The sequence below is a fragment of the Melozone crissalis genome, unplaced genomic scaffold, assembly GCF_028551555.1.
Source record: "Melozone crissalis strain CALT ecotype California unplaced genomic scaffold, PUWL_Pcris_2 ptg000045l_1, whole genome shotgun sequence".
Classification (NCBI taxonomy): Eukaryota; Metazoa; Chordata; class Aves; order Passeriformes; family Passerellidae; genus Melozone; species Melozone crissalis.
This window is the reverse complement of record NW_026535823.1, coordinates 17,585,698-17,657,231: the sequence shown is the minus strand read 5'-3', so window position 1 is coordinate 17,657,231 and position 71,534 is coordinate 17,585,698. Positions and strand designations below refer to the sequence as shown.

Genomic DNA, 71,534 nt, shown 5'->3' with positions numbered 1-71,534 from the left:
AGCTACATTTATTTTTATAAGACTGAACTTGTCTCACCTCAGTGTTCAGGGCAGTTTCCTAAGAGAACTGTGCTCACACAGACTTCCTGCCTCTTGCTGGTAGCTGCTTCTATCAGCTGGGTCTCCCAGCCTGCCCTCAGGCCAGGAGAGGGACTGGGAAAATGCCACAGAGGGACGCTGGGCACAGCACGAGTGACAACAGCCAGCACACAGAAAGCTAGTTTAGGGTACAGGTTCTGTGCTGCAGCTCTGCCCGTAATGGGGGGAGTGTTTCAGCTGGGAGAAACGCTGCTCTCTTCAACCAGAGTTTGCATTTGGACAAAATGGAAAAACAGCTACCCACAGGCTACTGGGATGTGGTTCCAGTGCCCAGAACCACTGTACAAAATGCTGTCAGCATGAGGTAAAGAGACTCCTTAAAGAACATGTCTGAAATAGCCCTAGATCAGCAATTCCACAGTAGCCCTGTGCTGCAAGGCCACTATGACTTTTTCTTTTTATCTTGCTGATTACAATAGCAACAGCAAAGTTTTTCTTGGTGTGTTGTATTTGTTTTGCTTTCTTAGGAAATTAAAAAAAAAAAAAAAGATGGACCAGTGTTCTGCAGGCACTGTGGAACTGTGTATCCTTGTCCACAAAATGAAATCTCTTCTGGCTTTTTTTCTAGTCCCTTTTCCTGGGGCACTTGCCCAGCTCAGCTGGTCAAGTCCAGCGTGATGAACTCCATTCTATATGACAGACTTACCAGGAGGTGAGGCACTGGGGGCTACGCATGGGGAAACTTCTCTACACCCCCTCAGAGCTGGGGTGTAGAGCCACCATCCCCAGAGCCCACAGGGTGTTTCCATGGTGTCAGCATGGTCCAGGACAGCCCTGCCATTCCCTCTTCTCCCTGCAGGTTTGGGACAAGTGTCTGAGGGGAACAGTAAGTACAGAGGCAACTGGGGCTCAGCCAGAGGCTGTTTAATTGACCCAAGTGTCCCAGGCAATCCCAGAACATACCAGTTGCTTTGTCTCACACTGGAACCAGAGTACAGGAAACCACAGAAGTTTTAGATCTCTACCACCATCCTCATCCTTTCCATTCACCCCTTGTACTGGGTTTGCTGATGTTACAACAAAGGGGTTGCTGGCATTGACAGCACTGTGCAGTTATCTACAGCTGTAAAATTAGGTCAAATGCTTTGAATGTGGTTACAGAACAGAGGTCAGGCACATCTTACAGTGTCTATTCAGAGAGAAGGATATTTTGATTCCAATCATCAATACAGGGATACAGATAGCACAGCAGGAGCAGAACAGATGTCCATAAGTCTTTCAACAATAGGAAAAGGAATTTAAAACAGACTCATTGGAATGTAACTTGAAAAACAGGTGAGTAGAGAAAAAGAGAAAATAATTGCAAATAATTTCAGGTTTGCGGTTCTTTAAAAATTATAATGGTTTAGGTATGTGATGAGCAGCTGCTTCCTCTGAAAAGCAGGCAAAATATTAAATCAAAGAAAAAGGAGAATGTATGTACATATGTATGCACTTTGAAAGCTTCCTGTTGAATTATGAATACCTTCAAATCATAAAATATAGAGCCTGTCAGGGTTTCCATAGAAGTTTGAACATGCAGTTTCACTTGTTCACAGCGCAGTCTCTGTGTGCCATCACATTAAAACCAGAGAGAAGCAAGAAAGACACAGAATCATCTTGTAGGTAAAATATAAAAAACCAAAAAAAAACCTACAAACCTGATTGACAGACTGAGTAATTATTAATGGGAAATTCAGAGAGAAGAGGCATGAGGAATAAATTTCTCTAGGAATTGGCTTTTATCACACAAAAATAAATAGATTAACTGCAAGAGGTGAAGTGCTTTCTTCCCTTGGAAAAGTGGGGAGGTTAAAAATGCAAAGGTTCACCTGTAGCAGCCAGCAGCTGCACCAGTGCAGCAGAGATGCTGCAATGGGACATTGCTCTTGTGCTGACAGAGGCAGGAGCTTGCACAGCCCTCCGCTGGCACCACCAGAGTGAGGACTACTGGGAATACCCAGTGGGGTGGAGGGCATGACCCTGAGAACAGTACATCAGGGGCTGACAAAGCACCCAGAATCTGTGGGTTTGGCTGTAGCCCTTCCAGTGCTTCCTGCACACCATGTGCCCAGGATACCTGGAGAAAGGATATGCCAGGATCGGCTGTCGCAGCCGTGGAACTGGGGAGATCTACGGAATGAAACACCGGGGCCTTGCAAGCGGTTGTGGAGCCACAGGCAGGAGGGCAATCAGGGCTGAGGGTGCCATGACACCGGCAGAGGGCTGGAGCTCCGGCACCCCGCGCCCAGCCCCCGGGCAGCCCGCACTGGGCACGGCCTGGCACGGCCCTGCTGCCCCGGGGGTAACGCTGGGCACGGCCCCGCTGCCCCATGGCTGCCCCAGGGGTAACGCTGCTCTGCTCAGTCACAGCACATCCATGAACGGAGAAATCCTTGTAACTGCTTTTCATCCCGAATGTTGTTGTTTGGGGGTTTTTTGGTTGGTTTTGGTGGGATTTCCCCTCCATGCCTTTGCTTTTCCTTTTCTTTCTGCTATTCTTTTTTAATATTCCGATGTGTAATGCTTTCCTGGCCAAAAATGTCAATAAGAAAGGAAAGTTAAAAACTTGCCACCATTCTGAAGTTCATTCATTCATAGTGTGGGTGTAAACAGACTCAGCTTTAACAACATGGCATACATTCTCCCGTGGCTGCCTCTCTTACTGGTCATGGAAACAGGACAATATTGGCTTTTTCCAGAGCATCATCATGAATCCTTGTGAGTAGCAATGACGGGCCCGGAGTGCAGTGCCAAGGTGATCTTTAAGGGTAAAGCCTTGCCGCTCCGAGAGAGGAGCGGCACTCTGCCCTGCGGCCATGGCCGGCTGCTGCCCGCGGGCGGTGCAGGCCCGGCCCTGGGGCAGCCCCGGGGCAGCAGGGCCGTGTCCGGGCCGGGAGCGGGGAGGGCTGGCCGGGGCTGGGCGCGGGGTGCCGGAGCTCCAGCGCAGCCCTGTCCCCGTGCCGCTGTCCTCGCACGGCTCCCGGGTGCCTCCTGCCGGCGGGCGGCTCCAGGCCCCGACCGCGGGCGGCAGCCCCGCGATAGAGCTGCTGCTAATGCGGGTCAGGTCCCGCAGTGGGGCCCGGGGTGAGCGGGGCTAAGGTGCGGGCCCCGGGGCTGTGAGGGGTCCAGGGTGAGCGGGGCCCGGGGTTGTGCGGGGCTGAGGGGCGGGGCCGGGCAGCGGCCCGCAGTGGCACCTGCTGTGGGGCCAGGTAGCGCCAGGTCTAAACGCCATTTGCCGGCGTTTCGGGACACTCTGCCCGCCGCCCTGTGATGGGATTTCGGCCAGATTGCGAGCCCTTCCAGCGGCAGTTCTGGCTGCCTGAGCACCCGGCCCGCTGGACAAAGGGACACATTTGTGCAGACACCTTCCCAGAGGCTCAGCAGCCGCTGTGCAGCGCTCACTGGGGTGGTGCGAGCAGAGCACTCATTCCGGTCAGAGAACAGCTGTAGCTTGAGCAGTTTACTTCCCTAGCCTGACCATCTTCAAAGTGTCTTTGCAGTAATAAAAAGGAAACATTTTTCCTTTGCAGTTTTTACTTTATTTAAGCTGCAAGAGTGACCTAACCAAAAAAAAAAAAAAAAAAAAAAAAAAAAAAAAAAAAAAAAAGGTGTTTCTTAGTACTAGATATAGCAGTCATTTTATAACAGGTACTGGAATATAGCAGTAACGGGCTTCAGTCATCTCTGATGGATTTTGGAGCTTGACAGAAAGTCTGTTACTGTTCTCTTTGTTCTTCTAGATAAATTATTCGGGCTCCCACGGCAGGTCCTGAGCCCACTGAGGCCAGGCTGCTCCTTGTGGTGGTGGCCAGCCCCAGCTGTTGTGCTACCATGAGGCCATGGCTGCATTGTTTAATAATTTTTCTTTTGTTTTCCTTTGCAGAACTGTTAAAACCAGCAGACATTCAGGCAAGTAGATCAAGACTGGGAATGCTAGATGTTGCACACTCAAAACCATATGAGAAAAGCATTTGAGCAAAGCCCTCAAACCTAAGGAACAGCCTACTAACACAGGTGATAGATGATGAAGGATGGGCTGCAGGAACTGGAGCTTGCTGGCAATCTGGGAAGAGCCAAGGGTGTCTGGCTGATGAGCTCTTTGCCTCTTGGGTGCTGCAGGGGGTGGCCTCCCTTCTTCCCCATTTTATGCATGGGAAGGTGGGAAGCTGGGTAAGGATCCAAGAGGGGGAAGAAACATGTTCGTGGGCATCCTCCAAAGACAGATTTAATTTTCTTTGAAGAGCTGCGCTCTCTTTTCTGTTAAGACATATGGAAATTGAGTGCATTGTTGCCTACAGTCATGTGGATGTTGTTTTTTCTGTTGTGACTAAGGGTTCAGTACTGTGTAGCACCCTGTAATGTGGTCTGATAGGGCATCTTCAGTTTGCCACTGTAGACAAGTTTCTTTGATTGCTTTGTGACTAGTGCAATTGGAAACATATTCCAAACACAATGATGGGAAGAAAGGGAGGCCTGTATTTCCCTTCAGTGCTCTCCATGTGATCTCTCTGGATCGTGTACCCATGCAGTTTTCTGTGGTTCTTTTGCATACCCCAAGTGAAGTAAAAGAAATTTTCTTGACCTAAAAGGAGCTATTCTTTCAAAGCATGGGGTTTTCCAGGTTTGTAATAAAACTATCATTGCGTTTCATAAAGGTAGAGCTTCTGCAAGTGCAGTTCATAAACAGTGTCATGGGATGTTTTCAGAGCAACTCAAGGTCTGTTCAATTTCCACAGAGATCATTAAAGTCTTGCTATTGACAATATCCTGCTTTACCTCAAGTTCTTATTCCAGCAGAAGAGAGGTCTCTCATGGTCCTGTGTCATGTCTGCAAGCACTTATGGCTGCTGACCCATGTCCTTCATGAAGCTGTGCCAGGCACTGATTTACCAGAGATGCAGTAAAATGCTGCATCCTACCTTCAAATTCCTAGAGACAGAAAATGAATTCATAAGCTTTGGTCTGCAGGTGTCAACACACAATTGTGTCTGTCCAGGTGGGAGAGTTCAGTCCCCTCCTTTGGCTGCATTCAGGGTTTTCAAAGACCTCTATCAGCATTTTTCAAGCCTGTACACACGTGAATTGGAACAGTAAGAAAACATCCACAAAACTCAAGTGAATGGACTGGGAAAAATCTAGAAAAAGTGAAGTGGAGATCCAGCAACTCTTGTGTCTGATCCATTCTTGCTTTACTATGTTCTAATTCTTGTACCACATTGAGCAAAGACACTGCTGTGGCTTCCAAACCAGGAGAGATCTGGCAGGTTGGATCCCAGAGGTGCGTGTACCACTCCCCTGTAATGCCTACTGCACTTCAAAGGCAGATTTTGTATTAGTTTTGAGATAAACTGCAAACTCCAATCTAGCCGTGGACTTGCTACAGAGAGCACAACAAGCTTGTCCATGGGTATGGTGACTTGCCTATTTTCCAAATGATCCAGCTCCAGGAAAGGAAAATTCAAGGGTCTTACATTAATATCACCTCAGTGATCTGGGAATTTGCTGTAGGTAGTGGCTCTGCTGATTGAGTTGAGTGGAAAGACCATCTCTCCTCTGCTCCTCCTGTTCTTTCCAAGCCCAAAAGGAGGAGGTAAGGACACAGCCTGCCTGCTGTGTGCAGGCAAGCAAAAGGGGAGGAGAGCAGCCTCCTTTGCTTGTGTCTCCAACAACCTGGACACCAGCAGTGTGGAGCTCACCTTGTCCTTCCCCCTGGCAAACCAAGCCACTATTTCTGAGACACATTCTGCTCACCTAGATTTAGGAAATCCACACAGGAGTAAGTAACACAAAAAGAGTGAAATCAGCTACCTCCTGCCCCACTTTCTCCAGCTGGGAGTACATCCCTATCATTACATGCTTAAAGTAGAGATCAACTCTTCCTTCCTGTTCATGCAGCTCTGGGAAAACTGGTTGTACTTTGTTCAGAGAAGAATAAACAGCAACCACTAACATGGTCAGCTCATTCCTACCATCTGTCAGCTCATTCCTTGATCTGTCAACTCCTTTTGCTGCTTATTTGCTGGCAAAGAAACTCAAACCAAAGGTCCTTTGGGAGATGCAAAGACAATAGAAAGAAACATTGGCCTGGTGTCTGATGTTACCACGAAGAGCTGGCCAGTGCACATAGAAATATTGGACTTATGATGAAAAATTTGATGGTGAATATTGCAGGAATAGAACCTGTGCTTATCTGTTCCCTGACATACACTCCAATTGTCTGTCGTTTTCCAGCACGCTCCTCCCCTGGAGGAGGGTACTGGTCACAGCATCTCCCCCAGTCATTCCCCGTTTTCGATTCCCAATCCCAATTTCCAGACTTCCAAATTTAGACAGTGCTTCCCATCTGAGCAGTCCTGATGTGGAGTGGAATTCACAAGACACTGGCTGTCCAATCCTTCCTGGAGTTCTTCCTTAGGTGCATTTTGGCTCTTCCCTCTTGCACAAGAAACATCCTGGTTCACTCAAAAGCTGCCACTGCTCTGTGCAGCTGCTGCTTGTTATCAAGAGGTTTGTGTGAAACAAAACCTAGTTATAAAAGAAGGGAAAAAATGTGGATTCCCTAGGGCTGGGCATGAGGCTGTGGGACTGTCTCAAACCCCTGGAGATTAATTTCTGGTTCTGCAAACAAGCTCTGAATGAAAAACTTTGCCTGCTGGAGTCAGCTACTCCCACCACAATTAATGTGTAGGAACTCAACATATGTGGAGGTTGTGTCTCTGGAGGTACTGTGATGGACCACTGTCACTGCAGGAAACCTAGAAAAAGTGGCATAGTAAGTGGGCATATATTGGAAAAATTAGGCTGTTTTCAGTGAATTTACTGTGGATTTATAACCTTTCATTGTCATTTTATAAATATTCAGATTTACTGATTAGCCATCCAAGCAAAGGGGTTTGCAATGGAAGCAACTACAGATCAGGGGGACAATGTATGTGAGTACCAGGAGAGCTCATGCCACAGCAGCATCAAGCATAGGGTTCTGTAATTTGAAAGTTTGGGTACCCATCCCTATTGCCCTAACCTGAATTTGTTTTGCAGTGGAACTCAGCTGGTTTTGAAACTGAAAGACAAAAGAACTTACCGATAGCACAAGGGAAAAGGCACATAGAGAGTGTGCCAAAAGTGTTTAAAGACACATTCAACAACTGGTATTCAGACATGAAGAAGAAATTCTGCAGTAAGCACAGGTAAGACAAGCTGTTCTATACAAGGGGAAAAAAAAAAAAAAGGTGGTTGAGAGCTAACAGCACAGACAGTCTCTTTTTCCAGAAGTTTGTAACTAAATTTCATGTAGGGAAAACCAGGGACATAAGGAACATAAAGCTGCCAGTCTCCTCCAGGCCAGAATTGCCACAAAATGACATTTTGAAACTTGATAGAAATACTGGAAAGCAGGAAAGAGATGGCCACAAAGCTAACTTCAAGTATATCCAGGATGCTGTTCCAATGGACAGAGAGTGTTCAAAGCTGGAAATTTGAGTCCAAATATATAAATAGCATGACAACACAGTGTGCAAAAAGTACCTAAAGGAATACTGCAAACAGGCCAAAAAAAGACTTGGTGATGTACTGATCTCAGGGTCCAGAGGTGTCATTACAAAATCATGAAGTGTGGCCTCACTTTTCCTTACTTGAGAACACACATGCAAATTACTGCAGGCTGCATTAACAAGCACATGTGTACCTGAGACTACAGAAAAATGGAACACAGGCCAAGCTAGCAGCCAAATGTGGGTTCAAGAGTCACAGACAGCAGGGGAAGGCTCTGGCTCACATTAAACTATGAGATCTTGTTGTTGTTAAAAGATGAGCAAAATTGGGAAATGCAAGAAAAGTGTTCACGTTTTGCTGAGTTTTCAGATCTGAGTCTGCTAAATTAATGTTTTAAGTAAAATAACACAATTTTATAATATGTTTTCAACTAGTCATTTTACAGCTTTCCACAGATGGTCTGAAGTATGTATGAAAATATAATACAAATGGAAAATTCCATGCCTTTAGAGCATCCTTACGTGCTCTCTCATATGTACCTCCTGCATGTCCTGCAGCAATAGTTTAAATGTTACAATTTCATGACCACTGGTGGCTTTGTGGTGGTGAAATGAAGCTGGAGAAGTGGAAGCAAAAGAAACAAAGCAAGAAAGAGAGATGTTTCTAGTAGGAAAACAGAGTGTGCAAATGCAAAGACTTGCAAGGAAAGTAAAAGAAGCAGAGGAGGTGATGTTAGCAGCACTCAGCTCATCTAGGAAAGGATAGGGGTTTGCTGAGATGCAAGATGGAGAGACATCCATCAGTAGTGGGGACCAGAAGAGCTGTAGATGTTAGCTGAAGCCCTCCAAACAGATGAGGTGCTCTCCAGAAGGTCACCCAGGAGACATTTGTGAGGGGAGGAAGGAGTAGATAGGCTTGCTGGAGACTCCCATGTGGAAAGGGCAGGGAACAGATGAGGGTAAGGAACGGTGAATAATGTGCCTGGGGTGGGAATAGAAGGAGGACACTGAGGTCCTGATCCAAGGGTCTTTGTGGAAAGAAAGAAGGCAGCAGAGAAGAAAAGCAATTCCATAAGACAGGAAGGAATACAGCTTCAAATGGAATTTGCAATTAATGGCACCAGAAGCAGCAACACAACCAGAGGGATGGGGATAGAGATGGAGGAGTGAGAGGCTGTGAAAGTTAATGTTGCAATCACTGGAATAAAGGTATAGATCAGGGTTGTTAGGCTGAGGGTAGAGTTAGCTGTGGTGCTGGATTGTCCCATTCAGAGAACAAAGAAGAAGAAAGGGTGGGATTTAGGGACAAGGGGAAATTTTAAGGTGCTTACCTTGGAAGTCTTGATAAAGGAGCCGGGAGGAAAGTGAGGATTTGGAGCTGTGAAGGATTGAGTAAGGCTAAAGGAGGTGGCAGAAGATACAGTTTCTGGGGTATTTGGACAAGTAGGAGCAGAGTAATGCTGTTGACTGTGTAAGAGCCAGGGAGAGTCCAGGAGAGGAACAAGCCTGGGTCAGACCTGGGAGAAGCTGGCAGTACCCCTGCACAGGGGGAGAAGAAAGAGAAGACCTATGTGAAGCAGTAACGTGAGGTGGTAGGCAAGGGGTCTAAAGTGAAGGAAACTGTAGGAGGACTGGGAGAGAGGATGGAGCAAGAGGTGTTAGGAGAGAGCACAGAAGATGCGAGTAGCAGGGAGATAAAGAGGAAGGAAAGGGTAGAGCAGTGCAGCAAAGCTTTGTGTAGCTGAGGAGTGCAAGAGAAAAGGGGATGGGAGTCAAACAGCAGAGGTAGTGAAAAGGATGGAGAGATGGAATTATTCCAAGGTGGGAGGGAAGAAGAAAGACAAATGAATAGGCAAATTATAACTAATGCAATAATTAACTGCTACAGCAGTAATCTGATTGTCACCCAAAAAAGAGGATGAGGCAGGGAGTTCGTGAGTGAGGGGGAGGCATGATCAGGCTGGCAGAGAAGCAGAAGTGGGCTGAGCCCAGTGGGGTGCAGAGGCAGCGTGGCAGGGAGCAGCAGGAGCAGATGCTGGGGCTGTAGTTCCTATGGCAACATAGGAAGGCAAATGCAACAAGTGTGCCAAGGTGGCAGCGTTAGCAGGGGACAGCTCGGTGCCTTTCTGTGTCACACTGCTCAGGGTGGGAGCGGAGCCGAGCACCATCCCTGGCCACCAGGACAGCATGGCTCTGCCCCTGCAGAAACCAGCACAAATTACTGGCAGGTTTTCACTGCTGTGCAATGGGTGTCTTGTGCTCTCTTTCTCCAATCCTAGGAATCCCAAAGTGTGAGAGCTGCTGAGCATCCTGCCAGCAGTGAGGGGCCTGTGTGCCCCATGGCGAGGGGACAGCTCTGCAGGGAGCGATGGGAGAGTGAGCATCCCCCCTCCTCATGCCCATGTGCCGTGGGGCTGGGGGCTTAAATCTCCCATGCCCTGGCTCAGCATGGCCTGCTGCAGCTGGCACGTACCTCCAGGTGCCTGCAGTGTGTAGGTGCCCTCCAGCAAGGCTGTCATAGTGTGAGGCCAGTCTGCCTACAGCAGGCAGAAAAAGCACATGGCTTTCACAGGATGGGGCCTCATTTTTCACTCATAAATTTTGGCAGCGTTTTCCCTTCCTTTCCTATAGCATCTCTTGTAATTAATCAGCAGTTTGAGTCTGCAGCTACTCCACAGCGTTGTACTCGTGTCCTACGCTAAACAGCTGGAGACACAACATAAAGGCAAATTTTCCTATAGCTCTGACGCTCGGACAGAAAGAACACCCCTGCGGGGTGAGCAGCAGGGATGCAGCTCCATTTATCCTGCCCTGCCGGAGATCCATGCTGCCCCGCAGCAGCGCTCGGCTCTCCGCCGGCTCGCAGCTGCGTCCAACAGCAGAGGGAGCTCCGGGAGAGGAAGAGGAGCAGGCGAAGCTTGGCAGGAGCAGCCCCGGGAAGGAGGGAGGCGGGCTGGGATGGGCGGAGGTAACTTCAGGCTGCTCTGCTGCAAGCAGGTAGGGAGCTTTGAACAGCGTGAATGGATGAAAGGAAAAGGGGCTTCAGCGTGGGAGTAGTTGAAAAGCAGCCACCATGGAAACAAAATGCCAGGAGAACTTTAGGTATAAAAAAACAAGAATGAGACAACCAAAAGATGTGTCTGGGTGCTCTTTCTAAGATTTAAGACTTAGGCTAACTTCAGGGCATCTTGTGCTAAATAGCTGTAAGGAGGAGGAGGGTATCTTAGTTACTTGGAGAGTGGGTTTTGTGTATTTAAGTGCTAAAAGGTCTGGCTGTATTTTTTCTGAGGAGAATGCCCTATGTTGAACACTGTTGTCACATCAAATTAATTTCAGAAAGTTTCAGTGACATTTTGAGAAACTCTGGTGCCATGGGTTCACACCGGGATCAAAGGAAAGCAGTGAATATGCCTTTGTGGCAGTGGAAATGCACCCACTGGTAGCTGATGGCCATTTCTGCCACACTGGGGATGACAGCAATACCAGCCAGCCACATCACAGCCCCTACAAAGCCAGATCGTGGCTGTGACTCTAGCCACAGAGATCAGAGCAAGGAAATAAATGTGTTGGTCTTTCCATCCCTTGTTCTCCGTGGTCCTGGGTGCAGCACAAGAGCGGGCATGATTCATTCCACGGTGTCCGGGCAACCCAAGGGAAAATCGCCTGCTAATTTCAATTTCTGATGTCAGAACTTATAATTAACCTGACAAAGCAAAACGTTATTTTAAGTTAAGGCGTGATCAGACCTTCCTCCTCCCTCTACCTATTTCTAAATGGTAATAAGTTGAAGGTGTTTGAGGCTGGGGGAGGTATATGTTTTGTGGTGGCTATACAGTGTTGGCAGTGAATTTGCTGCTCTTATGCCCTCTAATGTATAAAAATATTACCAGTGCTTTCTCCAATTACTTTATATTCAAGTTAAATGGAGAGAAAACAAATTATTTGGACATTAGAGTAACCTTCTTACCTGTCATTGCATGTGTGTGCAACACTCCTCCTTTGTATCAGTGTTTGGAACAGGAGATTTGAAATTAGCATGCTGAATGCCATGGTGGCTGTGCACAGGAATCACAGGAGTATTTGGAATCTTTAAGGTGTGTAATGTTAGAGTGGATAGTGTGATGCTAGACTGACAGTGGATATTTAATTGTAGAAGCTTTAGTGACTGGAATACTTTGGTTTACTGTTTCAAATATTGTATTTGAAAAAGTGTTGGGAAAAGGATTTCAGAGGTGAATGTATGTCATATTGTTGCTATGTTTTCCCTTGGGTAAAATTGATAGAATGGAGCAATTGATTTTGTTTGATCTATAATATATACACATAACTAGCAGAATGTGCTGCATTTAAGGTAAGAAGATTAATATAGCCCATTTCAAGCAAAACTTCTTTTAGTGCTGTGTTGGCAAGTCTGGGTTCTGTAGGCTCCCAGGCACAAAACCCCAAACAAACAAAAAACAAACAAACAAATAAATAAACAAGCAGCCCTTTTGCAGTTCTTGAGGTGAGAAAAAAGCTCTAAGTACCTCTGGGTCCCTGATTAAGAAGCTCCATTTTAAAACAAGAGTTCTATAGCCTCCTTCTATAGAATGACTAGTGGTTTCTTTGCTCCATGGTAAAATAGGAAGGCAGAGAGAAAATGCAGCATGTAAGATATAAATATTACTCCCTTATCCCTTCCCCCCTCCTATGTTTTTGCCTCATATTCCTCAAATTTGATAGTTTTTGGTGGTTGGGGTTTTTTGTTGTTGTTTTTGTTGTTGGGGTTTTTTTCTAATTTGGGTTTGGGTTGGGTTTTTTTGGGAGAGGGGTTGTTTGTCTGGATTTTTTCCTGATCTAGTTGGGTGAGTCCTTAATCTTTACCATTTGAATGACTGGAGATCAGTCATTTGCAGGCTCAGAGCATTTTGGTCCCACATATGTTCTTTCTTTTTCCTCCTGCTGCTCAGAAAGCTTTGCCCAGCTGTGCACCTCATTACGCCCTTGTGGCTAGGCTATTTTAAGGAAAATTATTCCAAAGGAATAACAAAATCAGCAAGGTCTAACTATTGTACCAGTGTGATTGGGGAAGTAAAGGTTAAGTGCTAGCACAGGTATAGCTCAGCACTCTGAAGATAACTGGCTTGCCATTTCTTTAAAGGCCACCATTGTCCTAGATCCAGGTAGGGCACTTAGGTTTTGTGTCATTCCATTTGCACATGGAGCCACCGCCATTTCACTGAGAAAGCCAATTGAGATCTGAAGGGGAAAGAAGGGCTTTCAGGCATGATTTGAAGAAAGAAATAATACACTGAAATGTCCCTGGGAAAGCAGGGAAACTGTTCCAGAGAGCAGGACTAGACAAAGTGTGACATCTGAAAGCTTCTTTTGGTCTTACCCTGCTAATTCTGATTATGACAGCTTTTAAATTTTTATTTCCTCTTCAGTCTTCACGTTTAGCATTTAGTAATTGTGGAAATGGTGTTGAGTGGAAGAGGCAGAGATCATAGAAGCAGTAAAGTGCAAAATCAAGAAAATAGGAAGAGCTAAGTAGATTAAGTAGACTGGCACAGATGAACCCCTCCTCCCAGCCCGCTGGCTCTGAAGATCTGAAGGTACTCAACATCTCAGCAGTGATTCCTGCCTGGGCACTGAGTGTACACACCCATATTACCAGACAATACATTTAACTGACACAGGCTCTATCTTGGGCTGGCCAAGCAATGCACAACCATATTCTTGCTTCTGCTAAAGTAAGTTCTGCCCTGGCAAGCTGCCAGGGTGAAGGGCAGGCTTGCCTGCAGCTCAGTTTATGGCCTTCCTGCCATGCCTCCCATCTCATATGATGCTCTGTGTTTTGTGATTTTATAGTCCTTTATTGATAAGTACAGAATGAAACAGATTGGCCATCTGTTTGTCAATCCACTGGATGAAATTTGAGAACTCCTGAAAACTAGGTCTTCTGAGTAATCAGAAGCAGCCAGCATGTGTTCCTGCCATCACTTGAAAAACTTTGCTGAGCTGCAGTGTGATAACACAGGCTGCTTGCAATGCACACCATCATGGCTGCTGCTCTTGTTTCAGAATACAAAAAGGTACTTGCTAAGAATGAGGCCATCCCCCAAATTTTTAGAAATGGAACTGCACATTGGGTGGCTGACATATTATCAGAAATGAAACAAAAGAACTGGTGAGCACATTGTGGAGTTCTGGATGTAAGTAGAAACTGCTGTTTATCTAAAACAGTAATTCATTCCTTTTCTCACCACAAAGACAAGGTAAGCAGTGATTTATTTCCATTCAGGAAGTTCAGGAGCTGGGAGAATTCCAGCCAGAATAGGCTGGCTTGCGAGGCCTTTAAAAGTCATTGTGTTTTTAATAGAGGCTGCTGTGCCAGGTGATTGAAGACAAGCATAATAGCAAAGTATCTTCAGAAAAAGTGGTAACACAGGTCTGGATAATTGTTTATAATGGAGTCATATAATGGCAAAGAAAGTTGGTTAGCAGGAATTTAAAAAAGAAATTAATGGAATTACAAATTAACCTAGTAGGGACAGGGTTTTGCAATGCTATTTGTATTGGAAAAACATGCTTTTTTTTCTTTTCTTCAATTTCTTTGGGATTGTCTGATAATTTGATTAGACTTTCTGAAAGCTTTGGCAGTTTGTCCTGGTGATGGGGCAGACTGAGCTGCAGCAGTCTGGTAGCACAGGATCACAGCCCTGGGGCTTCTCCTTCCCTCTCCTCTCTGGGATAGCAGAGCCCCCCACCCCACAGCTGGCTCTACATGGAACAGGCTCTCCACAGCCAGCTGTGGGCATGTGCAGAGCAGGCTCTTGCCAACATCTGCTTGCAGGACAACAACTCAGCTGCCAACACATCGCCCAGTTGTGCCTGGGAGGTCATCCTCACTGCCACTATGGTGGATGCGTGGCACTAATGGCCCTGGGGGTGGCGGTGGCAGATGGGGGCTGACAAGTCTGACTGCAGCCCCAGCCCCATTGTCCTGCCCATGTGTCCTGGGTGAACACCACGGGCTGAGCTGTTCAGCACTTAGAAACACTCTTTCTGTAAAACAAGTGGCCAGTAGCCAAGTGACTCATGTGCATCCTCCTCCTTATTTAAACTGGAGTCTTCCCCTTCATGCTTTGCCCGTTCCATGGAGCCAAATTGGTGTTTCTGGAGGGGAAAGCCAATTCCCTGCCTGTGCCTCTTCTATGTAGCCATCCACACTTCTTCCCGAGTAATTGCTACCTCATCTACTTCTTAATCATAGAATCATAGGATACTTTGGGTTGGAAGGCATCTTTAAAGGTTATCTTGTGTAATCCACATTATCAAAATTCCTCTTCATCTTAAAGTTGCTTGGAACAGAATTTTGTCAGCCCACTCAAAGCCAGGACTGAAATATTTCCCAGTATGGAATTTTCTCACTGTTTTCTGAGGAGCCACTGGTGCACTCTATTTTTGACACCATCTCTTCCTTATGTTCACCTTCTGCTGGTGTTTCTTTTGCAGCTGGCTCCCTTGGACTGAACCTGCTGGACAATGTCATACAGATATGTATGAGATGCACAGTATGGCTGTTTGAGTGAAAGAAGGAAAGTACTGGAAATCATCTCAGAATAAATAGTTAGCTTTCCACCTGGCCAAAACTGTAACTCTGTTGGAGGGCTGATATTTTCTAAAAACTTTTAATGATATAAGAATGAGGATAACAATAAGGCTGAAAAATATGACATATTTGGCTACTCAAGGTTATGGAATTTGAAAAATTGAAAGTAAAATGCAGTTGTAAATCCAAACAGGATTGGTTTATCCTGTGAGGCATGTGGCTGCATTGCTATTGCTTGTTAATGTAATCACTAACTCAGTTCTCTGAGCCACAAATCAAAATAACAATATTAGTTTATTTAATTGTAAAGGGCCAATGTCAAAACTGTGCAAGTGGAAAAGAGCCATTTCCCCCCCACAGCCTCTGTTTTCTTGCATCTTTTTTATCACATGGAGTAACTTGGGAGTTGGCTGCCTTGTACTTTTGCCTATAGATAGCAGGATAACAGAACAGCTGGGATTTTTATTTGCCCCAAACTGAGCTCTTTTAAATTTATAATTTCCCTCCTCTCTTTTCTGTCCCACCTCAGCATGTCTTAGGTGGTCAGAGCCAGAAACAGCAAGGTAGAAAGAGCTGCCCAAAAGTACTCAAACTTGAGCCTGGGGAAGACCAAACCTGAAACAGTGGGAGAGGTCTCTACTAGAAAAGCTTGAAAGAGAGGGTGTAGAGAGGTTTAAATTAAAACTCATTTGCGTTGCCTTTAAATACATACCAAAACAAGTGAAAAAAAAATCCAAACCAAAACAAAAACCAAACAACTCAGCATATGTTCTGTAGGAGGCGAGTCCTTCACATTCGTGTTTGCCCTGTGGGAAAGGGAATCTTAATTGGATCCGGATCTGCCCAGTTCCAGGTGTCTTCTCTCTCAGGTCCCCAGAGCCATTTGTTTGTTTTGCTGGTGTGCCTCAGCTTGGCAAAGTATCTTGATTGCTAAGTGAATGTGGATTCAGCCAGCTCTGACCAGCTCTGGCATCTGAAAAAATCCTTTTTTCTTCCGCTTGGATTTCTCTGCCAGCTGCCTTCGAGTCAGGATTTCCCAGCCAGCGGCTCTTGTTATTATCTGTTTTCACTTGCCTTGATGTTTACCAGATTGGACGGCTTTTATCTCTATTAACCCTCCCTCTCTGTGGAGCCCCAGTATTACACACCCTGTGTGCCTTGGCCACTGGGTCAGAGCAGAAATAAGTAAATAGATAATAAAATCACCTTCTTGAGAAAACAGTGAGGTCTAAAATATTGGCCAAAAATAACACAAGTGATGATGATCTCAGGGAAGAAAATATCTAAAAGGCCAAATGAAGGTATTAAAAATCAAAGCTTAAAATAATTGACTCATTAGCTCATTAGACTAAATCTGAGCTCTGCTAAAATTCCCCACCAGATGAAAACTGGTATGAAAATAGTGCTGAACAGCTGAGAGCAGGACAAGCTGGCCTGATTTTTCCTGGTCTCAGAGTGAATTGTTGCTAAGAAGTGCTTTCATTTGTAACCTTAGATACGTCATACAGTCATTTAGACCAGAAGGTCTGATTAAAAATGCATCTAAAAATGTAACGGGGAAATTCTCAATCTTTAATAGCCATAAAGCTATTCTGAACGAGCACCAAAAATCACTTCCCATCTCCTCCAGTTCTTGAAAACACGGGGAGGAAATAAAATATGGAAAAGATAAGCTCTTTTTTTTGTTTTTATTTTTAATTCCATTCTTCATCAAGACCAATATACTTTCAAAGGCAAGAGATTACATCTAGTTAAAAAGACCCGCATGTCTGGTCACGTGTCAGTTCAGTGTTTAAGAAATATTTAAGGATTTAGGTGACTTTTCAGTTAAAGGAGGAAAAAAATGTTCTAGCGGATTTTGGGTGAGGATCGGGATCAGTTCGGCTTCTTCCTCGGTGTCCTGTGTTCAGCCTCTGGAGCCGCCGTGGAGGAATCCGTCCGTGCGATCCCAGCGGTGCCGCCCCCGCCCCAGCTAAAGCTGCCTTCGACTTTTTGGTTCCCTCAACGGCTTAAGACAGACAAATGAAATAACTTCCCTCCTTCCCCATGATAATATTTTAATAATGAAGCCACGCAATGTGAACTTGTCGCTGCTTTATTTGGCTCACGCACTATGTTCCATTTACCTACGCACGGCGAACATTTCCAGCGCCCCCACTCAGCCCCGGTGGTCCCGGCCCGCGGCACCTGAGCGCGGCGGCTGCGCGGGGGGCGAGCGGGCGGGGCCGGCCCGGCCCGGCCCTCACATGCGCGGCGCCGCGGGAGCCATTGGCCGCCGCCCCGCCGGCCCCGCCGCCGCCGGCAGCCGGTGCTGTCCGCACGCCGAGCCATGCGGGTGCGCGCTGCAGGACGCTGCTAGGAGCCGAGCCCGCCCCGCCTCGCCTCTGCCCGCCCGCATGGCAGCTCCGTGGGACTGACCGCCGCCGACAAGCTCTGCGCCCCCGCCGCACGCACGGCTCGGCTCGGCTCGGCCGGGCGGCTCTCGGGGTCCGCAGCCCGCAGAGCCGTCCCTGAGGTGAGGCATGCGCGGGGCCGGCGAGAGGCGGTCGGGCAGGCGGCGGAGGGGCCGCGGGGAGGGGGCGGCATCCTCACCGGCACCCCCGCCGCTCCCTCCCCGCGCCTTCCCTCGCGCTCCTCTTTATCTTTTTCTGCGCGCAGACCGGCCTGGGCCGGTTCGCCGGTGCTGCTGCCAGCCCGGTGTGCCTCGGCGGGACCCCGGGGCCGGCTGCGCTCGTCGCGCTGCTCTCCCGCGGGATGCGCATCCACGCAGGATGGGCCCGCATCAGCGGGGGGCCAGCGGCGAGAGCGGGGCTGGGAGTGCGGCGTGGTGCTGGGGAATGCGGCTGGAACTGCGTGCCCCTTTCGAGGCCAGTGGGGTTGCATCCGGCCCCTCTGGGGGCCGCCAGCTGTGCGGGTTTTGGATGGGGTCAGCTGTGCATCGTGTTCCAGCGCACGCAGATTAAAGGGGCCCAAGCCAGTCAGTAAAGCACATCTTCAGGGCAGAACCAGCCCTTGTCAGATAACCATCTCTGTTTTTTCGAGGCGCGTCTCCTCCCTTCCCCGGCTCCCCAGTACGTGGCAATACCGACTACTGCTCCTTTAGGATCCCTGAGCTTGGCACAGCAGCTCCTGTATTGCAACCTGCATTCCCCTCCCCGTCACAAGTGCTGCCACTGCTCCTAAACAAATACGAATTCAGGCGCAGAAGGCTTGTGACTTGCCCAGCATCCTTTAGGGGAGCTGGTCGGCCGTCACTGGGGGGATTCAGGCTCTGCGTTTCCAGCACGCCTGCAGCTCGTGGCACTTTCTCCTCTGCATGTTCCCAGTGTGTAGGAGCCATGAGATCGGTTACTCAGACTTGAAAATGGAGGACGGTAGTGGTGGTGGTGTTGTTTGGTGGATAAGTCTTAGCAGTACTTCCTGTAATGGTGGTGCTGAAAGTGATGTTTTAGTTGACTTAGCTGCTGGTGCAGAGAGCTCTTTGGGGTACCTGCTGCTCGTAAGCTTTGCCACTTACAGCTTTAAAACAATCCCCTAACACTACAGGGAAGTATCTGGTGTTTTTTCAGCATTATGTCTCTCACCGTGATAGGAAAGGATAGTGTTTTCTGCCTGTAGAACTGAAGGTGGGGAGTGACAATGCCCGCTTGTTTGGGAGAGACGGCTTTAGGATTGGAGAAATTTGCTTGAACAGGGCTGAGATTTTAAACCCACAGCTCTGTGCTATCAAAAAAGCACTCTCATGCCAGATGGGGTAGCTAAGTCCCTTTCTCTGTTTTGTTTTTTTTCCTTTATTTCTGTCTTGTTTCTTGTTTTTTGTGGTGGTGTTTTGTTTTGTTTTTTTCCCTTCACCTCTTCCTGGAGACAAAGGAAACCATCTTTCTTCAAACTTAGGGTAAGGTTAGTGTTGTGTTATTTGCTCTTGATTGCCATCTTTAAATTAATTCACCAAGCCTTACTTGGAGCCAGGATCCTATTCATTCTTTGTGCGTTACAAATGTCCTGTAAACCTTTTATTGTTAGTTGAAACTGATTTATAAGGTCCTGACCTAGAAATATGCTTCTGTGGCTATTCTAGGCAGGCATTGCCTTTATAGTAAACTCACTTGGTGCTTTGCCTGTACCTTGCTTAGTGTCAGAAATGCTTGTCTGTTTGCTCTGTCTGTTTCCTTGCACATAATAGCAGGGGATACTAAATAGATTCTGTTTTTTGTAATTGTGATGACTTCAACACAAAATATTAAAACTTTACAACAGCTGTGTGATGTTGTGCAGGGAAGGAAGCAGCGTTAAGCTGTCATTTGTTTTGTAAGATCCAGGTATGCACAAGAGATATATCTACCAGTCTTGACAGCCTTGAGGGCATGGTAATCTGTCCAGTGTGTTGAGATCTGAAAAAGGAATTCTAACCAGCAATACCAGCAATGAAGAAAGACTTTGTGCTGCTGTCAGAGGAAGGTAATTATTAATAGGAGCCAGCCTCTATAATAACAATGCAGAGAGAGTGAAAGCACCTGGGTGCTTGCCCTGGGAAGATTAACTAGTGAACATTGTACTAACACATAGCTGTACACCTGAAATGTAGCTCTTGTACTCCAGTTCTTTCTTAGCCCTTTGTGCCTGTTGCCTCAGTCTCTTGTGTGGCAATACATAAGTGGTGGTACAGAGATACCACAGCTCTGCCTCCTGTTTATGGACACTTTTCTTGACTACATGCCTGGATAGGGAGGAAAAAAGCTAATGCTGTTTGTGCTGGACTTGCAATAAGTCCTGCCAGTGACAAAAGGATAAGAGAATAAAGGCTAGTGGAGAAAAGGGTACGTCCATCCCTGTGGTCAAAAGCACTTGCAGCTATGTGTGTTGTGGCTTGGTGCAGTTTTATAAGGGAAGTTTCCTGTGTTGAAGTTGGTTCTTTTAAATTCTCTAGGTTTTCCCATTTCTTCTGTCTATTGAGGTCCCGTTCAGAGTGTGTTAAAGCCAGTGGCAGTAAGTGGGTTTTGACTCGGGCCCTGTAGGCAAGCTGAGTTTCTTACCTTCTCCGTGTTCTCTGATGGCACAGTGGCTGTGTCAGCTCCTGCCTGTGCTGCGTTCCCGAGGGCTGGCAGAGTGCTGGCTCAGCACCTCAGCCCAGCCTCCCCCTGTGCCTTCTGCTGCACCCCTCAGAGCCAGAGGGGAGCTTGGCTACAGGTGCAGGGGCGCTGTGACCGCTGAGTACGTGTCCTGAGGCTTACAGCACTTCATCTCTGTGGGGCTGCTGGAGGCTGATTTGCTGAGAATACCCTGAGTCACAAGTGGGGGAGCATAAGGGAACTCAGTAAACAAGTTTCTCAACTGGATTAAAAAAAAGAAAAAAAAGGGAGTTCCAGTGTAAGTATTTTACGAAATCATGAACTCTGAAGGTTTTCATTTCCTTTCAAAAAAGCAGTTTTTGTCTTCCAATTCATGAAGTTGCTGTAGATCCCTAAATATCATGAAAGACAATTAGCAGTTTTTATACTTAGATATTACATATAATAGCACAGTAACATTAAGTGGAAAGAACAAAACCTGTTATTTCAGTTTCTGCTACTTAAATTCTTCCATTTCTTGCTAGCGTTGAAATAGGGCTGCACAGTTCTTCTTTTGTGGTTTTTTTTTTTTCTTTCTGTTTTATTTGTTTATTTGTTGTCTCTTGGTGCTGGGGAGATTATATCCTAACCAAGCTAAAAAGAAAAAGCTATTGCTGTGTTAAGAAAAATGAAAATATTTTTCCCCAGAAACTTTACATTTAGGTAAAGACTTGCCTGTGCTTTTGCATAACTGACGTTTTAAGCATGTTTTTTTAACAAGCAATGAAAAGTCTGTGGACTTCACCATGCAAAGACTTGTGTCCATGACTAATTTTCCACCTATGTATGGTTTCATGAGTCCACATGCATGCATGAGGCTCTCTGGGGTCACGCTAGTGCTGCTTGATCTTGGAATCTATCTGCTTTTATTCTTGGCTGTGATGATGAGCTGCTGTGGGTCCACACAAGACTGAGATATGAAGAAAGGTGTTTGTGAAATGCAGTTCTCTAGCAGTTACCAGCATTATGTTTTGTGAAAGCAGTTGTAATTAGCGTTTCAAGGCTGTCCTGTGCTTCTAACCTTGAGAACACTTTGAGCTACATTTTTTGACTTGCTTGTGTTGGGGATGGGTTTGGCTCAAGACCTTTTGGTTGGAGCAAATTGAGTACAATTTTCTTTTAACCATATAACAAAGAATAGGTACCAATTGCTTGCCAAACAGTTTCTCCCCTCAGAGATTACAAACAAATTTAGGAAAGAACAAAGCCAGGATTTCTAGTGTTTAACTTCTTGAGAATCATCTTGGCTTTGGCATGTGAAAAAGAAAAGTGCGTCACAAGTCAAGTTGGCACCTAATGCCGTCAGTAATACTAATTTCAACATCATTAATTTTAACTGACACTGCTTCAATCTTTCTCTTACCACAAGTTTATTTAATTAAAAGAATTGAAACTCTTTTCATTTGTTTTTCTATTCTCTTTGGCGGTAGCAAGAACAGGTTCTTGTCCCCCTTCAGGAAATGGATAGGAAGAGAAGTTAAAAGACATTATGGTAGCAGCTGCCAGAATATTGAAGGAGATATCCTTGGAAGGAGAAAGTTTGTTTTCTAGAAATCAAGCCAGCAAAATGCCACTTTTGCCCAACACTTGGAGGCAGGCTGTAGTATGGGAAGTGAGTATGGCTGCGCCAAGGACTCGTTTGTTCTAACTTGTTTAAAAGAAATACCTTAGTTTTCTTCTTCTCCCTCTTCAAGTATAAATCAGGATACAAAACCATATTGTTCATGTAGCCTCAAAACTAATTTTCCTTCTTTCCACTTGAGCTCTTTCCTCAGAAGTGATTTGTTCCGAGACCGAAGTAAGTGCGACATTGAAGACTTGAGAAGCAATCATGGTGTAAAATACAGCCACCCTTAGGGAGGAGGAAAGATGGTTGTTGCTCAGATATTTTTTCTTTTTGGAGGCCCTTTTTTGTTAAAGGTAACTCTGATTAAGAAGTAGAAAGAAATAACAAGGCTGAAAGCGTGTGGCATCCAGCAGTGAGTGAGGATAGCATTTGTGTTTATTCATCACAGTCTTGCTTTTTGTATTGTGTGATCAGTAAGAGAAGAAATAGTCTGATTCTTGTGATTTGCCTTACTCTTTGTTAGTGTTTTAAAAAAAATCCAAAACTCCTCTGTATATGGTCTTCTTGTCAAAAGTTAGGCATCTCAGGTGTTCTCAGACCTAAGGAATGGCCACTACACATAATTAAAGGCTGTTGTTATCTTTTCCTATCAGATATCTCTTCAAACTGTTTGCTGTGCTTATAAATTTTGGAAAAAGATGTACAGTTCTCAAACTGGAGTTTCAAAAGCTCTCTATTCATTTGATCAGGATTTTTCTGAGTTTTATCTCCTGATGATTTCCCCTGCATGGTTAGACCATGGATAAGGCAGACTAAAGTGTCTGTTGCTCTTTTAGATGTCTTACCCGTGACACTGACATGGACCTGGTAAATATGATGAGACCATCTGCTGGATACAGTGGTGCTCAGGATGAGCCCCTTCCCTGCAGTCATTATGTAAAGATCCACAGAGAAAGGAAAAAACCCCTTACATGAAGGTTCTTTATAGTCCTGATGAAGCAGTGAGACAGGCTCCTGCCTGTCCTCATGCAACCTAATGGCTACAAAGTCACAGCCAAGATACAGGTTGTCTTTTTTTCCCCTCTCTTGAACTTCATTCTTTGCAAGTCAGCATTGAGATAGTTTCTTTATAAAAGGTATTCTTGATTGCCCTTGGGTCCTACAGAAGCCAGGGCTGCCACACCTATAATGTTTTCAAGTCTGGCCAATTGCACAGATACCAACATGCCTGTTAAAAGGATTTTCTTGTATGGAAAAAATTTTGAAGCACTCTTGCTGCAGTGATTTTCCAACCTGAGATTATAGCTTTAAGGACAGAACCAGTGCACAGGATGTGTATATGAATATGATGTCTGAATATTTACCTGGTTTTCATCTGTTGCAGGATAGCAAGGAAAGGAAGCTTACATGCTTTCAGCTGCTGTGAGAACTTGTATAAAAATTGCAGATGGCTGCAATTACCCCAGTGCAGGCTTGCTGAATCTGTGTGTGCTAGGGATGGTTATATTTTGATGTGTGCACATAAAAAGTTGATTTTTTTCACGTTCTGTCAATAAAAGGTATGGTTTATTGTCTGTCTCAAATACACTGATTAAATAACCAAGCTTATACAACACCGATTTGTTAATCATTGAAAATAACCTTTCGGTTCAAGAGCTTCCTCTGTGAGAATTAATATTTTATACAGAAGTGTTATGTAATAGACATTTTGTTGCCTTTGCAGTCCTGCACAGAGGAACATGGTGTTAAGCTGATGTAGTTTGGGTTGTTCTGTATAAATTTGTCCACTAAACCAATGCAAATATCAATGAATAAGGGGGGAAAAAAGGTCCATATTGCATATTTGTAAATGGTGGTTTGTGTACAGATCATGGAAAGGGAGGATAGGAATTGCTTTGGCCTGACAGTCTGTGCATTAAAACTTGAGGGAGCAGTGTTAGAGGTAGTGCCCTGGCTTGCTTTGTTTCCAGGCACCACTGTGGTTACACAGGCTTTCCACATGCATTAGCAATTGCCTTCATCAAGGATGCACGGAGCACCAGACTGCACGGTTAATCTGGCTGTGCTTCCAAATACAAACTGAGGAGTCCACATACAGGGCTCCTCTCAGTGGCTGCCATACAGAAACTTCTATGTACGTACTTTCTGACTAATTAAATGAAGAAACAAAGCCTAACTTACCTAGTTTAGCAGAGGAGCTGACAAAAGGGAAGAGAAATTTTTCATGCACTAGAGTTTTTTTAAGTAATGTTTGATGGTTTATAAGCCATACTAAATTTATTCACAGTTTTGCCTTGTTGGCCTTGATAGTAGAGAGGAAGGAAAAACTGGTTTGATGGTTTTGCTCCTCTACTTTTCTATCCTTCTGACAACAAATGCATTGGCTCTGGAAACAAGGAAGTGAAGGAATTCAGATATATAAAGGCTTATTGGTGCTGCAGAAATTGTGAGCTTAACCAGTGGTGGTGTCCCAATGAAAAGTAGGTAGAAAAAAAAAAGAGTGGACTGAGAGAAACAAAATTGTGCTAATAATCATTCAGAAAAGTGAAAGATGCACAGGTTTGGACAAGAATATTTTTCCAGTGTTTAAAACTTGTATTTATGCTGTGTTTATTTTTATTGAAAGTTAATTTAGTATGTACTTAGATTGAAAGGTGAATTTAAGAATGTCTTTATTAGCATTGATCAGTTTAACCCGAACAGATTTTAAAGAAAGAAACCACTGAGGCGCGAGTTACAGGAAAAAAAAGATTGTAAAGCCTGAAAATCATGAGAAACATGCAAAAATACAAAAGAAAATAGTAATATTGAGGCAAAGAAAAGGAGATAACAAAACCATGGAGAGAGTGTGAGTAAATATAACATAATATTAAAAAGTGTGAGGTTATATATGCTATCCTGCAAGTGGAAAGTGTATGAATTCTGTTTGTTTGAGGGTGCCTCATTCCAGAAACAAGGCTTTTGTGCTCACAGTGGAATGGCCAAGTTTTCCCTGTTTGGAGCTAGCTCGAAGCAAAGCATTTGAAAAAAATTCATTGCATGAAATGTAATGGGTGCCTGAAGCTCACGGGCTGAATTAGCACAAGCCTGGTTTTGCCTAATGGTTTGCACGTGCCTCATTTGTATTTTAGGATTGCAGTGTGTCCGTGTGCCCAGTGGCCCAGGGCAGCCTGGAAACAGGCAGTGGGTGTGCAGCTGGTCAGTGTGAGGAGCAGAGTGCCCCTCTCTGCTGTTCCTTCTGTGCGTGAAGAGAGGATGGTGGCCCTCCACACTCCATAGCTGCTGATTTCTGTCACCTCATTCATGATGAGACTTTGTCAGTGTCTGATTATTTACCCCTTTGCTGTTTGAACTTGTAAAATCTTAGCTCTGGTTTGCTGTCTGCTGAAGAGTGTGACACCAGAGCTTGCAGCAGCAGCCCCTCTCTGCTGCCTGTGTCAAACAGCGAGTGAATTGCTCCTCACTGCAGCAGTGAGGAGGTTTGCCTGCTTCACCAGCAAGGTTTGGTTTGTTGATGTCTTTGCTCTATTCCTGCTGTCTGCAGCACAAGAGAGGAAGTGGGGAGGAGTTTGCACACAGCCTCTGGCTCATGGATGGGAGAGGAGGGGGTGGCCACCAAGAGAAGGGAGGAATTACAAGGAGCTCCCAAATTAAGCTGGGTGTTGGGTGTCATGTGAAAAGCCGGGCCTAGAATGGACAATGAGCTCTGCAGGGAGTGGCAGTGGGATCCTGTAGGCTCCCATGTAGCAGGGCAGTGCCTAAGGTGCTTTCCAAGGGGAGTGTGGTTTCAAGACCAGCTGGAGCAAATTTGAGCTCCAACTGCTGTTGAAAGGGGAAGTCCTGCCTTCCAGCCCACCCTCTGCTGTGGGCAAGATGCCTTTCCCAGGCACATACCATGGAGAGAGCAGGAATGTTAAGTAGCAGGGTGGCCACTAATGAGCTTCAGCTAATTGCAAAACTTACTCAGAGATAGCAACAAAATCTGGTATTTATCTGGTTAGGTTACATGCTACTTTTGGCAGTATTTCTACAGGAGGTATCTCTGCTGGGGATTTTTCTTTCCTCTTGATGGCATGACACTTCTGTGTGCTGGTTTGCTGTTTTTCTTAGGCAGCAGCAAGGGAGGAAGATGGCATTTTAACTGAAGAGATTGTCAAATGTCTGCTGTTGTCTGGGTACTTTGAGATATATGTAGAACTGAGAATTATTCAGCTGTGCTGAAATTAAACCTCTAATGACTGGAACTGCTTACTTACTTAATTAGCTGGGGTTTGGGGTTTTTTATTCCAAAATATCTACTTCTTCCCCAAAATACTGTGACTTCCCTCCTTTTCATTTCTTTACAGAATTCATAATGATTTGTTCTAAGTGAATTGTTCAGGGTTTTTTTCAGTCTGTTAACAATGATTATTTCCCTGTTAAAAGCATCAGAAGTAATGTTTTCCTTAATGGAAAAGATGTTTGATCAAGTGACTGTACAAATGGAGGCAGCCACTGTATATAGGACGTGGCATTTGGAGGTTGCATGTGTTATGCCTGAAGTGCCAAGTGCTTGGCTGTGATTCAGATGAAATTGGCACTGGCTGATGCCAACACCCCAATGTAAATGTGGTGTCTTTCCCTATGCTGTAGGGCCCTGAAAGAAAAGTATTGAAGTGAATGAGTGCCAGAGGGGACGAGGTTAAGAGAGAAGTGGTGCATATGCTCCTTATTTAATCTCCTTCATAGCCACAGTCCCACATACTGACTGTACCAGTGGGTGTGTGTTCTTGTATCAAAGCAGATGTTTCTGTAAAAAACACGTTGCTTTGTTTTAATAAATTGAGGTTGTCACTTCAAAAGTGAGAGAGGGAGGTGAAGGAAGTAGCATAAAGTGAGAATTTGTCAATTGGGATTTGGAACAAAATCCATGAGGATTTTTGTGGTAAGAAGTGCAGGGAAGAATCCTTCATTGGTCTTGGCATTGCCCAAACATCTGCTTATGCACTGTTAAGATTTACATAAGAAGTTCTGCTTTTTCTGCTTTTAGATTGGTTTTGGGGTTTTTTTTTGTTTTCTTTTGTTTGCTTTAACCCAAAAATTTGTAAGTGTTTTGTCATTTGTCATCCTTTGCATTTCCTCAGGTATGATCCAGTCCGTGTGCTCAGCCTGTTGTGGGAAGGGGAGGGTGGTGTGATGGACCTCAGCAGTGTTTCAGATTGTGATTCAGTTCTTGAAGACAAGCTGTCCTGTTCTTCCCATGCCTTGCCAAGTGTGGTGGTGCTGCTGTTCAGCCTCTCCTGGCCCCCTAAATGCTGATACGCTCTCAAAAAGTACAGTCCTACTTTGAAGGTGGGAACTGCCTTTGCCTGCTGCTTTCAGAAGTGGTTGGTTGCCTTTGGGAGTGGTGCTGAGGAGGGATTGGAGGGCATGGTGAGCTCTCTTCAGGCCCTTCTTACATGGCTCCGTGACCTCCTGAAAAACAAGGGTTACAGGAACAGCCAAGGTGAATGGCCCCGTGGCTGTGAGCATTTTCTGTTAGACCTCAAGTATGATCCAAAGGTCTGTTCTGAAGCCTGCTTGCTCTAGACCCTTGGAAAGTATCTAGTCACAGGTTTTTTCCTCCATTTATTTAAAAACCTAGAGTCTCTGAAAACTCCAGTTCTGCATAAAAAGATTTGCTTCTCCTGAGACCAGTTGACTACTCCAAGCCCTTTCAAGAAGAAAAGTCTATGAGGCATATTTTATTTGAGGATTTGACAGTGTTTTCCCCATCTCCTTATCCTAGGTCTCTACTGCTAAGAAGAAACCTGGAACAGCAGGTTCCTGCTGACCTTTAAAATTATCTCAGTGGAAAGCCTGACACAGGGCTTGTTCCTGTGTGCTTCTGGGTGCCAGTGGGTGCCACCCCTGAAAAAGCCTCAGAAGAAAATTAAAGGGAGATTTGGGGGGAGGATGTGTTTGCATTTTTTCCTGCAGTGGTTTGAGCAGCTCAAGTGGGCGAGTGCCCTGCTCTCAGTGCTGGGTGCAGACCCTTACAGCAGAACAGCCCTGCTGCAGGCACTGCTGGGCTGGGGGCTGGAGCAGGGGATGCAGATGCTTGTCCCTGCCTGTGGAGCATCCTCTGCTCTGGAGGGCTGCCTGTGTACCTGGGGCTTGCCACCCTTGCAGTGAGCACCTGCTGCACTGGTGTTGCCAGCCTGGCACGGGGTGCTGTGGTTGGCAGTGCTGGGAATGCCCTGGGCACACAGCAGGGCAGTGGCAGGCTGTGCACTGAGAGTCCTGTAGAATCCTGCCTGTTGCTAAGGGACTCCTTTTGCATATGCAGCAACACTGGTTTATAGAGCAGCTTTCCCTGTGTTTGTTGATTGGAGGCAATTACTGTAAAATACTTGATTTATAACAAGGCATACTTAATAAGCAGCAAAGTAAAATAAATATTTATGAATTACCTGCTGGAGTCTGTTCTTTTTGCTGAGTCGTTGCTTTCTGTCTGTGTGCTCTGCATAGTCTGGAACCTCTGGGTCTCTGGAAGTGAAGGCAGCTCTGCTGGATCTTAGCTGGTGGAAGTTTTGGGCTGAAGAAGGAGGGGGACAATCCCACTTTTTCTCTATTTTATTCATCCCAGAGGATAGAGGTGTTTTCCTGAGATTTTTCCAAGCAGCTCATTTGACTCCAAGTGGTCTGCTTGCCTGGCATAGGGCTGTAATGCAGTAGTTGAAGTGTCATCAAAGTGTTTGTGTAAAACATGTGCACTGTGCAGCTACCACATCACTGGGGTCTGGTGTGGCTTTTGTGGTGCTGTTCGGAGGTGATGATGTAGAAATAACAGTGCTCTTGGTTAAGTTAGGATGAGCCAATATGTTTAAGAAAATATTTGGGAAATGACAAATTGCTCATTTGGGATCTATGCTCTTCAAGAATAGGACAACTCATTTAGAGTAGTTCCTCTACTCTAAATTAAAACAAGTTTGTGCTCAGTCTTCCCTAGACATGAAGCGCAGTCAGCAAAAGGATGAGTAACCTTTGTCTTCTGTCTTGCAGAGTGGCATTCCTCTGACCCCCACTACCATGACCACTTTATTTGGCCAGTTTGATTCACAGGAGTTTGTTTTTATATAGGAGGAGTCTGTGGCGCTTGTCAAAATGAGCAAGTGATCATCAGTGTGGCTTGGTATTCCTGCTGCTGGAGCCTTCAGGAGCCAGCACTCAGCCCTGCTGAAGCCAGAGGAGGAGGGCGGAGGAGCACAGCCTGATCAGGTACTGAGCCAGCAGTGGGAAGGGGTCTTTCATGCAGAGCTAAGTTATGGATGATCATTAGTCATAAAAAGTTACATTCTTTGGAAGGTCTTGTTAACATGTGTGGCTCAATGGAGGCCCAGTAAAGGCAGCCACATCCGTGGGCCTGGCAGGGGTGGGTGTTATGGGTGTCTGAGTTCTCTGACAGAGCTGAGGTGAACATAAACAAATGCAACACATTTTCAGGGGTATTTGATTTGCACATCTCATGTGCAGTACATGTTTGCAAATACCATTTTCAAGCTTCATGTAAGTTGTGAAGAATGGGCTAGGAATACTCTTCACAAATGTCTGGATGTTGAAGAGCAGTTTGATGTCTTGAGGAAAGGTTTTTCCTCAGCTTTATTTTTTGTTCTAGTTGGGAGACTTCAGTGCTAGCTTTTGATGAGCAGTATATTATGTAGGAACTGCAGAGCACAGAGGTAGCAGACTGATGGGTTTTAAGACACAACAAACTCTCAATTTTCTTGTTATGTTTTTATTTGCTGAGATGTCCATAACCATTCCTGGAAACTGGTATTTATTTATACATTGACATCTTTCAGATTGTCATACTTGAGAAGATTTAGTTAGGTTCATCTAGTGTGAAGACAGACAAGTTTGAGATTTTGATTTATTGTATTCAATTTGGGATTTTTGTCTTATGTAACTGTAGTTTATGTGGAACTCCTGCTCTGAGGACCATGTTTTGAAAAGACTTAGCATATTTTTGTGTACTATTAGAGATCCTTTGTGAACAGGGCTAGTACTTATGTGGGCTTTTGTACAATGCTTGGGATGGCAGTGGCATGCAATTCACTGTTGGAGGGAGCATTCTATGAAGAGGCACAATGTTTTTTCACCTCAAGTGATGCTTTCTCTCCAGAAATACCAGCCTCTGTAGCTTAGACTGTCTGAATTTATTAGTCAAATTTTTGCTATTTTTTTATTTATTGACCCAGGTAGAAGCAGTGAGGGTAGCTTAAAATCTGTTAAGAAAATTATTCCTAATGTTGTAGAGGTAGTTTTCAGCTCTGATTATATCTTTCCTGGTGTGGTTAAAAGATAGACTCTTTTTCTAGCGTCCATTGTGAATACTTCACGTCTTTTTTTTTTTTTTTTTTTTTTTTTTTTTGTCTTGGGAAATAAGAATCAGCATTTATTTGATTGAACAACCAGCTTCCTGCTTCCCAAGGAAGAGATAGTGGCTCATTTGCTTGCAAACATCCCTCCTGTGGAGAGTCTTTGTTGGGGAGTTAGAGGAAAGCTAGCAGTTCCTAGTGAAATAGCTGCATAGCAGGATGAAGAGGGATTATTGAAGCATTACTAGGAAATTCATGGCTGTGTGGAAGACCTTATGTACTCCACAGACGAGCTGACCTAAATTCTGCAGCCAGGCCTAACTGGTTTCTGTGTTGATGTGATGTGGCAGGCTGGATAACCTGCAGCAGATCTGGGGTTTAAAAAAAAAAAAGCAGAGGGGATACAGAGATTTATGTTTGAGTGGAAACACAGACAAGTCTTTAAGAGTGTACTGAATTGATCTTAAATCTTTTTTTGTTGTTTTTTCACCCACACTTCTCTATTCTTAGTATTGAGTATTTTTCACATAGCCAGGATGGGTCTGTATTATAAGGATGCTCATTAGGGAAAGTGGAGAGATGTTGTTTACTCCTGGATGAGGAATGTGTGGATGGATTTGCTCATAAGAGGCTTGGAGTTCTGAGATAGGTTTTAGTAAAGAAACTGCTGAGTATCTTATCAGTAGTGAAACAGTTAACACAACTGACACTTGAACTCTTCAGGAAAATAGGATTAGTATCCACTTGACATAAATGGAATGGCTTATGCTTGGGTTTCTAGGTGATGTTTGTTTCTCAAGATTGTACATTACACAAAACATGACACAAAAATCCAAATAGAAAACAAAATGCCAGGTCTGTCACAGTCAAGTTGGTCAGTCTGACCTGCGTGCAGTGTTTTTGTGCTGTTACTTCTTGTAGTAGTGATGTGACTTTGCAGTTTAGTTTCTGCTGGCACAGATGAGGTGTGAGGGCAGTTACTGCTTCCTGCCTTTTTCTGTACACATAAGCTAGACTGATGCAATGCTCTTCTTGGCTTTCACCCTTCCTGCTTGCTCACTTTGGTTACCTGTTCTCGCTGCTTCCTTCTCAGGTTCCTACTGGTATGAGAGGAATTTTTTTTGCTAGTACTGCTTATACCATGTTCTATGAAAGGAACTGTTTATGCAGGCAGAAAAATTTTGCAATCACTAGAAGGACTTTTGTGGTAAGATTTTTACTGGCATAGTTGGGAAGCAAGAAAAAAAAATATTGGCTGATACAGTTCAATGAACAAAATGTTAAAGTTTGGCTAGGGGCTTTGCTGTGCAAGTGTTCTGGTCTGGTTACTGTGATGGAGTGTGTGTGTATTTATAAAACATTTCTGTCTGGAAACCTTTTTGTCGTGGCATAAGCTTTAAGTCTTGAATTGTTTTAGAAGAATTTCTGCAACTGCAGCATCCTGAGGTGCCAGGGGAAATAGTGATATTCTGAAACATTGCTGGCTTATTTTAGCTCACATTTCACTTGATGTGCTTTTGATTTGTTTTAAGAACAACTTGTCTGTATAAGCTGTTTGTTTACTATACGCACATAATAAGCAGCAATGCTGACCTTCGACTGGAAACCAGAATGACTGCAGGTCCTGCTGCCCCACTGCCAGGAGCAGGTATGGAGAGGGGGTTGGAGAGCAAGGGCTGTTTCCTGTGCATGTGTTTCAATACCAGAAGCAGTAATTAGAAGGTTATTAACTGACAAATTAATTAAATTGATTGGAATTCCCTCCAAAATGAACTGGTTTTTGCTTGCATTAGTGTTATTGCCAAGGCTACCTCAAGGCAGAAGCAATGTTTTCCTTAGTACAGATATAGATGTCATTTTGAGTAATTCTTTGCAATGAAAATAACTTCTGTGTATCTCACTCCAATGTTACAATTTTCATGTTGGTTTATCTTTTCTTTCTTCTTGTCCTTCCAGCAGAATTTTCAGTGTTATCATTAGGGACAGAAACTGAAAAATAACTGGAAAATAGCTGGAGAACAGCCCCACTTTGATGTTTTTTTCACTGTTTTGCTCTCGTATTTCTTTGCCTAGACAGGAGACTTGTCCATTACTGCAAGATAGCAAAAGGCAGTCCTCACAGTGATGGGTCAGTGAGCTGAGCTGCTTCCAGCTTGTCCTTCTGGAGCCTGACCCAGCCTGGCTGCGGGCGGTGGCACCGACACAGCGCGGGGGAGGAAGGGGATGGCCTGGCAGGGCTTGTGGCCAGCTTGTATAGCAGGGAAAAGTCTGAGCAGGGTCAAAATGCAACGCTGCTCTCTCTCAGCCTTCCCTGGAGTCATGTCTTGTTGCATGGTTTTGTGTTCACAGACCTGTTTTGTACTGGACGTGTATCAAATTCAGTGGGCTGCAGTATTCTTAGCTGTGTGTTTTGACATATTATGATGTTGTTTTGAAATACCTACCTGCTCTCAGTTCTTGACTGGAATCTCAGGAGGTGCCTTTTGGATAGATGGAAGTGATTCTCAATATGTCGTTCCCTTAAGCTTTATCTGTTGTCTTTGGTAGGTGATGCTGTTTTGAAGGCAGCACCATCACAGTTCTTGTTCTCTCACAGGCTGAGTGAACACTGGAGCACTAAATTGGTGTAGTGAGGTGCAGCATCAAACAGTAAGGTCTGCCTGTCCTTGTCCATACCCAATTTGGTTTCAGGAGAGATGAAACACTCCCAGCAATTGAGAAATCACAGGAGAGATTGGACTGGGGAAAAGCTGACCTCTTCAACACCAGGTTTTCCTTGTCTAGATGGGCCCAACAAGACTCGTCGTGGTGTATTTGCAGATGATGGTAAAGAGGACTACCTTTAGATGTTGGTGACATTATTGCCTTGCATCTCAGATAGTAAAGATGGGGGAAGAGAGAGAGATTTGCAAGGAAAAAATAAACAATCAGCTCTTTGTTGCTCAATTATATTAGTGCTTCTGTGGTTTAGCTGTTATATTGTGTTACTCTGTCCACAGCTTTTTATGGGCCTCTTTTAGAAAAATTTAAAATTTACATAAATAATATGTTTCTCTAGTTCTATTTATTATTTCAAGTGCTAGAATATGCTTGCAATTAAAACATTCCACTGCCTTTGGTGATTGGATATATAAAATCTGGCCTTTGTTGCTGAGCAATGAGCTCTCAAACTTTCTGCTTATCTGACTGCATTTCATGAAGTGGGTTTTGCTCAGTGTATTACTGGAAACATGGAAAAGTCTTCTCTGCATAATTGGAATTGTTTTAATCAATAAAGCATCAATCTCTTTTCCATTCCATTAACTCTTACATTCTGCAGGAGCTGGGCAAAAAAAGTGATCTTTTTTCCCTGCTCATAAATTGAATCTACTACTTTTTGAGGTAAAATGTTTTTCCAGGCAGACTGCAAAACAATTTTCTTGGGGAGTTCAAGTAATTATTTAAGGAATATAGTAATTGTTGACATTACTGATATATGAAACATTGGGGGAGAAACAATTACATGAAAAGACATTTTTGAGAAAGGAAAACACCATACAGCCCCTTCCCCCTGGCCCTGCCATGTGCTGTTTTGAAGTTCTGTGCTAGTTAAGGGGAGCACTGCCCAGGTTTGGGTTTGGTTTGTTTTTTCCAATCTTTACTACGGAGGAAGCGTTGTAGTTTAAGGCTTTAGAGGCAGAGCTCAAATGCCACTCCACTATTTCCCCCAAAACCCCACCAGAGTGTTGCTTGTACCAGAGCTGCTCTCTGGTGTCCAGCTGTCCTGTTTGCAGCTGGATCTGGCAGTCCCACGTGCTTTGCTTTTTGGCAGGTGGTGTGTTTTGGTGACTTGCTGCCAGCCATGCCAGCAGGCTGAGATGCTGGTAGTGCTGCTGGAGGCTGGGAGCAGCAGACATTCCTGTGCCATGGGTGAGATGGGAAGGACTGGAAACTGGGATGCTGCATGGGGTTTTTCTTGAGGTGCAAGAAGCAGTGGGCTGTGATAGAACCAGCAGCCACCTCTCAAGTCACCACCTTTTGGCTGAAGGCTGTTTTTTCCTAAGTGTCTGTGCTCTCTAGTCCTTGGGCAGTCACTGATTGGTGGTAACTTGCAGTCAAGTTCACAGCAATGCTAGATTTTCCTTTTCAGCTCAGGGAACGGGATGGAGAGCTGCAGGTAACCTGTGCAGGACCTGGGTGAGTGTTTGTGAAGGCACATGTGGGTGGTGACAGAGCTGGGAGGTATCCAAAGGGAGAACATGGAACATGAAGCTCAGCTAATTTTGCAGGAGTGTATTGGCCCACTCCTCTGGATTGTGCTGTCCTGGTATGTGTACTTAAACTGAGACAATCTGAAATTACTGGCTGTCAACTTGTTAAAATAATGACATTGCCAAGAACTCTATCATTTTGTTAAGCTTCATTTCAGATTTATTGCATTTTTTTTCACCTTTAATGGGACTGATTCAGGGGATGCAAATGTGTGGTTTAGCACACTAGTTCCACTCCCTGCAGTTCATTTAAATTTTCTTTTCATTTGCTTTTGCCCCCCTGCTCTGTCTCAACCAGGGTTCAGTCTGAAGGCAGCAAGTGAGAAACTATTCCCTTCACTGAGAGGGTAAGTCTAGGTTGTAGGAGATGGGAAAATGAGAATTAGAGCTCTCATCTATAAACATTAAACAAAGTTTATTTCAACAGCCTCTTCTGTCTTTGTTAGAATAGTTGGAGGTATGCCAACCTAAAAAGCCCCAAACCTGCTTTGATTTAACTTTCACCCAGGTCTTTATGTGTCATGTCCTAATGAGGGCCAGAGCTACTTCTGTTTTCCTTATGTGTTGGATAGCACTTTCATACATTGGTGGTGGAACTTGGGTGGGTTTTTTGCAGTGCTATTGAGTTTCTTTTCCTTGTGTGGGTTGTTCAGATAGCTGTGCTACTGGGAAGACAAACACTTAAAATTGAAAAATATGATGAGGCAAGGGCTGTCAAGTATTATGCATCAATTTTGTACTTTACATGCTGAGGTCCTGACCTACTTGAGGTCTCTAGGTACTTTTGCAGTGTAAGTGTTTAGCAATGATAAACTGCAGTGTCTGGCAGAGGGATTTGGTGTGCAAGGACACCTGAAAAAACAACCTTTAATCCTTTCCCTGAAATGAGCTGGTTTCCAGGTTTCTGTTTTTTCAGAGGGGTTGGACAGGGTGCTTCTATTCAGTGTGTGCTGGCATGATATTCAGTGGTCAGCACCTTGTTTTAATAGTTGTCAACAAAGTAATATTGATGGAGCTGACTTACTGGATTTTTTTTCCCCGCATGTGTGCCACGTTAATTCTTTGAATGTATTTTTTTCTCGTAAGTAATCAATATAGCAGGAAAAGCCCCATTCACTAATAGCATCTGAAAACAGTAAAAAGAGCAGAAGACCAGAAAGCCCCCAGAGATCCCTAAACAGCAACAAAAATATGAGCAATAATGTGGTCAGGGGGAGAGCTGCTTGTAGCCAAGGGCACTTGCTAAGAGGGGAACAGATTATGAAAGCTCACCTTTTATCTTGGATTTTTGAATGAGGAAAAATGTAATTGTGTTCTCTAAATAAATGAGTGCAGTAGTTATGTTTTGTTCCTTATGGTATTAAATGCCTTGTTAATAGTTTAACAGCTTGTCACAAAAGGCCTTGGTGTTTATTCTTGGTTTTCTAGATAGTCTGATTACAGATGATGGAACTAGACAAACTAAAGGGTCATGGCATTTTAGAAAGTGATTCTCTAAATGAATATCTCAAGGACTTTCTAGAGTTAGAGGTGTCCCCAAGATAAACTGTTACTGATCTGAGGCCACGGATATGAGTGTTTCTTGCTTATTAAATGACCCAAATGTGAGTAGATGTGTGTATGAATAAAAGGCTTTGTGGATCAGCACTGGCTGAAAATGTTTCTGAAGTTTGCATGGGTTAAACAGCATTACTGATGTTTCTTGACACCTTTTCTGCAATGCCATCTAGCCCATGTAACAGCATATTTAGGGGATGGACTTGTTTTGATTCTGTACAATCAGATTGCTCATAAGGAATGCGCATCTTGTTTTCACAGCAGTCACAGAGCAGTCCTCAGGAGCTGACTCACTGCTATTTTGTAAGCAGGGTTTGCCTGCCTGCCTTTTATGCGGTTCTGCATTTTTCCATTCCACAATGCATGGCAATTTAGATCTTAAGTGTGCTGGTGTTAAAAAGCCCGCTTCCTGGAGTAGATCTTATCTCTATGTATGTGATGTGTACTTGGCCTAATTTGATACTAACAAAAGTAATTTTTGATTATTTCACTTTTTTCTAGTTGTGTCTTAATCGTGTTATGTTACAAAAGCAGTTCCCCTGCAGCTAACGTACATGATTGTTAACAAACAAGTATTAATGATTTGGGGGGAATTGTATTTAGTCTGTTAGTTATTGTTACACTGTCACACTTGCAGGGGCTTGTTTTCAAATTTTCCTGCACAATACTTGACTTGAGTTTCAGATTAATTGTCTTGTTCTACTTGCATTTTAACCGAGTTCTGCTATTGGGATGTCGTGGTAGGGTGGGACTGGTAAAAATGGGCCACTGGAAAGATACTGAAGAAAGGCCTTAAAGGTTCCTTATAATTTGAGCATTCAAGTTAGAATATCTAGTGTGTAGCATACCTTGAATAACACTGGATTCCATTATTGACTTCCAGAATCATTTAAACTCACTCTCACACCTTAGTAACACTTTATTCATGGCAAGTCAGGTATTTTCTTGTGACTTTTTATTGTTTGCTTTTACTTGGCTCAGTTAGATTATTTTTTTCCACATTGGCATCTTTGGAGGAAGTAAAGTGCCAGAAATCTTCAGTGCTGTCATGATTTTTATTTTTTAATGAAAAGCTTTTCTGAAAATAACTGTCCACCAATGTGTAAATGAAACTTCTCCCAGGTACTGCTGCCTTTGTAATTTTTTTTTATAGCTTTCCTAGGTAAAAGTTGGAAGATCAGATTGTTTTAATTGATGTTTTTGAAAAACTTGTGTGGCTGGAAAACTGACAGTAGTCATGTGAATTTCGTATTACTTCTGCATGGTTAAAATCAACAGCAGCACTCTGGGCTGCTACTAGAAATACTTCAGAAAAGCCATACAGGAGAGACTAGGGGAGGTAACCCAGCAGAGACTTTTTTCCTTTTCCTCATATTCTCTGGTAGCTCTAAGGCTGAGTATAGTAAAAGGGGAAGATGTAAATCATTCTTAGGGAAAAAGGGTGAAGTGTTGCTGGTTTTCCTGGCAGTAGCCAGGAAGCTGCAGAGAGGGGAGAAGCAATAGGAAGCTTTTGTTTCCTGGGTGGGGTTTCACATTTGACACTGGTCAGAGGGAGCCTGATCGAAGGCACCGGGCGGGTAGAACGCAGCACCTTCCCTGGGAGCTGCTGGACTTCAGCCTGGGTGTTCCTGCAGGAAACTCCACCCTCTCCTTCTATCTCTGGTACGTTTTCCAAGCCTTGATGTCGTCTTCTCACTGCTGGCAAAAAGTTATATGTGTGGGAGATATGCAAATGTGTTGTAGTGTTCTGATATAATTTTAGCACAGGAAAAGAGCAAGCTCTGTACATAGGTATCACTAACTGAGCTGCAGTCTTGCAGCTGAGTTTATTTAGTAGAGCTGTCAAACTTTGAAAAGAGATTTGCATGGATGTGGGGCGCAGGATCAAGTTTGGAATTTTGTAAACTTAAAAAGTAGCTTCTATCAATCCACAGTTTTCTAAATTCCTTCACAGACAGTAGAAACTGTCTGAATGAGTACAGAAGAATGGTATAATTCAATGACATGATAATTGATAATTCACATAATTTCTCATTATGTGAAGCCTCTTATTATTTACAGTGTATACTGTCGCTGCAAGAATACTGGCTTTGCAATGAATAACTGAGGTGGACTTTAGTGGACTTTATCTTCTCTTGTTTCTCTCAATGTAAAATTCTAAATACCTTTTCTCTTTTCTTTGTGGCTTGGGGTTTTTTTGTGGGTTTTTTTTTTTTTTTTTTTTTTGATGGGGGAGGAATTTTTCTTTCCAGGTATAATGAGGGCTTGATGATCTTGTGGGAGAGGAATGAAACTACTAAAATCCTTTCTCATATGTACAGGGTTAAGTATTACTCAGGAGGGTAACGTTCCAATGGAATTGCAGTCTCCCCATAACAGTTTAGACTTTGGTAAAGCAAGTGGATGAGTCATTGCACGGATTTGATGGCTGAAAAGATTGATTAATAATTAATTTAAAAACAAGATGCCCTTTCCTCTGTGTCCTCGCTTTCAGCCATTCAAAAGATCATCAGATTCCCACATGTAGTTTAACATTTGAGTACTAGGGACATGTTTACTTTGATGTCTTTCCCTGAACTGAAAATGTTGCTTTGTCTTTACTTTTGCTCACACATTATTTATAGAGATATAAATGTCAAATTTGATTCAAGTGTTCTGATGAGGTTACTGCACTTAGAAGGAGCTAAATGTTCCCATTTAGTGGGCTAGGGTTATACTTGCCTCGTGACCTTCTGAGATACACTGGTATACCAGGTACTTCATGGGTAATGGCATTCCTGATTTTCAGGAATTCTTACATACAGGCTCTTTGCTATTCCTCAGTAAATGTTTGTCAGTCAAGGATTTGTATTTCTATAGGTTTGCATTTGTGCTGCATGTCTAATGGGAAACCTGTGGTTTCTAATAGGATAATGGGTTCAGGGTGCTTTCTGTCTTTATGCTGGGATAGTGATAAAAGTAAAGGTGCTGCTGACTGCAGTGTAACCCTGAAAGGATGTAACCCTCAAAACGAGCCCTTTGAGTTCAGTTAAATTAGCATAAATAATGTCTATTTGAGAGGGGTTCAACAGCAGTAGGTCAGAGATATGGGGTCAATCAAAACCAATCCATGAAAGGCACAGAAGCTTCAGCAACCTTTTGGAGTCCTTTAAGGTGAATTGATACCCTCTTGAGTGCTCCTATCTGGGGCAGATCTTTGATACAAGATGGGTCTTGTGACTCTGATGTTAGAAGAGGTAATAACCTGTGTTTTGTCTTTTTGGTTAATTAAAAGCATGCTATGTGCAATCCTGGGCAATTTAGGTACTGAACCTTGAATATTTAGTGCATGGTGAACATACATCAAGACATCTGTTTGCTGACAGTGTACAAAAAGCCACTGTTGAAACTTTCATTTTTACTTATTTATAAGAGTGAAAGGTGAATGAAAATGTGTAATAATCTTACCTTGAGCTGTTGCTATCATTCATAATTTAAACCTGAAATGCTTCACTTTTTCAGTTTAATGATCCTCTTAATCATTAAATTCTGAACTTGGCTTGGCTGTAGTCTTCTGATCAGGCTTCTGTAAAAAGAAGACGACTGCCAGATATTTGGTACCAAGATGTAGCTACAACCTTCTGGTGCTGGTGTTTGTGACATTGCATGTTGTCAGATATGTAAGGTGCAGCAACTGACACCTTGCACTTTGCAAAGCCTCAGCCTTTGAAGATCTGCCTAAATTTTGCAGCCTGCAGATAATGAAATACTTTGGCCTACATTATTTTACTGTAGTCAAAAGCTAAGATTTAGTTGCACTGCTTTACAAATGCTGTATAATTGTTACTGCATATTGCAGAGTTACTATGAGTAGGGATTTTGGCCTTTGCAAGGATAACATTGGGGTTAGACTTCAGGAAGTTTTGTAAAAAGAGGTTGTTTCTTGGCCTTTGTGATAAAATCACCATTTGCCTGTGCACAGAATATGGAACCAGAAAGCTCTCCCTTCCACTACCTATTTAATTTGTGTTAAAAGCACTGAAAGTAGAAAATGTGGAGATGAGATTTTAGCTGCAGGGAAGAATATGTAATCTGATTTATAAAACTAGACCTTCTTGAATGCTTGTTTTACTCCAGCAAAGCCTCCTTTGGTGAACGTCATGTGCAGGATTGAGTGGGTGTTCACCTGCTGGTTTGTCGAGAGAGGAGGACAGGAAAGCAGTTTGCTCTTGAGGGGTGCTGGGAAGAAGTGGATGATTTCACAGCCTGAAGTATATAAAACTTGCTCTGGTGTCAGTATGGGCAGTGGAATTTGACAAGAAGTGGGAGGGGAGAAGTGTGTGTGTGACTAGGGTGATACTTTGCGTTCTGGAAGGAAGAAGCAGGGTCTGGAATTCATAGTTTGACATTTTTGAATGTGGGAAAGAAGCCAAAGGAAGCTAGTGGGTGTTGGGACATGACTGATTTGCTCCAGTTTACAAAGTAGGTGTGGACAGCAGAAATCAGAAGGACAGCAAGAAATCACCAGGATTTGTTTTAGCTGAAGGGGCAAAAAACTGCCAATGGAATGGTCACCCAAGGCACCCTGAGCTGCTCTAGGTCCTGATGCTGGAGCCTGGCAATGCAGCTGTTTCCAGCTCACAACTTGAGAGCCACTTTGCTCTGAATTACTGCCATTGGGAACATCCTAAGGCAGAGAAGTCCCTGAAGAGAAGCAGTTGCAGTTCCATTAGCTTTTTCTCTGGGATCACTGTGGGACCCCTGGATGAGTGAGACAGGGGTCAGAGATGGATTGGTGTTTCCTCCAGGCCTTATCAGATTTGCCTGCGGAGAGAGATTTGTGAGTTGAGCAATGGTGCTGTAAGAGGATTCCAAGGCAGAGCGGGTGAATCTGGCTACTGGAACTTGCCCTAAGGAGCCAGACTCACCAGGGCAGCGTGCCTGGGTGTCTTGGTCCAGAGCCTGTGGAATTAACACACACAAAGTATGTGGCTGGGCAATCCTTGTGCATTAACTTTGGTAACTTTTGTAAGGTATCTCCTGTTAATTACCTCGCTGTTGAATACGTGGAAAGTAAGATTGGGAGGTTTTTTCTTTCTATTAAGCTGAACTAGAAATAGTCCCTATGGGCTTTGAGGCTTGGACACAAGAACATTACTTATCATGTGGTGTCACATCAGCTGAAATCCTCAGACAGTAAGGCTGCTGGGTTTCCTGACACTTGCCTTTCTCCTAGTCTGTCACAATTCTTCCACCATTCTCGCTGGCATTTCTTGTGTGTTTGGGTTACGAGTTACCCCCGTAACAAAGCTTGTGAAACATGACAGTCTGTGAAAAATAGTCTGTAATGTTCCTTCAGCTTTTCCAGTGGGCTAATTTTTCACATGTACATTTGCATTAATAGCAGCTGGCTTCTAGTTAATAAATACAGTGCCCTGTGAAATTAATGGGTTATTAGGGTTGGATGGGTTCCTATGGTGCCCTTAGTGCTGCAGCTTTCACTAGCTAGCTGTGCCTTTGCTTGTGTGCACAGCAGAGTTGTTTACATGTTAGGAATATGCTAGAGGCAAGGAGAAAGGAACAGCTTTAATGTGATGCAGCTTAGATGCTCTGTGGGGGAGGCCTCAGAATTGTTCATAACAGGGTCAAATGTCAATCAGTGTTTCAAGAAGAATAAAGTTACTGTTTATGAGAAAATTAAAGAATAGTATATTACATGCTTTTCCTCCATTTATTTTTGACCCTGTCTAGGAAAATGTCCCTCTCCTGTGGTTCTCTTGAACCCTGTAAGAGTATCAGTGATGCCTAGGAGAAGGATCTGTGCAGATCTCTCCTTTTGGCTCCAGCCACTCCTCTGGGCTGCCTTTGGTAAGGAAACAAGTAATATGCCAGCCAGCTTCTTTCAGCTCTTGCGTGGAAAGCCTGGTGATCGTGTTGCTGAGGATGCTGGTGGAACATTGTGGTTGCTATTAAATTTCTTCTACAGGCACATCTGGGGATTTACTGCTCTATAGAGTAAGAAAACAGTTACTCTGACATCAAGCCATGAACATGAGAAAATGGCTTCTCCCTCATTGCAAGGGAGGAGAGAGAGAAGTGGAGAAGAAAACAGCTGAAAACCTCCTCCTCTCCCTCCAGAGCTATTTTTTGCCAGTGACAGAGAATGGTGGGATGAGCAAAGCTGATCTATATCTGCAGCAGGCTGTGGCTCTGATCTGAAGATGTATCCCCAGGAAAAAACAATGAGAGCTTAAGCTGCGGGGGTGGGAGCATCTGAAGTCAAAGCACTTCTCTGCTGGTTCTGCACCTGCAGTTTCTGTTCCAAGCTGCTTTGCATTGTAGGCAGGTGATGCTTAAAATTTGTCAAGAAGGGGCTATCACGTTTTGTCTTAGATGATGCCCCATGTGTCAAGCTGTTAGGGCAACAGGCTGGGGTCTGGAAGAGCAGCTGGGGAATGCAGCTTGGGGAGAAAGGGTAGGGATGGGGAGGGAAGGGCTGGAGAGGAATCAGTGATAATTGTGTCAGAATAAAAGGCTTTTCAAGCCTGGGCTAGGTGCCTGCTAGAAATGCTATTCTAAAACCTTGCAAATACACAGTCAGGAATTTCATTTGCCAGAAATCAAGTTTTTCTGATTGTGTGGCTTCTTGCATTCTTAGAATGGTTTGGTGTTGAACAGTGTCCTGATATGTTGTGTTGTCTGAGCCTGTCTCCCAAGGGAGGTATTTTGGACAGTTACTCCCAAGTAAATTCTGTGTGTCTTTCTGGAGTTAAGGGCTTGTCTTCACATGCCATTCGGAAATCCTTCAAGTCAGCTGAAGGTGTGAATTTAAAGTGAATTGCTTCAACTGTTCTACATCTTTGAGGCAGAATAATTGAGAGTCACTCTGATTCTGAAGAAGGGCATCTGAAGAAGGTCTCAAAGAGTTTAATCAAATCAGTTTTTTAATTTGCATGGTTTTTGTCTTAAGAATTAATCCAAAGTGCCTTATGCAGACAAAGCCTCAAAGTGGATTATATTATATGGGAAGGCTCTTCTTAAGGATTTGGGAGGGTTTATGTGGATGTAGATGTATTACTAGTCAGGAATAGCACTTGTATTTTAAAGACACCTTGTACTTTCATCTGAATTCATTTTTCAACCTTCTGACTCTGCTAACCTTAAGCAGAAATTATGAGAGGATGTGAACTGACTTTAATCTTTGCAATAGACCTTTAAAATGCTGCTCATGGCATCCTTGAAGCTGTCACTAGCCATGTAATGACTGAAAATTTCAGTAGAAACTTCTAGTTCACATATTTAATCTTTTACAGTGAATGGAATGCACTTTAGTGGATAAAGCTGCTGATTTCTTCTGAGATTTTCTAAGCTGATGGGATGAGGGTGAAGGAAATTAGAGGAGTACAAGCTCTCTGAGCAAATCTTGGAGTTCCACCCCAAACTGAAATTCTTCCCATCCCATACAAAGTTTTTTTTTCAGATGTGTGTATGCAACAGGGACCTTTAGCAAAATCTGGGTAGTAGAAAAAGGCTGTATGTTCTGTTATCTGAGGCTTTTGGCAATCTGCATAGTTGTGTTTACCTCAAGCCTGAGAGAAAGGGATGGAGGAATCTGGCACAGGGGTTGTGCACTTCAGACTGAACTGCCTGTGCAGACTGGCAGTTTTGAATATTTGCTGCTTAATTCAGGAAGAATTTGTTAGAGAAGTTATGGGCTGAGCTTTCTGTTTAGCATTTCAATGTATTGCTACAGTCTTTTTTTCTTCCTTCTTTACTTCTCTTCCTTTTTTAATAAGAAGAGGAATGTCTGAATTACTGTAGCTATTTTTCCTTAGTCATTTTCAGTTGTGCAAAATAAGTTGCAGTGGCTGATGTACAGCAAGAACACAGATTATTGCCTTTTCAGTTACTGAATGTAGACTTGTGGAACACAGTAGGGAATTTCAAATTTAATTAAATTCATGCAAGTATGTGTTTCAGCCGCCATACGAGATTAAGTAGAAAGGTCCATCGTGTATGTTGAACTGCAGAATTCCATCTGTAGACTGCTACTGCCATGCTTTTAGAACACATAATAGATCACTGTGTGTGGATAGTTAGCATATTATTTAAATAAGGTTGTGAAAATTTAAGATTCTGAATGTTTTTCTTACTGTTGAGGCAATTATAAAGTCGAATGTTGTTATTTCCTTGCTGAATACTTTTATTGCCCTCTGAAAGACTTGGTTCTAGAGACTAAGGATTGATTCTGCATGAAGTTTTAATTGACAGGATGGGCAAATCCAGGCAGAGCACAGATGCCTTCACCTTGGGCAGATGAGGGATGTTGTTTCTGCACTCTGAGTGCATGTGCTTTGCGCTGCCTTTCTTGGCTGAGGAGCAGTTTCTGTGCAGTGTCCCACTGGGGCCAGACTGACGTGAGCTCATTTTGCCTTGTTCATCAAACAAGCAGGTGGCTGGGCTGTGCAGAAGCTGTGAACCTGAGTGAGGGTCAGGCTGATGGTGGGAGTCTGAATCTGTACACTGTCCAGTCTGCTTGACTTACCAGTTTGGTTACTTGGTAAATTCCTCATCTTTACAGTCAAGGACTAGATTTTGAGGTGCTTTTTAGAGATGTCTGAAATGGCTGATCAGTAAATGGTAGGTTTGTTTCCCTTTGTGCACTCTGGTTAGTTTTGTTGCCTCCAGAGTGCTGAACATCCTGTTGGCATCATGGAAAGATGTTCATGGAAATTTAGCCCACTGCAGGTCAATTCTTGTTTCAGGTCTTCAGCTGACAAAGCTACTGTGGACTTTGTTATCACACAGGAGTTGGTTGGTTGCCATGGGACCATTGAGTGTGACCCATTTATATAAAGGATAGGCAAACAGCCCCAAAGAAATTGCACTTAATGCTGCAAAAGAGCATATTTGTCATCACAGAGAACTCAATGTCCTCTTAGGAAAAAAAAAAGTGAATGGAAAACAGATCTTTGTAAGAAGCTACTAAATATTCCAAAATCTGAAATTCTGGTTTAAAGAAAGAAGACATCTACACTAACAGCCCTCTGATTTCAGGACACATCTAGAGATTTAAAAGAAAAGCCAGTAATTAAGGGGAAAGTGGATATATGAAGTTAGAAGTTAAGGAAGTAAGTTAAAGAATTAACTGAATATTTTCTACAGCTCAACTGTGTTAGAAATCATTCAAATTACTAGACAGAGATACTAAAGTAGCTCATGCAAAAAAGTAGAAATATTTGTTAATACTCTTCCATATTTGGGAAGGTGTAGAATGTGATACCATCAGTGCAATTCCAGCAGAGAATTAAGTCTGATTTAAAAGTCTGTAGGCATGCAGACAGTTTTTAATAATTGTTGGTCTTGGGGGTCTTAAAACCAGCTGTGCTGGAATAGACAAGGAAAGAGTGGGAGACTGATTTAATCATAATCCAGCTGGCTTGAAATTATCAGTCACCAAAATACTGAAAAAAATTAAAGCACTCTGAGATGTAGTAAAGCTATGTCTTCAAAGGCATCTGCTGCAAGGGGGATGGAGACAGTTCAACCCATTATGGTCCTCTGCTACTCCCTAGCTGCTTCCAAGTGCTGTCTCCCATTCCCTCTCTCAGCAGCTGCACAGTAGTCAGTGAGGACTGCTGTGCCCCTCGGGGACTCCTGTCCTGACATGTTACTGCTCTGTGATACTGCAAAAGTAAACGAATTAAGAACTGACTAACTGATGTTTGAAAGTTAGTCACTTGTGGTGAATCACTGTCAAACAGGAATGCTTCTAGAAATCTTGTTTTAAGGATTGAGGTGAGGGCATATTCCATTGAACCTTTTCATCAAGTAGCTAGAGACAGGGGCAGGATCTGTACTGGTAGAACTGGCAGGCCATATCACACCAGGCAGTGTGGTAAACAAGGACAAAGCAGCTTGGACACCAGAATTCACACAGCCTGGTGAGCTGTAACAATCAAAGGTGCAATTTGATATAATCTGTAATATCATGGGGTCTGCAGGTGTTGCACTTCAGTGTAGTGACAGAATAGGAGCTTGGGGAGACAACTGCTTGGGGTACAGTGAGTCAGCAGCTGGACATGACTGCTGTCCTGCAGGGCAGCAAAGGGGCATAACTGGGGGTAGGAGGGGCAATGGGAAAAGGAAGGTGAATCGTGTACAGTTCTGAGATCAAGAGGAGCCTGTTGAAAATGGGGGTGAGTTCACATAAATCAGAGAAGGTATTTGAAGGCTGACTGGTGTTCCACAAGGTGAGCCTGAAAGGCTCATTCTGTTGCTGAGTTTGTTGTTTCTTGATAGATAAGTGGAGGAACTTAATAATTGGTGGGAAACACCTTCTGAAGGAGAGCGCACTGAAGGCTAAAATGCAAACAGAAACAGGCATGACACAGAACTGATGGCTGGGAGCTGCAATCAGGCAGTTGGAAATAAGTGCATTTGTAATGGTGAGAGAGCATGAGTGCTAGAACAAATAAATAACAGAGGAAAGTGGTGAACTCCACCCAAAATGTTCCCAGGGCTGAAAGATTTTCTGGAAGTGTCCTCTGTGCTAAATACAAGAATTATTGAGGGTAGTGGTAAGTGATGTCAAACTGACTTCAGTAAGTCATAGATGGGACTATACAAACCTGCAAACCAAACTCTTCTTTGCATGTGCTGCATAGTTGAGCTGGCCTCCCTGCTAGAAAGTGTGTGTGTGTATATATATGTGTATATATATATATGTATAGCATGTGTGTGTGTATACTTCAGGAGAGGCATGTACATGGGCGGTGCCTCTTGGCGTGAGATACGTAGCTCCTTTGTTAAATATTTCAAGGGCAACTGAAGGAACTGGAATCCACAAGTGGTGACCAAGAGTTTCCTAACCACGCATATGGACTCTTAACTGGGAGACATGAGTGCATTTCCACTCTGCTTATGCTAGGAAATAATTGCTGTCTGCAGGGCAGACTAACTTGTGTGTAATGCTGTCTGAACTCTTCTCACTCTGGAACTGACTTTCTTGCATATAACCAGTTTTGGAGTCTTTGTGCTGCTCTTCTCTTGCAAAGCAGCAGCTTAGATCTTTCTGTTCCTCTTCTTCAAGGTGCATCTAAAAGAGTGTTGAGGAAAAGTAGAACGAAATTGAGTAAGTGCAGCAGCAGGCTCACTAGCAATGAGTTTATGAGTAATGTTTGGGGGGGTTGGGGAGTTGGGTGTGGTTTGTTTTTTTTTTCTTTTTTAAAGTGGACATTTAATTTCTGAAACTCACTGCTACACGATACCGTTACGGATAAGAATTGATAGGATTCTGGGAAGGATTAGACACCCAGGAAATTATTTCTTTAGTTTCACATAAATCTATATGATTCTGTTCTGGACTTAAAAAGCAATTGGTAACAGTGGGGTCTAATGTAGTGGACTGATTATTGTATAGCTGTTTACTAGGAAGCTCCTTTTGCTGTATCTGTTTCTAGCTACTTTCACAACAGGAACTGGTGATTCAGAGTTCTGTTTCTAAATTTAATATGAGAAGGAGCATAATTCAGGCTGAAGGAACACTGAGGGTGTGTGTATGATGGGGAGGTGGTGATAAAGGGAGAACGCACCCTGTGTGCTAAAATGTGTCATTGTGCCTCTGATTGCAGGGCATACATGTTGATACACAAACAGAATATGCATGGATCAGAGTAGCAAACTGCTTTTTGAACACTCAGCTTTTCAGTGACAATACTTGTACAGTATTTCTCTGTTGTATTAAAGTAATTGATCTGCAGGGAAAATGAAGCATCTGTGAGGATTGATACTATCAGAAGTGGAGAGAGAAATAGAGCAAGGAGATTCAAGTTATGGAAAGAATGTTTAGCTGTATTTTTGTCAGGCAGAAGTATTCCTTTTTAATTACCTCTTGACACTTGTTTTGGAGAAAGCTTCTCTCTGTTCTTAAATGAAGAGTTACAGATGCTGTGATCTTCATTACTTTTTTCTTTTCCCTTTTTCCCTTCCCAGGGTTACATGTAGGTGAGACAGGCACACCCAGAACTTTATTTGGTGTGACAGTTGCATCTGGTAAATACAAGCCGACAGAAAGTGTTGATGGGAAGGTGCAGGTACAGGCATAATGACTGTGAGGGCTGTTCCACTGTTGCTTCCCTTTCATGGTTTCCAGCCCCCGGGGTAGCTGCTCAGCACTGTTAGCAGTGTATGCCTCAGTGTGCTCTTGAGTTGTCACTTGAAGAGCAGAGAGCTCCTCTGTGGTTGTCACTGTGTCCACACAGAAACACACGTACGTGATCAAAGAAAGAAGGTCAACTCTGCATGGGTCTTGCAACCCACGTCTGTCCGCCACCCAGGTCTTGGTGGAAAGCAATCTGCAGGATTACAGAACAAGAACATGAGAAAAATGGTGATGTAGTTAAAGTTTTAAAACTAGAGCAGGTTCAAAAGATGAAGCATTTTAGCTTTGCTGTCCTTGTAGATGGGAACGTTATTTTGTTGTCACGCCATTTGTGGCCCAAAGATGGGGACCAGTGAGCAGACTTGCTTTGAAGTTCTTTGCAAGGATAAAGGAACACATCAGCCCTACCTTTACAGGCTGCCTTTCCAGCTTAATGTAGCACTAGTCTGGCAAAGAATCAAGTAAGGATACTGGACTGTGAACAGAGGAGAACATGATGTTGAAGTCATAAATGCTATGAATTGGCTCTTAAGAGCTGCATCAAGAAACACAGTGAATTGTGATATTTTGTGGCTTTTGTATGACTGCCATATTTTTCCCTGCATGCAGTCATTCCAACACAACTAAAATTCTTTGTTGTAGAAAAGCTAAATATTTTTGAATGCTGAGTCTGAAACACAGATGATATACTGCAGCAAAAGACTCTCATGGGATGTTTTTACGAGATGGCTTTTATTTGTTAAATGAGTTTTCAGTAGTTCCTCAGTACATGCTATTGTATTGTTTGTGTGATGTCTTAGAGTGTCACTGGTCTGATCTGGACTGTGATGACTGAATAAATTGCATCATTTGCTGACTGTGGAAAGATGGCTTGATCTGTAAGACATATTTGTGTATATGTGCATTTTGTAATGTAATAGTAATCATAAATTAAAGATGTTCAGTTAATGCCAAATACGAGCTGTATTCATAACTCTTGCTGTTCTTGTCTACCCACAGGAGTTCCAAGAGTCAGAGGGGATCATAGAGGAAACTGAAGCTGCTTTTGTACTTTAAGGGGGGGAAGGTAATGAAATAAGTTATGTCCTCTAAGACATCTTGAAAATGGAGACTTTTAAGTGGTCTTTGGGCTTCTACCAAGGAGCATGCTGCTGGCATTTAGGTTTTGTGCATTAGAGGAAATAAAACACTAGAAATCCCTTGGCTTTCATCCACAGAGAAATAGCTATACTTTGCTGCTGTGTTTGGCCATGTTGTGTTTTGGCAGGGTTATGGTAATTTATAATTTTATGTCCTGTGGGTTTTCAGTGACTTAGAATTACTAAGAAGAAGTAGTTTGCCCGGAAGTGGTTGGTGAGATGGTGTTACAGTTGGCAGGGAGACCTCCTTTAGGAGTTGGAGGATCAGACCCTGTAGTGTGTTGTGGCATTGACAGTGACAGATGTCACAGAGGAGGACTGGAGAAAACTACAGGAGCTGGATGTGGTGTTGCAGCGTGGTTGATTGTTCCTTGCTGATCCTTGCCTTGGATGATAGAGGTGTAGACCTTGTAATTAAAAAGCTCAAGTGCAAGTCTCACTGGGAAAAGTTGAATATTTTATGTTAATATGATTATGCTTTTGCTCATTGCTAAAAAACTTCCAATTTTGACTCTATGTTACAGGGAAGATTTATTGAGATCTCTGTTCAAATTGCAGCTATTCACAAACAGCAACTTAGAGGCAAGAAATCATTTTATGTAACTTAATTTCAAGTGGTGCCATCCTCACATTATTTTTTTTGTTAATTGAAGGCAATAAAGATTCTCTAATAAATGAGTCATAATAGCATTATTGCTTTTATTTATATAACTTGAGATCTTGTAGTCTAATCCTGTTGGCCTTTACCTCCATCCATGACTGTTTTAATTTCTGATGGGGATTTTGTTTCTGTTTTAAACCACTTCATGATTACTCATTTCATACAGTCAGTTGTTTCTCCCCCCTTTAGGGGTAGAAGTAAAACTTTATTTACATCTTGCTTCTCGTAATTTGACTAAGTAAGAATCAGTGAATAGGGCCTGCTTCAGCAAGTGAGTCTATGCACTGCATTAAGGAGCACTATACACAGATCAACTGTGTGTGGAAGACTTGGCTAAACTCCCAAAAGAAGAGTTCCAGTAAGTGGAGAGAAATGGTTTTATTTGTGAATTGTACACCTGCATGGAAATACCAAAATTCCCTGATACTTTGTATCTTTCAATAATACATTTGTTCAGTCACTTTTCATAGTAGAGTTGTGTGGTAAGGATTAATTCCAACACACTGCCAATACTTGAGAACTTTTTTTAGGATGACTTTACTTTGTGATTATCCTGAGGTCAAAGTGCTGCTAATGTAGAGAATAAAAGATTTATTCCAATTTCTAGCCCATGGCAGAAACTTAAAGATTCTTCCTCATCATAACTGGTCAGTCTTGAAACTCTGCCTTCCTCAAACACTCTGCTGTATGAAATCTGATGCAATTCAACTGCATCTTTGGGCCATAATCCTTTTAAAACAGGATGACACACTGTATAATGCAGTAGGGCTTTGTGATAGATTCGGGAATTGATTCTTTTATGCACTATAAATATCAACTCCTAGCAGAGTCTAAGTCAAAAAAATAACTTTTTTTTTTTGTTTGTTTGTGTCAATTTGAAGAAACTGACCAAGACGTGGGAGCTGGAGACGCAAGGCACACAGAACATCCAATTCAGGTGTTGTGGAAGGTAGTGAGTGGCATCTGTGAGACAGACAGTGTGTCCCTGCTGAGTCAGGAGCAGGATTGTCGGAGTGCTCTGTCTCATACAGAATGCTTTAACCCAACAAGGCAGCACAGTAAGCTATTAGACATGTTTCAAGAGTAGGCTGCAACGGCAGTGCCTGCTTATGAGTGGTGAGCAAGGATCCAGCTTTGGTATTGTGATCCAGGGCTCTGTCACAGTGAATGTGGACATGGCTGTGTCCATATGCAAGAATTTAGAGCTCACAGCAGTAGCACATCACCTGCCTTTTTAGAGTCACCATTTTGGGTCTCACCTTCTACGTCAGTTGGTGCTATGTGTGCGTGTCCCAAGCTTAGTGATGAGAGAGAAGTACTTCATCTGGCTTCCTAAAGCAAATCTGTTCTTGGGAAATTGAAACCAGTGCAGGCTTTAAAGAATAATTTAAATTTTCATTAATCCAAAGTTGCTTGCTGGTTTTCCATGTTGAGAAAGGGTTTTTCTTTTAGCCTTTGAGGAACCTGAAACTGAGATTAGAATTGCTGTTTAGTCTAAAAGGGAACAAAAACTATAGCTGAGTTCTGGGCCTTGATAAAATTTTTATTGTTTAAAAAAATGTACCTCAGGCATGATTTGGCAGGCAGAACTCTTGGTCAAAGACAGGCTGTTACAAAACTTTATCTTAAATGGATGGTTTCAGTCTGGCCATGACAAATCCTAAACTCTTGACTGATGGCTAATGGGTATGTAGTCATATGTATATTATTGTTGTACACCCACATGCATGGGCAGTTGTCCAAGTGTGTGATGAGATAACAGGAAAATGTAAATAAAGTGGTTGGCTAGTTGTCCTAATGTTCTTGAGTAGATCCTTGTGAAAATAATGCCAGTCAGACTTACAAATAGGTCTGTATGGAAGATGACTTGTGTTCAGCTATGACGTGATACAGGTCACTGTGTGGGAAATTGTGGCCATTCTGTGTTTTATTTTGTGTTGAGTCAACAACCTGAAATGCAAACCAAGAGCTCAAATAATCCCTGCTGTCCCTGGTAGTTGCAGGATGTCTCCAGGCTCCCCTGTCCTGGGAGGGGTGTTTGCCACCTGATCACTGAGAGTACCTGGAGATCTCTGCGTGCCTGGGAGGAGAACCCTGTAGTTGTTCACTCTCTCACCATCACCACTGCACCAAACTGGTGTTTTCTGGTGTTGTTACCAGACAGAAACTCATTTGCTCTGTTGGTCCTGCTTCGTGTGTAGGTGATGCCTAGTCCATCACACATGCCTGTAGAAATACTGCTGCATGTGATGTTAAGAGTTTGCTTGGGACAAGTTCTTGTTCTGCTCAGGGCAGTCAGGGGCCTGGACTGCCCCTCTTTCTGAAAGCCTTGCATTATGCTTGATGGAAGTCACAGTGAGAGCCAGGATGCTGAAATCACTGATGCACTTGCACAAGCTCAGACTTTCCATTTCCATTTTTTGTGAGATCTTGTCATGTTGGTGGAAGGGCTAGAAGGTGGTTTAGAAGGTAAGGACCCTTCTTCTGCCAGGTCACTATGACGTAGTGCTGTGTCCTGAACTTGCCTAGCTGGTTACTCATGCTTGCACAGAATCTCCTGGGCACCTGGCTAGGCCCTTCTGAAGGATGTGAAAATTGCTTACAGGCAACAACAGAACCTGATTGTTGTGTTTTCCTCCAGTTAGAAGGCACTCTGCTTTTACTTCTGTAGCAGCTGGGGAGCAGCTATTGTGCTACCGTTAAGTGATGTGAAACTTGCTAAAATGAGTTCAAAAGGAGAGCACCTGGGGTAAGGGGAAGCTGCCCACCAAATAAAAAAGCTGCCTCTGCACTGATTTTCTGATGTCACCATCCAAGCAGATGTTGGCTGTAAAAGTCAGACAGTGGCATGGTACATGGGTGAAGGTGGCTGCCAAAATCTTGATTGCAAGTGTGTGTGGAAGCCTGGAGTAATCATGGAAAAGTCCTAAGTGCTGGAGCAGGAGTGGTGTTGTCTGTAAATGGGATTGAGTAAAGTGTCTCTTTTCTGTATTTTTATTTTACTTGAAGTGTACACTCAGCTTCACTATCTATTTTAAGACAAATTTGACTGGAAAGGAAAGCTTCATTGTCCATTTCAATGGAAAGGTAGGTCTCAAGAGCTGTTACATTTAGTGCCTTACTTTTTAGATAGCATCACCAGTGGGAAGGAGTATGGCTAAGTATATAGGAATGCTGTAATTGTAAAGGGATTTATTGGCACATAATGTTAAACCTTCTCAAAGATTGCAGTGCATTAAAACGTTAAATTTGATTATACTTTAATCAGGCTGTTATCCCACTTTTTTTATCTTTTTCTGGAAGCCTGAGGGAGTTTGGTTTTTTGCTTTGAATGTTACAGCCACAAATGCTTATCATTGCCTAACAAATAATCACTTAGATTGTGAGCCTTCAGGGGCAAGGGTTGTCTGCCCACTCCCTGCTGGAGGGCCCTCAGTGCAGAATTTGAGTCAAATCATAATACAAATTTAGCAATAGTAAATATTTAAATTGGAGGTTGTATGGATCTGTTAGTGCTGGTGAATCGCATCAAGCAATACAATGGAATCTTACTGAACATTTTTGCAGAGCTGAAAACTTGCTTCTTGTTAGAGCAGGAATGCTGTAATCATTGGTAGGACAGCAAGTCTTGGAACATTCTTTTTGTTCTTAAGGCAATGTTTTGAATGGTGTTTTGAGAAAATAAAGCTTAAAAAGGAAGGAGGTAATCTGAACTCATCAGCAAAATTTCAAAAGAGCTCCCAAAAATGTGTTGAAGCGCAATTTCTTTTTATGTCAAAGTACTGAAGTACACACCCTGAACCAAACAATTATGGGACTAGATGGACTAAGCAAATAGCTTATCTCTTACAGAAAGCAGCTTAAGTTTAGAAGAGGAAAAGGAATTATAGTGAACTTAAATAAATCCCTTTGAGGATAAATGCTGCTTCAGCTGCAGGCATTTTTCCTGGCATGAAACCACTGGAGGTTCAGCTATTGGAAGCTTGGCAGGAATGTGGTAACATTAATAACTCATCCTTCATCTGCTGATCAGAGTTTTATGTGAGAATCATCATTGTTACCCATCTGGCAGGATGTGTGAGGTGTAGGAGATCTCTGTGCTTGATAAAGAGCAGGTAGGGTTGGCAGCAGGCTGGCAGCTGTGTGTGCTGCCTGTCCTGGCTCGGGGCACGTATCGTGCTCAGGGTGTCAGGGGCTGCTACCTCGAGTAGTTTCCAAGACATGGTTTACAGCTGGACCTTGGCTGGAGCAAGGAAGTATCCCTTTCTCCCTGGGGATAAAAGAAGCTGTGTGACATTTAAGTTGAAACAAAGTTAGACTGCTGTCCCATAAAGAGTGGAGAGACTGTATTTGAAAATTGAGGGTGCAGCCTATTTATTGAGCTGTAAACTAGCATTTTAATTTTTTCATCAAAGCAGCAGAGTGAGTAAAAGGAAAGGTGGACTTTGAGTGTGTTTTTCCATATCCTGATTATTAGCTAGACTTACTGCACCTTCCTACTGCTCTTGCTAGAGAAAAGCTCTTAGCAGAAACAGAGGAACTCTGATGTGTGAGTAGGAGGCTTGTGTTTACATGTAGCTTCTTGTGTCACTGGGCACTTTTTTGTGTGTTTGCATATGTGTAATTTGCTTTTGTTATTTTAAGTTTTTAATTTACGTGTGACCTTTCCTGGTTTGCTTTTAGCTAATGGGTATAATGAAAGTGCCACTGCAGATATTTGAAGTACAGTAGCTTGTATGTGTGCAAATCTTTATGAAACTTCTGTTCAACATGTAACCCAGTGAGAGTCACTGTGTTTGCATGCTGAAGAGATGAACCAGCTAAGATAGGGAACAATGGAGCCTGTTCTTTAGTTAAAGGAACTTTTTGTCTGTTCTTGGCTCTAGATCTCCATGAGGATGCTGTAAATGTTCCAATTCAAGGTTGCTCACATGTCCATTGAAATAAAAGGAAGGAGAAAGTATTCATTGAAAATCATTTACTTCAGTTACTCAGTAAACCTGCTTCCATATGGATGGGAATGCAGTTTAGAAATTAAGTAAAATAAGACTTTAGTACCATGAGCTAAGGTACTAGGGAGAGTTCATTTTGCCCTGAAGAGGGGCCATTAAAATCTGCAGCAGAGAGAATTTCAGCAACACATTTCCTTCTCTTTGGTAGGCATTCCTCCTTATTCCTATGGTACGTTTAGGGTGTGTAGTTGGAGCTGCTAATACATTCTGTAATAAGATTTGTATCTTCACATTCTGTGGCTTAAAATCACCAAACTATCAGCTCCATGTATGCCAAGTTCAATTTCTTACCACTTTGAAGTTGCCCTAGTTCCAAGTGGGTTTGGAAGGAGGAGACAGACTGGCAGTGTGTGTGGCTGTGCATCAGAGAAGAGTATTTTTCAGAGGAATTGCATGAGTTTGAGTGCTGTCTCTATCTGAGATAATGCAATTTTGTGTAACAAGCTTTGTAGCCATGTGGACTTATTTATGTAAAAGGAAATTTGAATAACTTGGATGTAAACCATTTTTTACTGTTCTATTTTTCAGATTTCTAAACTGAAAAGGAAATATAAGTTTGTTACATTTTTTACTTTTTTCTCTCCCAATCCTTTAAATTTATTTTTAATTGTATTGCTGGGTTGTTTTTAGTGATAAAAAACAGCCTCTAGGGACAAGAGTTAGCAGATGTGCTTTATTTTGGTGCAGCTTGCTTTTGCAACTTGATAAATTCCCAAAGTGCTCTGGTTAGTAGAAGTGCCAGATGTTTACTGTGTGTTCCTCTACTTTTGATAGTGGTCATGAAAACACTGCAGAAACGTCATGGCCTAAAAGATAGGGGAACAGCAGATTTAGAAATGACAAAAGGATTAAATATTTACAGTTGAGAGCAAGCAGCTGTTGGTTTATTGTGTGGTGTAACTTCTGATTGCATTTTACACCCATGCCATTGCAGGTTAAATGTGCTTCAGTTGTGTCTGCACTTGAGTAAAAGTGCTTGGTGTTAAACTGGGACTCCTGCACACACAAGTTGGGTGTCGTTTCAAGATTGCTGCTCTGGCTGTTTTGGGAATTCTGTGGAATGAAATCCTGAGTGTGTGCTCAGTTGTTTCCCCCTGGCTAGGTGAAACAAAATGCTGTTGCAGATTTGGTTACTCAGCCGTGGCTCTGCGACTTTGATCGCTGGGAATGTGCTGCCTCAGATAAAAGGAGGATGAATTGGCATTGCATAAATAAGAGGGGCGGCAGCAGCAATGTAAGGTGGGAGTGCATGTGCAGGGTACATCCAAGGTGTATTCTCTGCCTTCCTGTGCCAGGTCCTTGCCACTCTGCTGCAGCATTTCTGTTCTGGCAGCTGTGCCCCTGAAATGCCTGTGCATTCATGGACTGTTGCTTACAGGTATGAAGAGCATCTTAAATTGAGGATTTACCCTGCTAGTGTCTCATTAGCCACCTCTTCTGGTTTCTTGCCTTGCTAGGTGGTTTGTTTTGTAACTGTAAAATCACACGTGGTTAACTGACTTCAAGTGGAACACATCTAATTCTGATCTCTTTACCAGAGAAGACCACTCTCTCCAGTCTTGTTTGCTTCTCCCATCTCTTCTCTGCTGCCCTTCATGGTCTCTGCTAACCTGTGAGAAGTAAGGATGGGGTGGTGTTGCTGCTTGGGTCTCCCTGAGCTTTCTGAAGTGTACTGGGCACCTGATCTGCACTCTGTAGCCTGGGGATAAATGTCAGTAAAACCTGAAGCTAGCACTTTTTGCCCAAGCAGCTCTTTTATAAGAGCATGCTGAAGATTACTGCACTAGGCAAAGTGAGAAGTTACTCATTTTATGCGCTCTGTAGACGCAGAATTTGCATGCAGCAAATACAGAGGTAATTAATAACTAATAATAATAATTAATTTTGGGGTTTTTAAATAATTTTGGGATTAATAATTTTGGTGGTTTTTTTGGGAATTTTAATTATGTTAATAATCTTTGGATGCTTTGTGGAACTACTCCAAAATGTAAAAATGGGCTCCTGTTTTGAAAGTCATCTTTAAATAGACCTTTCCAGTCATTTGCAGCAAGGCAAGAATGAGGTAAGATTTGACAGTTTATGGTTAGGGAAAGAGTGGCTGCTAATACTGCTTTTTAAATATCATATTGATTACAAAACCATTTGTGTAGGAGTGGTGTATGGCACTAGACCTTCAAAGAACTGGTAAACAAGGAAGATTCAGTGTAAACACTTAAATAGCAGCATCCAAAAGTAGGTTAGAGTGTTACACAACCTGAAAAAGCCCAGCTTTGAAGGGCAGCATTTTTGAAGATTTAAAAAAAGAAAAAAGTTTTTTATAGATTTAATTTTTGTAAGTGGTACTAATTTGACATTGATTATGTAAAGAATCTTATTTTTGTCTCCAGCTTACTGCAGCCTAATATTTCTATGCAATCCAAGAGAAATAGGATTTTGATAATTTTTTATTTTGCAAGTTACTGTCAATGAGGTTCATGCTGTTCATAAAGGTGATGCTTCCTTAACTGGAGAATGTATTTGCAGACTATGTCAGAGATTATATATATTATGTATATAAATATAAAGGCATATAGAGAGAGAGGTATTATATATCTGCTTTAAGAAAAAGTCCAAAATTATAGCTGTGCAGTTTGGGCAGTGGGATGGGGGAGCTGGGGAGATGGGCTAGATGTGGGGGATTTTGTTTGGTTGCTTTTGTTTCTCAAACAGTGAGTGTATGAATTATTATTTAATTAAAAGCTATTGTAGAACTCTTGTTCCTTAGTTGAAATGTTTTCCTCTATAGGAAATATCCTTTCAGCTTTGTGTTCAATGCTTTCCTTTTCCTCATCATCCATTACAGGGCAGCCACACAAAAATAATCCAAACTAGATCTTGCAGATTAATTTCAAATGGGTGGATTTGGTTGCTGTCAGGTGTTTAGGGAAGAAACAGCAAGTGGAAATTCTTGTCATGCTTATTGGTAGAAAGAAATAATGGAAGTCTTTTTCTATGCAGTTTTTATATTAAATCTGGTTTTGATTTTCCAGAGATAAAAGCACTGATCAGGAAGTATGTGATAACATAAGCCCCATCCTGGTGTTAATGTTCTGCAATGCCTTCCATCACTGAAGTAGCCCCAAAACATTTCCTATAGTAGAGAAATACTATCAAAGCACCCATGTTGTGTTTTCCTGTGAAATGTTTCCTGGACTTCTCAGGCAGTAGACACACTCAGTGCTCAAATCCATGCTTAGCTGAATTTTGGGGGTTTGTTTGCAGGCTGGTTGAGAGGAGGAGCTGTAGTCACAGTTGTACCTTCTGCTGCTTTTGTAGCTTGAGTGGGCTCAGGTAGAGTAAAGCACAATAATCCCTTGTGAAATAAAATGTCCTCTTAGCCAACCTATTAGGAGCTGCAAACCAGGCTAGGGACAGTTGTAATATTCCCACCTAGTTCAGCAGGGCACTTTCCCTCTGTTACTCGATCCCAAAGCCTGCTGGTGGTTAAACCTTCAGTTTGTTTCAGACTTCTCATCCCAGAAACTGAATAACCAATGCAGGTATGGATGTGGATGTGCTCAGAATGCCTAACCTGATTTTTAGACCTTCGTGTATGTCTTTGTGCATTATTTCACAAGGGTCTTGGGGCTTCTTATATTTGGTTCTGTGGAAAAGAAAAGGAGGTAGGAAAAAAAGGATAGTGCCATCATTTTGATGGCAGATTGTCCATGGAACAATTTATACTGACAGGGTCCTGGCTAACAGGAATTTCATATTCTATTCTTATCACAATATGGTCAAATAGTCTGCTTTAATAGGATATTGCAGAAGTAGAAATGATTGATGGAAAGAAACAACAAAATATACAATGGAAATTAAATTTAAACTTATGGTCACTTGATCAAAAACAAGCTAGCAATGCCTTTTAGTTATGGGAAAAATTTTCTTCTCCTTAATTTCCTGTGGGAAGGGAGAAAACAATTTTGTTAGTAGCAGCACTTTTTAGCTAGAAATGTTGAGGGTTTTTTTAGGAAATTCTTTACCAGATGCAGTAACAAGGCGGATTCAAGAATCTTTTTGTTTCCTGAAACAAAGTGGACTTGTTTGGAGTCTTGGGAACCTGAGAGTGAATGAGTGCATCATGTGCTACAATTCTCCTTTTATTTGTTTGTTCTGACTTTGAATTTGCTTTAACTTTAAATATGCTTTTAAGACAGGAGGGCCAGGGAGTTACAGGACAGACAGTTTTTATCTGTAAGTACAGGAAGAAGTAGGATGTAAATAAACATTAGTGACATACCAATCTGCTGCTTCCTTTTCTGCTAACTTCTGTATTTAAGCTAGAGCAGTTTCTTATCCCCAATATGTCCATTTTTTATTTCAGCATTTATAGTCTGAAATGTGTCCGAAATTCACCAGGCTAATCACATTCTGTTCTCTTTCTATTACAGCTTTTATTTAAGACTAATGAAATTATTATAATTAAGAGTAATGATATGTTAAGAATACTGATTTATTGAATTAGTTCCTACCCTTGCTGATTTACTGTGGACCTATGACAATTCCATTGTCATTGTTAATTTTTTTCTCTTTGTATTCCTGTTTCGCTGTAACTTGTATACCTGCAAGATAAACTAAGTAGGTTTAATTCTAGAGCTCCAAGTCACACTACTGCTCTACTTTCAGAACTTCAAGTTTTTCCACCTTAAAGTATTAGAAGGTAGCAAGAAACAGCTCTGCTTAAAACAGTTGCATTTATTTAGGCTAAAAGATTTTTGTTTCAGGAGAAAGAATACACCCAGTAGACAGCTAGAAGTGATAGATCGAGCTGAAAGAAGTTGATACTATCCTAGGGTACTATCCTGGAACTGGATACAGGGTTTGGGAGGAAAAAAGGTTATTTGTTAAAATTAAAGCCTTTATGTAGCTGTGCAGCCTCAAGGATCATACTGCAATATCTTTGAATTTAAATCTATGCTTATTAAAATTAAACAAAAATGTGCTATTTCAGAAAGGAGTCTGTCCTGACATTCCATATTGGGAATGAGAATTTCTCTTCAAGAACCTCACTTTTCTAGTGTGGATCTCTTTTTGAATTTGGGTATGTCAAAGCCCCATGTTCTGCTGACCCTCCAGGTCCATTTGGTGCCTTGTAAGCCCTGGAAAGGGCTGAAAGAAGGGCATGTTTTCACATGAGAAATCAGGTACTTTAACATTTCAGCTGCACAGGACTTTGTTCTATAGTTTGACCATCTGCTCACAGATGTTTTCTGCGTTGGGGTTGTGGGTAGAGCATGCCATGACTGGTTTTGAGAGGAGACCATCTATGGTTGCAGGCTCTGCCAGACACAGACTGGCATTTGCATCTTTCTTTTTTCTTTCTTTTTTCCTTAGTTCCAAACAGTGTTACAGTGTTATCACTGTAACTTACAATGAAACTCAAAGCCCAATTTGTCACTCTTAAAAGGAGTTGAAAATTAGTAGTGAAAATACTCTCCACCTACTCTAAGGAATATTCTAGACAGTAGGTTTCAAAAGCTTTGAATAGTTTAAATTCAAAAGGAATAAAGAAAATCCAAACCCATTACCATACTGTACAGGCCCGTTGTTCTAAGTGCCTCTTAATTGTTTGATTTCTAAGTGAGTGCAGAAATATAATAAAAGTTAACTTCTATGGTTATTCGTTTAGTAAAATCAAACACCAATGCATGTTATGATGGATTTAAGAGAGAAAATACCAAATTTATTTGCGGCCTGTCAGAATGTGTCTTATACTGTGTGTAGGTTTATAGTTTTTCATTTTGGTTTTAAGACTCAGAACATTAAACATTTTGGACATGTAAGGAGGCAAATCTGTTTTCAGCTCTTGGAACTGATTTTTATTAGCTAGAAAAAGGTCTGTCTTTTATGAGACAGTTTTAGTAATGCCACAGAGGAGTTTTTTGTTTTATAACTGCTAATCTCTGCCAAAACAGGAGCTCTTCTCTGAGTATCAGTAACTTGAAAGAAAAGATGTGTTCAGAACATTGAATGTGCTGCTTCTTGGTGTAAAGCTCCTGTTACACCATGCTTCCTACAGCCTCACAAAGAGGATTACTCAGGCTCTGTTGTGCCTCCTAACCTTTTTGGGAATGATTTTGTGTGTGCAAGACAGAGGTCCTGTAGAGGTGATTGTTAACTTCTGCTTTTATTGCTGTTCTTTCTAAGTCTTCAGCTGGAACCACTTTGTGCTCTGTCATTTCTGTTCCCTTATTTCAGTTGTTCAGAGCAGTCATGTCTGCAGTGCCTGGGTTTCCATCCTTTGTCCACGTGTTCTCATGGCAGAAGCAAAAAAATCACCTTCTTTCTGTGAAAGGAATTCTGGAGGCCGTGCCCCAAACGGCAGTGAAGGAACTTCCCACGTAATTAGCTGGTGCAGAGTTGAGAGAAAGGCTGGCCCCAGAGGAGCAGGCAGGAGCAGCTGCCCATGTTTGCTCCAGCAGTGAGCTGGTTCCTCCTTCCCAGCCTGCTCTCCTGCGCCACAGGACTCGTCCTTGTGTGCCTTGGCTTGGTGCTGTCCTGCTGAACGCACCTGCTGGGCAGAACTTCTGTGGCAGCCAGGATAGGTGAGAGCACAGTGAAAACAGCCTGGACATGGAGAGTATGCCTTCCAGAGAGCATCCTAGAAAAAAAAAAAATCTATTTGGGGGGAAAAAGTCACCTCTGCTGTTGCTTTGTGGTTCTCCTGTTCTGGACAGGTGACAGACAGTTGGGCCCTAGGAGTTAGGAGGGTCCTTTTAATTAATCTGTTCACATTAGCACAAATGGCTAATGCTGTTCAAGTGCACACTGTTACTGTTTAAATGTCATAGGTAGCAACTCCAGGGCAAGCAGTCATGCTGTGACTCAGTGCAGGTGAAGCACTGGGAGACATTAAAGATGGGAGTCTGTAGCTGACTTCCAAGTCAGGCACTGTGAGGCTTTGATAGCTGGGGTGTGTTACTGGTTGGTGTCCTTCAGCACTTTGTGCAGCAGCTGCAGCCCTGGGCAGGTGTGTGGGGGCAGGCTCAGGAGCCTCTCAGGAAGGAGGTCCTTGTGGAGCTGGGAGGATTGTAAGACCTCAAAAACTTGTAATGAGGGAGGAGTAGATGACGTTCACTTGCCCAAGAAAGTGAGAACTGGAAGTTCCTTCTACTGGTTCCTTGAGAAACTCAGCCCTAACTTTTAAGTTTTGGCAGCTGTGCCAAGAGCACTGAGATGAGTGCTGCAGTGAGATAAAGTCCCTTCCTCTCTGGCTGCCTCCACCAGATCGCAGACTCGGTATGCAAGACTGGCAAAAGCTTCAGGGAGGAGTGTGGGAGGGCAGAGGCTGGGTATCTCCCTGTGTTGGAGGAGACACTTTGATGGTGAGCTCTGTGGTAGTAAAGACAAGTGCTGGCCTTTCCCACAGACCAAGGTGTGGGAGCTGCTTGTACTGGTGTGGGGAAGGAGGGTGCTAGTGCATGGCTTTTACCATATAGGCAATTGCTGGTATTTGAATTCTGTGTGTAGAAATGTCTGTTATCCAGAAATAAATTATCACACTGCATATATGTTGCCTCTGACACTGTCCTTTATGATGTGTAAGGTGCAGGTCTGTATGAATTGTTACCCTACAAGTTAAAAATAATAAATCCAATGCATCTTGTTACTGCCTGCTGTGATCTCCTTGGGCTCTGCTAAGCTGTTTGTGTCCCAAGCAAGGGAGACAGACTCTGTGGGATAGTGTACATACTATCTCCTTCCCAGCTGCATGTGTGCACACAAGCTAGATATTTTTCTTTAGAAATGGCAACTTGAGTCACAAATTCAGCAGTCAAAATGATGATTTTACCACATCCTGCTTGCGCAGGAAGCTTGTTTTTTTTAAAGCTGATAAGTTGATTCCTCCATATTTTGTAAAAAAAAAAAAAGCAGAGCAAGTTGCTTAAAGCTGCAGAGAGGTTTGGATTCCCCATGGTCAGTTTGCTGCTTTGTCTCACGTCCATATGTTTAAGACAAAGTGAAAGCCTTGCAGTCAGCTCCTGTCCTACTGTACTAACTGGCTTCCTGTGATCACTAGATGTGATAATACCTGAAAAAATGTTTCCCTATTTGAAAGAATTGTGCAGTTTGTTCTTGGTTAGCTGGTTTAAATCAACTGGGGAGAAAAATGTATACAGTACCAATATTTGGTCCAATCACAGAATAAATTGTTTGGGTGGGAAGGTTCCTAAACATAGCATCTATTTCCAACATTCCTGCCATGGGCAGGGATGCCACTCACTAGATTAGGTTGCTCAAGTCCCCATCCAACTGTTTTTTACTTTAAAACATCCAAGTATATTAAAAAGGATTGTGCCAAATGTTCACATAGTGACTGGAAGGCTTTCACTTGTGCTGCAGTGATACTTAAAAAGGAAAGGAGCCAATCAATCTGATAAGACATGCGGATGCTCAGGGGGAAGCAGGGGAAGATATTGTGTTGTGCTAGATTAAAACAAATGAGAGACCTTGCTGATGATGTAAGGAGACCTAAAATGTGCTGTACAAGTCATGAGCAGAGTGCAAAGTATTGAGAGAAATGCTATTTTGTTTAAATGCAAGGTACTACAAAATACTGTTAGTGCTGGATTTTTTGTGCTCAGACTTAAGCAATCACTTTTACAGAATTGGATGTTGTGCTCTGTAGTCTATTGTTTCTCTTCCTTTTATTAATATATATCAGATACAGTATTATACCTTTCAGATATTTCACTTGCGCAGAGCAGGCTTCAGTGCTGTGAAGTGGCAAAGATACATAAACATGGTGTGGCCTGAAGTAAGAAGCCTTCTGTTTTGCTAAAATACTTCATTGTTTTGGTTTTGGAAAAACCGTTAAGTGGCATGATGGACAATACACAACAGGCAACAAAACATTACAAAAGAGAAACCTTCTGAGGTTGTGTATGTCAAGCTGGGATTGTTTTTAAATGGTAAAATTAATGCCCCCAGTCAATAACAGTGACTTTGTCTTTGTTCTCTTGTAGGAATGTTTACCCTTGCAGAAGTTGCATCGCTCAGTGACATCCAGCCAACTTACCGTATCTTGAAACCATGGTGGGATGTATTTATGGATTATCTCGCTGTTGTTATGTTAATGGTCGCCATTTTTGCTGGAACCATGCAGCTGACAAAAGACCAGGTGGTCTGCTTGCCAGTTTTGCAGTCTACTGTAAATTCAAGAGTGCAGCCTGATACAGCAGGGAAGGCTGACTTCACCACTGTTGAAACAACCACTGGTCAAGAAGAAGCGTCAATGAGAACTGTTTCCTTTGCCCCCACTGTAACACCTGACATTCTTCTGAGCAGAGCTACCCCTTCTCAGTATCAACCCACTGAATCAGACCAGGAGCTGAAGAAGGAGCAGAAAGATTCTTCAGGCCGTAAAACAAATTTGGATTTTCAGCAGTATGTATTTATTAACCAGATGTGCTATCATTTGGCTCTTCCTTGGTACTCAAAGTATTTTCCCTATCTTGTTCTCATCCATACTATCATTTTAATAGTCAGTAGTAATTTTTGGTTCAAGTATCCCAAGACTTGCTCAAAAATTGAGCATTTTGTGTCTATACTGGGGAAGTGCTTTGAGTCTCCTTGGACTACAAAAGCATTGTCTGAAACGGCATGCGAGGACTCTGAGGAGAACAAACAGAGGTTAACTGGTGCCCAGTCCCTGCCCAAGTATGTTTCCACTAGCAGTGATGAAGGAAGCCCAAGTGCCAGCACTCCCATGATAACCAAATCTGGCTTCAAATTTTCAGCCGACAAGCCGATGATCGAGATTCCCAGTGTCACGATTTTAGATAAGAAAGATGGAGAACAGGCCAAGGCGCTGTTTGAGAAAGTCCGGAAGTTCCGGGCTCACGTGGAAGACAGCGATCTGATTTACAAGCTCTACGTTGGCCAGACTGTCATCAAGACTGTCAAGTTCATATTTATTCTCTGCTATACTGCAAACTTCGTCAACACCATCAGTTTTGAACACATCTGCAACCCAAAAGTGGAGCACCTGATTGGCTACACACAGTTTGAATGTACACACAATATGGCTTATATGTTGAAGAAGCTGCTTATCAGCTACATTTCCCTCATCTGTGTCTATGGTTTTATCTGCCTCTACACGCTTTTCTGGCTGTTCCGGATACCTTTGAAAGAATACTCCTTTGAAAAGGTCAGGGAAGAGAGCAGCTTCAGCGATATCCCAGATGTCAAAAATGATTTTGCATTTCTCTTGCACATGGTGGATCAGTATGACCAGCTGTATTCGAAGCGATTTGGTGTCTTTTTGTCAGAGGTAAGCGAGAACAAACTGCGCGGGATTAGTTTGAACCATGAATGGACTTACGAAAAGCTTCGGCAGCACGTCTCCCGCAACGCCCAGGACAAGCAGGAGCTGCATCTCTTCATGCTGTCAGGGGTCCCTGATGCAGTGTTTGATCTGACAGATCTGGATGTGTTGAAACTGGAGCTGATTCCTGAAGCGAAAATTACAGCCAAAATTTCCCAGATGACAAATCTTCAGGAGCTTCATCTGTACCACTGCCCTGCGAAGGTCGAGCAGACTGCCTTCAGCTTCCTCCGGGACCACTTGAGATGCCTTCATGTGAAATTCACAGATGTTGCAGAAATTCCTGCATGGGTGTATTTGCTCAAAACCCTCCGTGAATTGTATTTGATAGGCAACTTGAACTCTGAAAATAATAAAATGATAGGGCTTGAATCTCTTAGAGAGTTGAGACACCTTAAAATTCTCCATGTGAAGAGCAATTTGACCAAAATTCCCCCCAATATCACAGATGTAGCACCACATCTGACAAAACTAGTCATTCATAACGATGGCACTAAGCTTGTGGTACTCAATAGCCTTAAGAAAATGACAAATGTTGCAGAGTTGGAACTGCAGAACTGTGAACTGGAGAGAATTCCCCATGCCATCTTCAGTCTCTCTAACTTACAGGAACTGGATTTAAAGTCAAATAGCATACGCACAATTGAAGAAATTATCAGTTTCCAGCATTTAAAAAGATTGACTTGTTTAAAGCTGTGGCACAATAAAATAGTCAGCATTCCTTCATCCATTACTCACATAAAGAATTTGGAGTCTCTTTATCTCTCCAATAACAAACTTGAAACCTTACCTGCCGCAGTGTTCAGTTTACAGAAACTTCGGTGTTTGGATGTAAGCTACAACTCAATTGCGGTGATTCCAGTGGAAATAGGTTTGCTTCAAAATCTTCAGCATTTTCACATCACAGGAAACAAAGTCGACATTTTGCCAAAACAGTTGTTTAAATGTGTTAAATTGAGGACTTTGAGTCTGGGACAAAACTGTATTACCTCAATCCCAGATAAAGTAAGTCAGCTGTTGCAGCTGACTTACCTGGAACTGAAGGGAAACTGCTTGGACCGTCTGCCAGCTACGCTGGGGCAGTGTCAGCTTCTCAGGAAAAGTGGGCTCGTAGTGGAAGATCACCTCTTTGACACTTTACCCTCAGAAGTTAAAGAGGTGTTGAATCAAGACACGGGCATTCCCTTTGCTAATGGGATTTAGACTGAGGTGAAATGCTCTGGTAGCTGACTTCCAAATGGCAAATGATAAAAAGTATGGCAACTGTGAGATCATCTGTTTTAGAAAGCAGAATTCCTTGGAAGGCAGAATTACTAGCAGGTTTAGAAGTGCAACTGAGTGTTCAATGTTTGCAGTGTTTTAAAAGTTCATTTCCAAAATTTTTGAGAGGATAAAAAACCTTAATAATCTCAATTCTTTTTTCCTTAAATTGTTTGTAACTTGGATGCTGCCGCTTTTGAATGTTTACAAATTTGCTTGCCTGCTTAAAAGTAAATGATTAAATTGATGACCTTTTCTTACTATGCAAGTTATTCCTTAAGGTCTGGTTTTACTTTAGTGCATTATGGGGAGACAAACCAAGGCTAAATGTTGTATGTGGTATGGGCCTAACAGCACTTGAAACACAGGTTGAATTGTGTTGTTAGTGTTTACCTGTCCTTGGCAAATAAAACCCGTTTGGCTGTGATTTGAACTGCACCAGAGCCACCATTTTCCTGCATTAAGGTATGTGGTTTCATAGAATCATTTAGGTTGGCAAAGACCTGTAAGATCATAGAGTCCAACCATTAACCTAACACTGCCAGGTCCTCCATGTCCCTAATCACTATGTCTGTGGTTTTGTCAAATGCTTCTGGGGATGGTGATTCCACCACTTCCCTGGGCAGCCTATTCCAATGTTTGACCACTCTTTCAGTGAAAAAATTTTTCCTAATGATCTATCTTAGCACAACTTTTGTCTTTTTGTGCTACTGCTTGTTACCTGGGAGAAAAGACTGGCCTCCACCTCACTACAGCATCCTTTCAGGTAGTTGTAGGGAGCAATAAGGTCCCTCCTGAGCCTCATTTTCTCTGGGGTCAACACCCCCAGCTCCCTCAGCCAGTCCTTCAGGACTTGTGTTCCACACCTTCACGAGCTCCACTGCCCTTCTCTGGACACTCTGCAGTACTTCAGTGTTTTGCATCAGTCCAAGTGTGTTTGCCATCATTCTCAAAGCCTCACGTTTTTGGGTGAGATTCCTTCTGTGGAAGTCCCTCACCCTGGCAAAGGCTGGTCACCTTCCTGCAGCTGATCTCCCCCTCAGCCTCCACAGTGCTCCTCTGTCCCATGCAGCAGTGGGTGGCAAAAGGCAGAATGTTGCCATGTGGCTTTCAAGTTGGAGATAGTTTTGATGTTTGTGCTCTTTTGGAAGGTGACTTTGAAAGCCATTAAACACCAAGTGACTTTACTGCTCATGTTTTGCTCTTCTGAGTTTTTATCTGGAAAACTCGAGGCGTTTTATGAGTTGGTGATTGTTCTGTTTCACCGCCCTGGCTTAGGATGTGGGGCGTCATCTCCATTTACCAGACTAATAACAGACATAAGATCTGCTTTTTCACTTAACTGTGATTAAGCTTTATCATCTATTGTGGTGTCTTCTGCACCTGGACTTTACCATACCCAGCCCAACTAATCTGATGTCTTTGAAGACTTACTCACTGTTAGAAATCCTCACTGTGTGCCAGATAAGTCATCCAGTAAAGAAAAAAGTAGACAGCAGTGAGCTTGGGTTTGGTTGGGTTTTTTTTGTTGTGGTTTTTTTTTTGGTTTTTTTTTGGTTTTTTTTTTGTTTGGGTTTTTTTTGGCCTTTTTGGTGGTGTTTTTTTAACCAAGTTTGCATTGCCAGAACCATTAGAGAAATATAATCCATTAAATCTGCAAAATCATCAGTTGTAAATCTCAGTCATTTACATTCCATGTGTTCAGAAAAGAAGTACTATGCTGGGAGATGACTGCATGATTACTCATGGTTTAAACACAATTCCCTATTGTAGTGTGGTCAGGACTGAACTAGTCTGTAGTTCAGGGGACTGTTCTTCTCACACACAAATCCTCATGCACAGTGATTTCCACTGTAACTTCACCAGAGCTGCCCTGACTTACACCACTATTAACGAGCGGATAGCTTAGGCCTAGAGGCATTGAGCAGGCAGGAACATTTCAAATACTGCTCTTAGAAGTTTTGAATATTTTATTGTTAATAATTTACTGTTAGTCATGCTGAGAGGACTGTTCTCAGCTGTAGGTAGCAGTCTCTGAATACATACCTGCACCACATGTTTATGTATCTCAGAGGACCAGTTTGTGAATAGTGGTTTTCCTATTTCTCATGGGGATACAGTCTGTTTTCCACTTGCCAGCAGGTAGTAAACTTGGGATGTTGACAGTTTTGCAACACCAAGTCACAGGTTAGGCAGAGTACTTGGAGTTACTGATCTGTTCTCCACTGGGAAACTTAGTGCAAATCCTCAGATTCTTTTTTTTAAGTAGAAGTTAAGGCTGCAGCGGACTTTTCTTTTTTTTAAGAAACTCTTTCATTTGTTTATTTTTTGCACATAGATCACTTTAAATTTGCTGGACTATTGACTCTTTAGAAAAACTGTGGACTACACTATTGGTGTATGCTTTGTATTTGCTGTTGAGTGTCATTTCAGTTTCCAAGAAATTGTGTGTAGGAGGGAGGAAGAATTGGAGGACGACAAAATGATTAAAATACTTAGAAAAATAGTTATATTTTTAATCTTTTCCCCCCTTTTTTAATAGCAGAGTTGCACAGAATGTGGCTGTGTATTGATTTAGTTTTTAAAAGGTGTTTTTGGTGTTTCTGATTCTCCTGCTGGCCCTACTGATGTTCAAAAAATAAACCCGTGTCTAATTCGTATGACTATGTTATACTCAAAATCAAACCCATGTCCACTTAATGAGTATGGTATACATAACTTAGACCACTGTTTTGAATAGTTAGTAGCCAACTGTATGTCTTTAGATAATTTCCTCCAAAATAAATATATGTTAAAATTAACATACTTCTAATGCTTGCTTAGCATAAGCTCCATTCTTGTTTTTAAGAGATCTTTCTCAGAGTGGGGAGGACCTTCCCAGCATCCCCATGTCACCTCCCCCCAGTCCTTCCTCCTCTTTGTGACTGTTTATAATGTTCCTGTTTCCTGCGTGTCAACTGACACAGTTTTGCTTTAAAGTCTTGGAAGTTCATCTCTTTTCCATGTAAGGCATGTGAAATATATTTTGCATTTCTATTTGATTTAATAAATAAGATGTTTATATCTTCCTCTAATCTGTTTTTTTTAATGGGTGAAAAGTGTGTTTGCATAGTAAACTCTCTGATTTCAAGTACCTCATTCTGAACTTGTTCTGTGGTGCCTGTACTCTAAGAAGTATGAAGAGGTATGAGTTGCTGCTCCCAGTAAATCCTGTAGGTATGTTTCTATCTAGAATGCAGTACTTCAGATTTTTTCTTTTCATGTACACAATCTAAATGACCTAAATGTTTTTATTTGGCTAATCAAATTCTGCAGAACACACGTATGGCCCTGGAAGAAAAACCTGTGTTTGTTCAAATGAGAGGAAGTAGGAAATTGCCTATTCTGTTTGCTTCTGCCACTGTAACTCATTTTGGTGAAGGTCCTTTAGTTTTCCAATTGACCTTTTGGAAACTGCTTCCAACGATGCAAACTGAACAATGGCATTTCTGGGCAGGCATCAAGCCTCTTGGTTTAAGGGAAGATGCTGACACTCGTGAAAGGCTCTCTGCTGCTACATAAATGGCTTTGCAGTCCTGAGCTGCCCTCTCCGGTAGCAAAGCAGGATGCCCAGGCGCTGTACATCTTGTCTGAGTATGAGGGTTCTGATTTGTGGACTGCATTTTTAATAAAAATCTTACAGAAATAGCCATATATTGTGTTTCCATGGATGTGCAGAGAAATCAGTGGTGTATGGTTACATGGAGGCAGTGGATTAGATTGTGATTCCTTTACTTAAGTTGACCAAAGCAGGTGCTTCTACAGCTGTGCTGTTGACTGTCATTGTCATTTCTTACAGGATCTGGCTTTCAGACTTCTCAGTTCACAGAACAGGGAGTTGAGCAGGAAACCTGACAGTCCCACATGTAACTGCTGCAGCTTATTGTGAACATGACAAATCGGGCTTCTGTTGAGTCTTTGGGTTGTGACCCTCAGCAGGGTGCTAAACATGAGAACAGAAGTCTCAGATTTGCTGAGGGATCTCAGTATTGATAGTAGAGCCATGGGCACAGTGGGCTGAGGGGAGCAGAGCCAGGGGCACAGTGGGCTGAGGGCAGCAGAGCCAGGGGCACAGTGGCACTGGGCTGAGGGCAGCAGAGCCAGGGGCACAGTGGCACTGGGCTGAGGGGAGCTCATCTAGGCAGCTGTCACCAGTGTGATGGGATTGTTTTCTATGCAGCAGCTGGCCTCAAACCATCATGGACCATGGCACTGCTTTTCAGTCCAGAGCAAGGAGGGATGCTAAGCATTTCCTGTCTATAAGCTGTGGATTTGTTAAAGGAGGTAAAATGCCTGAATGATTGTAAAAACACAAATCATGCAGAAATTATGTCATGTAGAAGGATTCAAGAGGCAGTCTCATCATTAGCTGTATGGCAGAGCCATGTCAACATGTTTCTAATGTGTGATCCCAGCACAATTTGATTTAGACAGCAAATCATCAGTCTGGGCAGGACTAGAAGGTACCTCAGGATGTCTTTAAGCCTGCCACCCTGCCTCATGCAGAACTAAGGTTTCCTAACTCATTACTGCCAGATGTTGGTCAATATTAGAATGGGTTAGACAGCAATGGAAATTCCACCCTCTCTAGGCAAGCTGTTTACTTAATCATCTCTGTGCTGAAGAAGCACAGCAAGAGAACTGCTAATGCTCTGTTTGAGGCAGACCAAATGGTTAGAAATATATTGACCTATTAGCTTGCAGAAGTACAGCCAAACAGACTGTGGATATGCTGCGTGGATATGTTGCATCCTGAGCAGTTTGGGCAGACTGAAGTTCAGGATTCCTTTGAGAAAAGCCCTGAGGGACAGCTTGCATCAGTTCAGTTACAGATACAGCACAAACAGTTCTGCTTTCCAGTGACAGCAGGGCCAACCACCGTGCAGTGCATCCATGACTGGTCTGCCTTGTCTCAGCCTTGAGACTGAT

The 71,534-nt window shown here is 42.9% G+C and overlaps 1 protein-coding gene across 1 annotated transcript; it reads left to right on the top strand.

The window, feature by feature from the left end:
- Nucleotides 1-17,506: 17,506 nt before the first annotated feature.
- LRRC8D (leucine rich repeat containing 8 VRAC subunit D) lies at nt 17,507-68,088 on the top strand. Its single transcript, XM_054286306.1, has 3 exons — nt 17,507-17,680; nt 28,942-29,079; nt 63,946-68,088. Exon 3 carries the CDS (start codon nt 63,948-63,950, stop codon nt 66,507-66,509), a length of 2,562 nt encoding a protein of 853 aa, XP_054142281.1. The 5' UTR covers nt 17,507-17,680; nt 28,942-29,079; nt 63,946-63,947; the 3' UTR covers nt 66,510-68,088.
- Nucleotides 68,089-71,534: the final 3,446 nt, after the last annotated feature.

What these genes read in the sequence shown, in the direction of transcription:
- LRRC8D (XM_054286306.1), top strand. Translation starts at nt 63,948, where the DNA reads ATGTTTACCCTTGCAGAAGTTGCATCGCTCAGTGACATCCAGCCAACT.